This window comes from Delphinapterus leucas, chromosome 13 (genome assembly GCF_059928025.1).
Source record: "Delphinapterus leucas isolate spDelLeu-1000000601 "Yukka" chromosome 13, BTC_Dleu_Yukka2, whole genome shotgun sequence".
Taxonomy (NCBI): Eukaryota; Metazoa; Chordata; class Mammalia; order Artiodactyla; family Monodontidae; genus Delphinapterus; species Delphinapterus leucas.
In genome coordinates this window covers 86,220,356-86,288,516 of record NC_143141.1, presented here as the reverse complement: position 1 = coordinate 86,288,516, position 68,161 = coordinate 86,220,356, and the positions used below count along the sequence as shown (strand labels likewise).

Genomic DNA, 68,161 nt, shown 5'->3' with positions numbered 1-68,161 from the left:
AAGCCAGGATTAGAGGACCAGACAAACCGTCAAGTTGTCAGGGGAGACACAAAATTTAAATCCTTTAAGGCACGGCCACACCTTGGGTGGTGGGAAGACCACCTCTGCGCTCGTTTGTTCAGCTCTGATATGTGCTAGCTCTGTACTTCCAACCAGATTCAAAGGAGCTTCCCAGGATCAATGACGCAAAGTGACACACTTAGGAATAAACTCTATCAGGGAAGCAGGGTGACTGGTCACCTGAGAGGAGCCCAGTGACATCCTGGGGGCCTTGACCTCCCCCAGGTGTGCACGGGACCACGTGCTCTCTAAGGGGTCCCTGGCTCTGACATGAGCAGTCCTAAAATCTGATTACTCTAAAGCGGTTCCAAGTTTGGGTCTAATTTCCTGGAAGCTAAAACGAAGGGAGGAACGTATTGAGTTACCTAGTTTTCTTTTTCTGACCAAAGAATGCGTACGTGTTGATTTGCAAGAGCCCGACATTTTCCCGGAGTGAAGCTCCGGCCAAAACTTTCTCTGAGCGTCCCTGTAAAGGAGAGGCTGGGTTTTGGAAGGGACCGTGGCTCCCCCCACAGCGTGTTGTTCAGACAGATGATGTTTGTGTGGCGTTTCCAACAAGGCAGAGACCGCCGGGAACATCTTAACTCGTGGAAGGCGCTTCTGCCTCTGATGTCCCTGTGCTCTTAGGAGAACTTAACTCGTGGAAGGCGCTTCTGCCTCTGATGTCCCTGTGCTCTTAGGAGAACTTAACTCGTGGAAGGCGCTTCTGCCTCTGATGTCCCTGTGCTCTTAGGAGAAGCACAGGACGAACCCGATGAAAATATTGTCTCACCTACATCTCAGAACCAAAGCAGAGTCCTCAGCATGGCTTTACTGCAAGGACCCATCGAGGTTCTGGCTGTGTTCCATTTCTTGACCTGAGCAATGGATATTGACTGAGCTATACATTTATTTTGTGCCCTTTTCTGTGTGTACATCACAGTAAAAATATAAAAAGAAAATCTGGATGGATTTTTTAAATATACAGTTGAACTCACAGTTCATTTGAGATGGTTAGTTTTTGTTCAGTTCATTTTTTAGCTTAGTGTTTTAAAAATGAAATAATATATTTTTTCTAATAATTGTAACAAACGTGTTTTCGGGAAAGTCTCTTTTGCATCTTAGGAGGCCCCATGCCATACTCAGTAGGATCTGTTACATACAAGACTGATGTTGGGTTTGTCATTCTAGCATTCAAAGTTTAAACTATGTTTGTTTACACAAAATAACCCCTGAAGAAAATTACTGATGTTCCTTCAGAACCAATGGGGACATCAGCTCTTGTCTGAGTGAACAGAAAAGCAGTTGATCACTATTCTTTGAAAAGAGTACTTTGTTGTCTGCATGCCATAGCCCCCTGTTGGCCTATTCATGATTAAAAACCTCTGAAATTTCTGTAGTAAAATAATGTGATTATATCTTTGGTAACCCTTCCTAAAATTATTTGACCAGGTAACCCTTTTGTAATGTAGAATATATATTGAAAATCTCATGGAATTACTGTCCTGTGGAACACACTTTGGAAAACATTGAATTAGTTCATTCTTCTAATTTTAAAGCTAGAGAAACTGAGGCCAGAGAGAAGTGACTCACCCAGGGTCACATGGTGAGTTCTAGTTAGAGCCCCTGTGTGCTAAGATGCTTTGAAATGAGGGAGTACTCAGCCAGCAGTCACACTCACCTATTCTTGTGGGTTTACATTTAAAAATAGAGAGAATAATATAACAGCATTCAGGTACCCACCATGCAGCTTAAAGAATAAAATATTGCAATCACCTCATACCAGTCAGAATGGCCATCAATAAAAAGTCTACAAATAATAAATGCGGGAGAGGGTGTGGAGAAAAAGGAACTCTTCTACACTGTCAGTGGCAATGTAAATTGGTATAGCCACTATGGAGAACAGTATGGAGGTTCCTTAACAAACTAAAAATAGAACCACCACATGGTCCAGCAATCCCACTCCTGGGCATACTCCAGAGAAAACTCTAATTCGAAAAGATGCACGCACCCCAATGTTCATAGCAACACTATTTACGATAGCCAAGATATGGAAGCAACCTAAATGTCCATTGACAGATGAATGGATAAAGAAGGTGTGGTACATATATACAATGGAATATTACTCAGCCATTAAAAAGAATGAAATAATGCCGTTTGCAGCAACATGGATGGACCTAGAGATCACCACATTAAGTGAAGTAAGTCAGACAGAGAAAGACAAACATAATGTGATATCACTTATATGTGGAGTCTTACAAATGATACAGATGAACTTATTTACAAAACAGAAACAGACTCACAGACATAGAAAAAAACTTATGATTACCAAAGGGAATGGTGGGGGGAGATAAATTAGGAGTTTGGGATGAGCAGATACAAATCACTATGTATAAAATAGGTAAACAACAAGGTCCTACTGTAGAGCGCAGGGAACTCTACTCAATATCTTGTAATAACCTATAATGGAAAAGAATCTGAACAAATATATATATTAATAGTATACATATAATATGAATCGCTGAATCACTTTGCTGTAAACCTGAAACTAGCACAATGTTGTAAATTAACTCTACTTCAATTTAAAAAATGGTTTAAAAATACATTGCAAAGATAATCCAAGCCTTCTGAGTATTCCTCCCTCTTAAATTCTGCTTCCTTCCTCATGGAGGTAACCACCGTCTTGAATTCTGTCCTTGTTACTCCTAGTCGTATTGTTATACTTGTGTCACTGTGTTAGTTTGCTGGGGCTTCCATGACAAAGCACTACAGATTGGGTAGCCTACACCACAGACGCTTATCCTCTCACAGTTCTGGAGGCTAGAAGTCCCCAAGATTGAGATGTCGGCGGGGTTGGTTCTTCTGAGGTCTCTCTCCTTGGTTTGTAGTTGGCCGTCTCCCCACTCTGTCCTCTTTTTTCCTGAGTATGCACATCCCTGGTGTCTCTTTGTTCAAATTTTCCCTTCTTATAAGGACATCAGTCAGGTCAACGGTCTTCCTTCCGTGCTTGTCTATGTTCTAACGTCCTCTTCTTATAAGGATACCAGTCATACTGGGCTAGGACTGCTTTCATGACCTCATTTTAACTTAATTACCTCTGTAAGGACTATGTCCTAATACAGTCACATTCTGAGGTGCTGGGGGTTAGGACTTTAACATGTGAACGTTGAGGGGCACAAATCAACCCATTACAACCACCCACACACAAATCTATCTCCTGTGGGTAGATTTTGGGCATTATAAATGCCACTACAATGAATATTCTCATATAAAACTCTGTGTCACATTTACTAACTAGATTTGTGTGCACGCCTAGGAGTGGAATACTGAGTTATTTGGGTTATTTATTGACTAGACCATCCTTTTCTTTTTGATGCACGATGTCATGTATCATGTTGCCAATTATACATGAGTCTATGTCTGAGTTCATCAGCTTGTGGGTCTATTGCTCTCTCTGGACCAATTCATAAAGGAGAGGGCCTCTGCTATGAGTTGAATTATGTGCCCCCCCCCCCAGTTCATATGCTGAAGTCCTAACCCCCTAGTACTTCAGAATGTGAACTAATTTGGACATAGGGCCATTGCAGATATAATTAACAAAGATGAGGTCATACTGGGGTAGGGTGGCCCCTAACCCAATATGCCTGGTGTCCCTATGAAAGGGGGAAATTTGGACATAGACACATGAGGCGGATGGCATATGGAGACGAAGATGGCCATCTATAAGCCAAGGATGCAGGCCTGGAATAGACGCTCCCTTGCAGCTCTAAAAAGGAACTGTGATTTTGGACTTCCAGCCTCCAGAACTGTGAGACAATACATTTCTGTTGTTTAAGCCACACAGTGTGTGGTACTTTGTCATGGCGGCTGTAAGAAACTAAGATAGCCTCCATTTTGCTTTTTATTTTTGACCTTTCATCCCCATCTCTCTTCACTGCTTGAAAAGCTAGAAATAACACAGGATTAGTAAGGACTTGTGGGTATATTCAGGACTGGCGTTGCTGGAAAGAACTGCCAACCTCACCCTGTACCTCCTGCGCCACCATTGTGAGAAAGTACAGAGCAGTGATATGGACCCAGACTCCCGGGAATGGGGTTGCGTCCTCAATCAGCCACAGATGGCCTGTGTTTCGGACAAGTTGCTGACCCTCTCTGGGCTTTGTTCTCCTCACCTGTAAAATAAGGCTATTAAATGGTAGTTGCCAGGGGCTGAGGGGAAGGAGGGAATGGAGAGTTATTGTTTAATGAGTACAGCATTTTATTTATTTAGTTAATAAATTTATTTATTTATTTTTGTCTACGTTGGGTCTTCGTTGCTGTGCACGGGCTTTCTCTAGTTGCGGAGAGCGGGGGCTACTCTTTGTTGCTGTGCGCAGGCTTCTCATGGCGGTGGCTTCTCTTGTTGCGGAGCATGGGCTCCAGGCACACGGGCTTCAGTAGTCGTGGCACACGGGCTTAGTTGCGCTGAGGCATGTGGGATCCTCCCCCACCAGGGCTGGAACCCATGTCCCCTGCATTGGCAGGCAGACTTTTTTTTTTTTTTTTTGCGGTACGCGGGCCCCTCACTGTTGTGGCCTCTCCCGTTGCAGAGCCCAGGCTTCAGACGCGCAGGCTCAGCGGCCATGGCTCACGGGCCCAGCCGCTCCGCGGCATGTGGAATCTTCCCGGACCGGGGCACGAACCCACGTCCCCTGCATCCGCAGGCGGACTCTCAACCACTGCGCCACCAGGGAAGTCCATGAGTATAAGAGTTGTACTGGAGATGGATGGTGGTGATGATTGCACAACATTATAGATGTATGTGATACCACTGAACCGTACACTTAAAAATGGTTAAGATGGTAAATTTTATGTTATATAAATTTTACTGCAAGAAAAAGAAATTGGGGGAAAAATAAGGCTGCTATTCTTGGGATTTTCCAGCTGTTCTGTTTATGGCACAGCGTTTTAGGGCAGCAGGAATAAAAATATTCTGCTGCCTCCCACTCTCTGCGAACTTGGGTGGTAAAGATGATTTCAGTTCTAATCAGCTGGGCTGTGGATGGTTCTGCCTCATCCTCAAGATGAGTTGTTTTTTTTTAATCTGAGCCTCTGCTGGTTTCACAGATGGATATCTGTGAAAATCTGTCTATTGTAAGACTCTGTGTGTGTGTTGGAATTGCTTATAGTAATTGCTTATCCGATTTCATAAGGATGCTGTCTGGCCAGTGTCAGGATGACTAAGTCCCAACAGAGCTCGGCCATATTTGAACCAGAGCTCCACATAACGTATATAAATCTCCCCTGTCCCTGGACCGTGGGTAATGGAAATCATCAGACACCGAGCAACTGGTGCGCTCCAAGGGTTTCGGAACTGAACGTTGGCTCTCTGGTTCTCTGCCTGGCATCTGGCCTTCGTTAGGTTATAAAAAACAGTTTATGGCCCCTCTGGTGAGAACAATAACTTTTACAATATTCGTGGTGGCTGAGTGGTGATCAGAGCAAGCCAGCCAAATAAACATCACTGCGTCCTGGCTCTTTGTCATGGGTGGTGTCAGCCATGTGTGTTAGCCTTTTAATCTTGCGTCAGCCCTGTAAAGCAGGTGTTTTCAGCTTTACCTCAGACAGGATTAGAGACTTTATCAAGTTCACACAGCCAGCAGAGCCTGGGTTCGAATCCAGGTTTTCTGATTCCCAGGCCAGCATTCTGTTCTCTTTTCTCTTTTTCAACGCTGCCTAGCCAATTTGTGACGACAGTTTTACTTGCTAAAATTTTATTTCTTAGTTCAGCTAAACCCTGAGCTCCTGCGCCTCTGCAGGCTAATGTCTCTCACTCAGTAAGATAGCGCTTCTGCACTGGAATTACTAGACCACATTCTGTGAGGACAGGGCCTGCATATGTAGGTGCTTCATAAATGTGGGTTCAGAGGCGGAGCGGGTGGGCCCCCAACACAGTATACTGCGCTAGAATCTGCTTTCCTGTAGCTTCCTCTGATTGGTTCCTAGTGTGCCCTCTGCAGCGAGGGTCCCTTTGGTGGACACCATGATGTGCCACCTAGACCCCCTGCACCAGAGGACTCGCTTCCCCAGCTGCTGCGAGTGCTGTCTTCAAAAAACCTCAGCTGTCAGCCCCTTCAGGGTCTGCTTCAGCGGAGGAGAGCTGGCTAGTTCAAGGTTATCCACTTTCCGTGATGGCTGCATCCAACGGGGACAGTAAAAAGGCCTGGTCAGCTCAGTCCCAAGGGAGACAAATGTGAAAGTCATCCTGGCTCCCGTGTTCCCTGTGGAGGTTACGAGGCGACCGTCAGGCCGCATCATCTCCCCCTGCACAGCCCTGCTTCCTCCCTCTCCCCTCCTCGGGGGATGGTTCCACGACACTCCCCAACAAACATCCTGTGTGCACACTTTTCTGAGTCTGCTTTCCAGGGGGCCGCCCTGTCCCAGCACCCACCTCCCCTTCTTCTACAGGATAGAGCTTCAGCGACTGGAGGAGTGGCCCGGCACCCTGGAGGCTCCTCTTCTCTGAGCTACACAACCGCACAAACCTTGGCGTGGCCCTGGCTTCTGAGTGTGCCCTATCTTGGGCACTCTCTCAGGTTCTTCTGAATTCACTCTCTGGGGCAGGTGGGGAGCCTGGTTTTCTGGGGCAAGCCCACAACACTGGGACTTTCTCATTGACTATGGAGGCTGTCACTGGACTGCTTCCAGCACAGAGGGAAGCATCACTCCCTACCTCCACAGGAGCGCAATTTAGTTAGAAAACCTAACAGGTAGGTTAGGCAAAATCTTGGCAGGTAGTACGGGGTTGCATTTCATCTTTCCAAGTCTCTTCTGCCCCAAGAGGGGAGCGAGCTTATCAGGCATCTGGGAAAGACAGTAACTAAGTGGATGCAATTGCTGAGGCTCCTAAAAGCTGCTGCCTACCTGCCTTTGCAGAATATTGATGTTGAGGGGGATCCGAGATGCAAACAAAATTTATGACCCTTTTGCTCAGCAGGTGGGAGTGACTTTATTATTTTTAAAGCCTGAGGCGTGGACCCTGGGTACCTGGATTCCTTCAGGGTATCTGCATGTGCCCTGCCCTCCATGTGGTGCCTCCCTGCTGAAAGGAAGTACATCATTTAGGATTCGCTGGTTGCAAGGAACAGAAATAATGACCTAGTTTAGCAACAGTAACAACCGAAGCCAGAAGGGGAAATTTATTTTAATGTGTTTCACCAAACCTAAGGTCAGAAATGCTGCCAGGACCCAGAAAGGGATCAGGTGCATGATCTGGGACCTCTGTCCCTGAATTCTGCATCCGTGCATCAGTGTGCACACGTGCATGCGTGTGTACGTGTGTATGATGCATGCATGCTTCTGCACGTGTGTGAATGTGTGCACATTCTGGATTAGGGGCCTCATGAGAGCAAATTGCCGATTGTCCACTCCAGGGTTTACATTTAACCACATCAAGATACTGAGATTCTAACTGAACTCTCTTGGACCCAATCCTAAATTCCAGGGAAATACAATGTTATTGGTAGGTTTTGGTCAGACATTAACTTCTGATGCAATTAGGCAAGGATACTAGGGAGGGACATGTAGTGCAAACCTGCTGCAGGAACCCAACCCTGTGGATGTGATCGACAGACCAAAAAGTGGGCGCTCCTAGCCAGCCTTGGAGATCACGCTGTGGCTGCTTTTAGCTAGGCAGCTCACTTTGCTCTCTGACCTGGGTAATGATGGTTAAGCTTCTGGCTAAAGTCATTAAACCCCACTACTCCCCCTGCATTGCATCCATGGCAACCAAGCAAACCTTTCCTGAGCTCACCTTGGTGCAGAACCCTGGAAGGTACAGTCTTGCCTTCAATGAGCACGCAGCCTAACGGAGGACTAAGGAGAGGTGAAAATACAACCAACTGTGAAAGATGGTGAGAATCTCTGTGTTCAATAAGAAACACTATCAGTTGTTGAATGACTGTTATATACCAGGTGTTTTATATATATTATCTCTAAACTTCACAGCCAGGTTGTCAGGAGATAGTATTATTAACTTCCTGACACTCCAGGAAGTTAATTAACGCATCCAAAATCACATTGGTAGTAAGTAGGAGAATTTAAGATTTTTTGTTTGTCTTTTCAGTTTCTTTTTTTCTTTTTTTTTTTTTTTTTTAGAAATACAATTTAGGATTTGATTCCAAATCTGGTTAGTTCTAAGGCCAGTAGTCTTCCCTTAAAACCTTAATAATTCATACATTGTATGATTCAGGAATGCTATAAGGGGCTGTGTGATGCCAAAACCATTCAAAGAAACACTGGAACATTCTGTCAGTCATCGGCAGCCCAGACTTTAGTCTAGACTGATTCCCTGTAATTTATGGGATGGGAAGACTTCACTAAATTAATTCACTATGCCTGGTTTGTGCTTATTAATTGATTTGACAATCATCCAGACGCTTGTGTTCACTTGGTCCAGGCGTGTGGTGCAAGCCATCAGTGACACAGGGAAGGAGGAGGGCCTGGACGCTTTGCTTCCAGGGTCTCTGATTGAGGCAGGGAAGGGGGGTAGGCCCAGCCAGGGGTCGGTGTGTTGCCTGTACAAGACAGGGTGGGGGAGTGGAAATGGCACTGGATTTCGAGCCCACATAGCTGGCTTTCACTCTAGTACTGACTCCTAACAAGGCAGAGTCACTCCTCATCCCTGAGTTCCAGCTTTCTCATCTTGAAAATGGTCTTATTAAACCCAACTTACCTCCCCCTCTGCATTGCAATAATCATGGTTATTAGTGTGTGGCAATCATAGTTACCCTGCAACGATAACGGTTAAATTTTACTGACACTTCCGTTTATTTCCTCACACCCCTAAGAGGCTGATCCTATTATTAGCCCCGTTTTACAGATGTGGCCATTGAGAGCTCAAAGGATGAAATAATATGCCCCAAACCAAGTCTGCCAGGACCCAGAGCCTGGCCTGGGTAGCCTATCACTTGTCAGATTGTCATGATTGCCCTGCAAGGCCCTAATCCAGGAAGCCCTGGTGTGACCTATGCAGGGTGGGAGCTGGGGAGGGGCAGATACTCTGAGCTTGACTGCCTCACCTTCTTCATCATCACCAAGGAAATGAGCTCTCCCTTGTGGTTGCCATGGAAACCATCTAAGCTCCTTCTTTCTCTCACCTTCACCATGGAGACAGCCAAGTGGAAAGCAGCTCTTGGAGTGGGAGGAAAGCCCCGCAGAGGGAGAGGGGAGAGCATGCCTGCAGACACCTCTGTGTTGTTTGTGAGGCAGCATATCCAGTAGGAACCCAGAGCCGGGAATTCCCGCTCTGTTGAGGAATGTGGAGTCATTCCTGGAGCTGTGTACAAATACAATGTCAAAGCCAGGATGTCCCTGGGGAAACACAGGTGACAAGAATTGTTTTCTGAATTTATTTCTAGAGGCTGCCTTTCCTTTAGTCAACCATTGTCCAGTTTAAAGGAAATTCCCAAATTTTCACGTCTCGCAAGTGCCGAAAACCTGCCCGGCCAGGTCTTCTCTTTGTCTAATTTTACTTCCAGCCTGCTGGGTGACATTGGGTAACTCAACTATTTCTCCCTGGTACCTGTCAAATAAAGCAGATGGGCTAGCTCAGTGGCTGTCAGATATCCAGATTTCCAAGCCAGTACAAGTTCTTTAAAACACATGAGGCTCCAACCTAGGTTGCCAGACTTTTATTTTGTAAGCTAAGGACATAAACATTTAAAAACTGTGTTATCTCCAGAGGAAGGACGGTGTGATGGTGAAGTGCGTGCAATGAAACCAGACCACCAAGCTCAGGTCCTGACTCCATGACGTCCCCCCACAGGACGCATGCCAGCTTGACCTCCACGTCTCCGTTTCTTTGGAAGTAAAATTGGATTAATAATAGCATCTATCTGCTCAACGTTGCTAATTATTAGAGAAATGCAAATCGAAACTACAATGAGGTATCACCTCACACCGGTCAGAATGGCCATCACTAAAAACTCTACAAATAACAAATGCTGGAGAGAATGTGGAGAAAAGGGAGCCCTCCTACACTGTTGGTGGGAATGTAAGTTGGTGCAGCCACTGTGGAAAACAGTAGGAGGTTCCTCAGAAACTAAAAATAGAACTACCATGTGATCCAGCAATCCTACTTCTGGCATATATCCAGACAAAAGTCTAATTCAAAAAGATACACGCACCCCCTATGTTCATAGCAGCACTATTTACAATAGCCAAGACATGGAAACAACCTAAATGTCCATCAACAGAAGAATGGTTAAAGAGGATGTGGTACATATATACAATGGAATATTACTCAGCCATAAAAAAGAACGAAATTATGATATTTGCAGCAACATGGATGGACTTAGAGATTACCATACTAAGTGAAGTCAGAAAGCTAAAGACAAATACCATATGATATCATTATACGTGGAATCTGAAATATGACACAAATGAACTGATTTATGTAACAGAAACAGACTCACAGACATAGGGAACAGACTTGTGGTTGCCAAGGGGGAGGGAGCTGGGATGGAGTGGGAAGTTGAGGTTAGCGGATGTAAGCTACTGCATATAGATGGGTTAAACAACAAGGTCCTGATGTACAGCACAGAGAGCTGTATTCAATACCGCATGATAAACCATACTGGAAAAGAATATTTTTTAAAATGTATACATATGTCTACCTGAATCGCGTTGCTGTACTGCAGAAATTAACACACTGTAAGTCAACTCTACTGCAATTAAAAGAAATTGGTCACAGGAAATCAAGGGCAATGCAGAATAAAGGATGGAAAGATACTTTGAAACGCTTTATTTAACGATATACTTTTTAGTAATGGTAAAAAATGATTTAAAATTCTATAAAAATGTTTATTGAATCAAAAAAGTATATAATAGCATCTGTCTCTTCAGCCCCTGTGGTGACGAAATGAGACAAACTGCGCAGAGCTTTTAGCACAAGGCCCAGCACAATGGCAAAACTCAAGAAATGCTAGCAAATATTATCACAGTCACCATCATTTCATACAGGAAATTTTAACAACAAATAAAGCGGAAAAAAAAAAAAAGACTCAATCTAAGGCAAAAGGACAGTGTTTAAACTGGGTATAATTTAGCTTTGGGGGGACTTCCTCGTTGGTTCAGTGGTTAGGACTGCGCCCTTCCATTGCAGGGGGCATGGGTTCCATCCCTGGTCAGGGAACTGAGATCCCGCAAGCCACGTGGCCAAAAAAAAAATTTAGCTTTTGGAAAAAAGTCACTCTATTGTCCTCACTGGCTCTCCATTCCCTCAGGGTGGAACCCAGAATCACTGGATTCCGTGACATTAGGTTCCTTTTGCTCTAAGAGGCAACACGTTTAATTCTCAAACAGCCTTGATTAGCCAAAGGACAGCCCAGGGGCCCAGAGCCAAAGATGCGTGACAAATCAGGTGCGCTTAGTGGCCATCCTAAACCTGAGGCAGGCCCGGCTCTAAGCAGCAAAGACGTCTCTGTGCCTGACGGTTGCAGGAAATGAGGAAGCACTGACACCCGATCCCATCCTTCACCAGCCTCCTCCCTGACTCTGTGACGTCAGGGTTAGGCCACACCGGCAGTTAACTGAAGGCCTAGGGTCCTGGTCTGGGGTGCAGAGACTCTAACTGCCCCTGTTTTGTCCTCCGCTAAAGCTGTTTGGCCCAGTACCTGAGCTGCCACCCCAGGCGCACCCCGTCTCCCCGCCCTCGGCTGCTGCAGGGACGTGCAGAGCCCTCCAAGCAGAGGCAGATTGCAGAGGCCTCATCTTCCAATTTAGCCTCCCTCCGCCTCTCCCCACTGGGACTTGGGTGGTAGAAGCAGTCGGAGGAAGAACAAACAGACGGAGGCAAGGACCCTGAAGAGCTCAGAATCCAGAGAGAAAAGCCTTCAGAATCAGAATGAGTAAAAGCAGCTTCATCTCTGGGACTTCATTTTCCTTTCCTGTAAAACAGGGGCAATCTTGTCCACCCTACGGACGGGACGGAATAATGCGTGGACTTATAATCATAATATTAATTCAGGCGTGGGTCCAGGTTTTGTGGGGCCTGAAGCTTATTCAGTTTGGAGGGGCCTCTTCAAGAAGAAGAATAAAAATTTACAAATACGAAATTGAACATGAAAGGAAATGTTTACTTAGGAGAAAAAGAAGTCACAACAAATGACAAGTTTTTAGAAAAACCGCAAATACTACAAACATCACAAAATCCAGAAAAATAACCTATTTCATTAATTAACATATGCTTCTATAATACTTTCTCCTACATTTTTTGGGCTGTGTACACTGGTAGCCTCTTTATAGGACCATGATTTTATAACATTTTCTATAGAGAGATTATAGAGTTGATTCAGTCTGTTCTCTCGCACAGTTGATCCAAGTTCGTTTTTTATAATTGATAGTTTCGAGTAGATGTCAAGAAGGAAAAAATTTTCCATTTGCAATCTTACGCATTCATGATGGGAAGACTTTCCCTTGGACTTATTCTGACTTGCTGCTTCTCCACAGCGCCACATTTTTGCAGCCAGCATGTGTTCATTTCACAGTATGGCTTTTAGTCCTGCAACTTTCTGTTACTATGCTTGGTGGGTCCACACAGCAAGTCCTCAGAGGATGCCTAGAGGCCATTCCTCCCCCAGAATGGCTGGCAATAACTTAATGGGAGTGATTTTGAAACATGTTAATAGATCCACTAACCCAAACAAAATGTGTCTCCAGGCCCACTCCTAACATTTATGTAGCCCAGGACAAGCTTACATATAGAGGTCCACATTCTCACGTTGAAAATAAATACTTGAAAGTTATCAACAAAGCCAACAAAGTGTTAAATAACTTATCTTGGTAACCTGGAAGGCCAGGTTCAAACTTAGAATGCTCGGAGCACCATATTAGAATGTGTTGTGTGGGGAAAGCTGCTCCGTGCCCCGGCTCACGGCTTGTCTCCTTCCCCTCCAGGAGAGAGCACTGATTTTGTACCTACACAAGCACTGGACACTGGCTCTCAGCTGTGGCAGGCTGACCTCATGAACTGCATCCTCGGGCATAGTTGCTGTGGCCTCCAGTTGGGTTTGGCCAACGGGAGGCACCTACAGGAAATGGGAGGAGTTGGGAGGACAGGGCCATGGGGTGTTCATTTCTCGGGCTTGGCGATGCTCCTGCCTCGTGGCCTTCTCCTGCGGCACAGCTCTCACTGAATTCCAGTAACGGTTCCCTCTCTTTGCCTCTCCAGGCTCATGGGTGGCAGGGGCTTTCCTGCTCTTGCTGGCCCCGGGATGCTTTACTTTCCCATCCTGGTTTCGCTGACCCTGCTTATACCTTTGTAAATAGTCCCTTTATTACACTCCCATGAATCACCTCTTTGAAGAATGCCATCTGTTTCCTGCTGGAAGCCTGGATGATATAGCGGTTATTACTATCCCTTTTAGTTTAAGAAACATGTCTGATTTCCTGTGTGATCCTACGGAGTCAGCAATCCTTTCCGAGCCTCAGTTTCTCCACCTGTTAAATGAGAATATAATACCCCAGCCTTTCCTACTTCAGAAGGACATTGTAAGAATTAAATGAGTCAATATAGGTGAAAATATTCTGGGGAATAAAAAGTACAATAGTAACTCTATTATTAGAATTATTAAAGGTAATAATAGTAATAAAGTTGTTCCTGCCCAGAGGTCTCCTCTGATCCCTCTCCTCTCCGGCACGGGAGCAGTGACTGAGGCTTCACTCTTTGGCAAAGCTGGTGTCCTTTGTTGCAAAGTCCTGTGCTGCTGAAAGATGAAATTCTGACCAAGATACACAATTCTCAGAGCTGCTGCCACCACGTTTTGACAGATGACCACAGTGGGCCCAAGGCTGGGCTTCAGCCCCTTGGAGCTCCCTCTCCTGGGCAGACCCTGCCCTGCCCTTGCGGCCTCTGGGCTGTGTTTGCAGAGAGCAGAGCCCAGGGCCCTGGCTGAAGCCACATGAGCCCCAGAGGCCCTCCCGTGGGAGCAGAGGGTAGGTGGAGTCTGACTCAGTGAGAGCTGGTATGGACTCAGGCTACTCCAAGCTCCGGACAGAAAGAAAATAGCTAGTGGGGTATGTGTGGCCAGGTGGGCTGGGACTGCCCCCAAGCTGTGAGGACGATGGCCCTACTGGGCGTGGTGTTAGTCTTCTGTGCCCATTCAGAACAGGAGCGTGCCTCTGAGGGCTTCTCCTTGCCGCTCCGGTCCAGCCTCTTAACCCATCAAGTATTTCCACTGTCCCTTTTTTCCAGCACATTCTCTCCACCAGGCTGACAAGTGAGGGACGCTAGGATTAGCAAGGTTCATCAGTGGCCTCCGGGTGCTCCAGATATCTCTGTCCCACGTTGTTTGAAATCAGAAGTCAATACCCCTGGAGCTATAGAAAAAACAACGGTGACTCAGTGGTCTGCTTCCTTTCCAAAGCTGACCCCAAGGTCTCACCCACGATATGACTAGCACAGCCGGGTCACGTGGGTTTCTATGGTCTAGCCTAGGAATCTAAACCCTCATTAATTACATGGCACCCATGGGAAAGTCTGTTCTGATCTCAAACGCTGCGATTCAGTGGACCTCTCGGACATAGACCAGCCTTACGTTGGGAAATGGCTGAATTAACTATAGTCAGACATGTCAAATCCAGCAGTGAGGCTGGCCTTGGAAAGCGGTGTGGGCTTTGGAGAAGGCGAGAGCAAGGGAGAGAAATACAGGTGACACAACAGTGTAACAACGCTGGGAAAAGGCAGGGGGCTGCAGCACGCATGGTGACGTTCTGTGGCAGTCGCCAGACAGCTCAGAAGGGAGGCTCCCCAGAGCTCATCTCTGTCCAGAGACTCCTCATTAGCACCCCTTTTCTGTCTGGCTCTGTTGAACGGAAAACAATGTCTGTGGCCCACTCCCTCTGGGACTTCGCCTCAGGAGAAGCTGTGGGAGCACAAGTGTGAGACGGAGGTCTTCCAGAGGCTTCCAGATTTAAACCAATCCCATGGAGATAAGACAGATCGCCTATAAAGAGCTGTATTATAGCCAAGTGCCAGGGTATATATTCATCTGTGCCTGAGATTCTTACCCCTTTTGAAAGAAAAAGCCACATATCTGGCCAAAAGACAAAGCGGAAAAAATGTACTGTTGAACAAATACTCACGATGGTTGCTCAGAATGTTTGAAATGGTGAACTGTGTGGAAAAAAAAAAAAAGCCTGGGGCAAATTGTCAGCAGACTATATTTGGGGGTCCAAATCCAGGGCCCCTGCCAGCTGATTTCACAGCCCTAGTGTTTTTCCATGCCTATTTATAACTGTCCACACATTCACACACAAAAAACGCAGTGGACATCCCACTTAATAGTTTTTAAATGACTAAAATATTCTAAATGTATCAGGTTACAGCACGTGAGAGCTATTAATGCGGCTGCGATTAGCCTTACTTACTGGGAAAGGATTTATCAATGTGCAGAAAACAACGTAACAGGATCCTTCGGGAATTTGAAAGTATGAAAACAACTTTTTAGAAACGTGTAACTCACTTCAACAAAACTTTATTGGGCAACAATCATCTGAACGGGCTAACTTGAGACCTAAGTATGCGGAACACACAATCTCTGGTCCCAAGGACTTTTCTTGGGGGTACAGATAATGGAATAAAATGCACGAAAAGGACGATCAGTGCCTTAACACAACTGCTGACGAATTTACTAGGCACACAGAAGAGGGAGTGAACCTAATGGGCACTGGATTGTCTCCCAGCACCCATTCTTCCTGCTCCCTTTGGGAAGACACGTGGTTCCCGGGAAGTAGATGCTCCCGCCCAGCCTCAGACGTTGAACACATGACGGCCTTGTCCAATCAGCGCACTCTGTTTTCCTGGGCAGTGATGGGCTCAGGGGTGACCATGTGCTCTAAGCCGGACCAATCAGAGTGAAGATCAAGCTTTCAGCTAGAAATGCTGCAAAGAAGACTTTCTGTTCGTTGTGAAGGAAAAAGCCCCAGGAGCTGCTGAAAGCTATTTAGTACCTATGAGGTGAGTCAGCCTTCAGATGAGGTTGAAGGCAGAGGGTGAACGAAAAGACAGAAATAAACGAGTCCCTGAATCACCATAATATTCCTTGCCTAACACCATTTTTATTTTTGATGTTTCAGTCACATGAGACAATAAATTCCTCTTCTTGCTGACATCAGTTTGAGTTGGGTTTTTTTGAACTTGCAACCAAAATCCATCCTTACCAATACAGGATGAAATAAGGTGTACTTCCTGGAGGAGGTGGCTGATAACCTAAAACTTGAGGATGAGTGGGATTTGGATCAGTGATATGGGAGAGGGCAAGGATGATTCTGGTAGTTGAACAGCTGCATGACGCTGATGTGGGATGAGGCGTGTTCCTACTAAATCGACCCTGGAAAGATTGGGCTGGGTCAGATCATGCAAATAGTGAAGGACACGCTAAGAAATTTGGTCCTAATTTTGTAGGCAGTGTTTGTGTGGGTGTCACAGGAGGTTGTCCCCTGCTTCCTCAAAGCTCTTCCCAGGTACCAGGGGTTCATTTAAGCATTAGCATTTGCTGTTCAAATCGTCATGGGTCAAACTTTACAGCAAATGGAAGACAAAGCCGAAATGTTCCAGTGAAAAAGCAGGGACTAACTGTATTAGTTCCCTAGGGCTGTCATAACAAATTACCACAAACTGGGGTGGCTTAAAACAATAAAAATTTAATTCTCACACAGTCTGGAAGCTGGAAGTCCTAAATCAAGGTGTCAGCAGGGTCACACTCCCTCAGAAGGCTCTACGGGAGGATCCTTCCTTGCCTCTTCCAACTTTGGGGGCCCCAGGCGTCCCTTGGTTGTGGCAGCATCACTAATCTCTGCCTCTGTCTTCATGTGGCTTTCCGCCCTCCATCCCTCTGTGTCCTCTCCTCTCCCTCAAAGGACACCAGTCACTGGATTTAGGGCCCGCTCTAAATCCAGGATAATTTCATCTTGAGATACCTAAATAATTATATATGCAAAGACTCTATTTTCAAATAAGATCACATTCTGAGGGTCCAGATGGCATGAAGTTTGAGGGGAGACACTAGTCAACCCACTACACTGACCAAAACCCAAAGCCAACTTATGCCAGTTGAACCATGAGGCCCCCTCCTGATGGCAGCACTGGGGCCTTTGTGGGCATTGCTGGGCCCTCAGCTCTCCTGTGAGCCCCCTGTGCCCACCTTAAAAATTTCTTGAGAACTTGTAATCTAAGAAGTACTGCACTAGGGAATTGCCTGGTGGTCCAGTGGTTAGGACTCGGTGCTTTCACTGCCAGGGGCCCGGGTTCAATCCCTGGTCAGAGAACCAAGAACCCACAATCCCACAAGCCACGCATCATGGCCAAAAAAGAAACACTGCACTAGAAGTCTCCTCTTCAAGTGTAGGTGCTCCCCTTGGCATCTGACAGGGCAAGGCTTTTCAAGGAAGGAAGATAGCAGGAAAGAAGGAAGGACATGGCAGGGAGACCTTACAATCCCCCTGTACAGATTCAGCTCAAAAAAGCAAAGTGGCTTTGCTCAAGTGGAAGGCACAGTGCCGGGATGTAAGGACACTCCTTCTAATTCCACACTGATGCTGTGAACCACTCTCATACTGCTTTCTTGCCTCAGAAGGACGAAAATAAAAGATAGCGTGTAAGTCTAATGAATTACCTTGACTCTTGTCTCTATGCTGATGACCAAGTCAAGAGAGAAAAAGAGGTCACTGCACAGCATATTTGAAACCCTGAGCTCCACCTCTGAATTTACAATTTATACTTTCAAGTGCCTTTAATGGAATAGTGTTGGAAAGGTGTAAATCAACAGGAGGTTAATCTGATGCTTTCAGGACATTTTGTTGCTGGGCTGAGCAGTGGCCTGACAGTGGAGGGGGCAGGTGAAAAGGGAAGCCTTTCAGGGGACATCACCCAATTTACATATATGAAAAAATTAGTGACTCAATTTTGACAGGGGCCCAGGAGACAGACTTTGGATTGAGTCATCATAGGTTATTTTCTGAATCCAATAGGCCAAAGTGATTTCATGGCTCAGAAGGCTAAAACAATTGGGACAGGATTTCTCAGGGTTTTGGAAACAAACCAGAATATGTTTTCCTTCTCTTGTGCAAAACTACAGTGCATTCATGCCTGGCATTCTGCGTGCATTTCTGGCGGTTTGACCTCAAGAAAACTACTGTAATTCCTCATTTGTTTCACTGATGGGAGATAAGGTCTACATATAAGTGAATCTTTCAGGTAATTGAAGATTAACCAATGGAGAGCTGAAAAACACTGAAATTCTGACCATTTGGGGAGGACCTTTTCCAAGTGGTAGTACACACCTTTGCACCTTCTGAGACTAGAAAATCAAAGGATGAATCAGGGTCAGTAGTAGGAGCATCACCTACCCTCCTGGACTGTCCACAGCAATGCTGCCAGTGGCAGGACAGCTCAGTGGTGAGTCTGGGCCTTGAGTCAAATTGATCCAACTTTGAATTCCCAGTTGTGCGATCTTATAGAAGTGAACTACCCTCTCAGACTCAGTTTCCTCAAACATAAAATGAAAATAGGGAATTCCCTGGCAGTCCAGTGGTTAGGACCCCATGCTTTCACTGCCGAGGGCCTAGGTTCAATCCTTGGTCTGAGAACTAAGAACCTGCAAGGTGCGTAGCACCACCAAAAAAAAAAAAAAAAAGAAAGAAAGAAAAGAATTCTTACCTCCTGGGGTTGTTGTGAGGATTAAAAGAGATCACGTACATACATAATATACACAGCGCTTTTAGTAGCACATGTGACAAACAGAATGTGCATGTATCATTATTATCAACGATGCAGCAAAAAGCCAGCTGTTATTATTGCCCCTGTACTAACCACCCCCAAAGACTGTTATTTTCATTGGAAGAGCACGGAGTTCACTGAGTTTTATGCCTGTTTTGTGTTTTTTATGATCTCTTTTTGAAGCGGGGAGGTGGTCTGGTCGTGTCCTTACTGCCCGTCTCTTCCTGCTGGGGGCACCTGTCACAAGTAGCCTCCCTCATACTTTCTCATTCCATTCACTCACCTAACATCCACTGGTGACAAAGTAAAAAATAAAGGCCAAAAAACAGTTCCAGATACAGTTTTGAAAACTGAGAGGAGAGGGGGATGAATAAATGAATGAATGAATGAGTGAGTGTGTCATGGATGAAGGGATTGACAAGAAGGTCAATAGAGCAAGAGGAGATTCCATCAACCTGATAGGCCTCTCCCAGAGTGCACGCCTGATTTTCCATTGTCATCAGACATCTGCGAACAGCATCGTAGAGTTTGCCTTTAGCGTGAGTGAAAGGTCTGGAAGAATCTCTCAAGTCCTTAAGAGCCCACCCTTCAAGATGCAGTTATTTAAACTTTGGTGCCTCAGACTCAACAGATCCAAAATACTAAGTGTTGGGAATTTCCTGGCAGTCCAGCTATTAGCACTCGGCACTTCCACTGCCGTGGCCCCAGGTTCAATCCCTGGGCAGGGAACTAAGATCCCACGAGCTGCGTGGTGCAGACATAAAACAAACAAAAAAAAAACAACCACCAAAACCCAAAATACTAGGCATATGACATTCACAGCCAAAGCTGTCTCTCCTCCCTACATGCCTGTTCCGTCTGCTGACAATACATCCAGGGATGCTGCTGAACATCTGGGAGATGTTAGGACTCTGCCCCCTTGCTTGCCTCTCACCTCCAGTTACCGCAAAGAGATTCTCCTCTGTGATAACTCCTCTGCCCCTTTCCATTTCCAATGTATTGGTATATGAGAGGCAGTCTTTGGCATATAAATAATTTTTGTCTCAAGCCTGCAGTGCAGTGTAAGATTATGAAGACAAATTTAGATGAGAGTTACTGAGATCCGCATTTAAGATTCAGCAATGCACGATGGCACCAGCGCAAAGAATTCAACGGTGGGGAAGATTGGGTGAGCACACACCTTCCGGGAAGAACGCAACCTGCGCGTGGGCAGGCAATGACCGTCAGACCACTCGTCATGACCTGGACCCAGAGATGCTCCAAGGGTTGTCTTTTAATTTTTGATGTTAGCTGTAGGATGCGTCTTTCAGAACTGTGAATCATGTAAGAAAATATTAGGTAAATATGGAGCTTGAAAAGGGGAGTCCAGGGAAGGAGCTCGGATTTTCTGTAGTTTGGGCAGGTGGGGACACAGAGTCATTACAATTTACATACGTCCTTAGTTTGTAGCCCCAGCTTGCTGGGATCTGAGGCCATATCAGATATAGTGACATATGGATAGGGAAGTGAGGGATAAACAATTTTTAAGAATTCATTTGTTATGGACTGTGTTTTTGGTTTTAAGACCTTGAGTGAGAAGCCCGGGAATTCACAAAATTGCAAAGGAAATGGTGAAGGCAAGACTCAAAGACTTGCCTTTGGAAGATGGCATAATCCATCACTCCAGAGCAAAAATCTCCTCTAGGCCCTGCATGTGGAGGAGAGATAAACCCCCTCCCAGGCCTAACACAGAACTCCAGACCACGATTAACTGCTCCCCCTTTTCTTTCCAACTATAATGGTCCCTGTTGGAGGTGGGGGAAGAGAGAGAATACGACTTGCTTCCATTTTCAAGGTTTGCCCTGACAGATGGTAGTCCGAGAACAAGCAGAGGCTTTATAATCCACAAAAAAGGACTAGCTTGATGAAAGTGAGGTTGCTGTTGTGAAATTAGAAGCAACAGTTGAGACTTAATTCTGACCTAGTGATACCACCATAAATAAACTATTAATAAAATCATTTCAATTCTGTTTAGTAATTTTAGATCGCGGACAGGAAGGTCACACTGTTTTGCTCTCCAGGTGCCTGAAGCAAAGTTCTGGGGTTTTCTCAATATACCCATAACAGTTTCTGTATGAAGAAAGCTGGCAGAATTTCAATAGCGTGTTGGGCATTCTTAACCATCGTTTGGAGGCATCACCTTGGCCATGTTTGTGGACAAGGTGGTAAGGGGCATCCAAATCTATGCATGAAGAGGAAGTGGTCCTAGAGTTAGATGGGCTGTATGAACCCAGTTGGACCACTTGATATCTTGAGACTAAAGAATCTTTCCATTTCTCAGACTCTGGCAGGAGTAAGAGAATGTCCTGAATATTTATAAAATTCAATGACCTCTTTCATCGTTTAATTTCTGGACCTCAGTTTTCCAAGTCTTTCCAGAATGGAGAAGTGCCATTAGCTCCCCCTGCAGGTCTGAGTCTTTCCTGCCAGGGAATTCCTGGAGGTACGCTGTGAAAATGGATTCAGGAGAGAGAATCAATCATGTTTCACAGATGGAACACTTCAACTGGGTGGAATTGACCCGTCTTTCTGCTGGGAGCTGCACATCCTGGGAAAGCACCTGGGTCTGAGCCTATAAGAACATATATATGCCACAGGAGCACACGGACTCAAACAGGAATTCCAGGGCCCAGGTAGTGAGTTCCCTGCACAAAATGCATTTTTAAATATTCTCTTATCTCTTTCCTTTGTAAGCACCATGACCCTTTGGTAGATTCATCACAGCTAAAATTGCCTCTGGGAGAACCTTGGGCTAAGAAGCGACACATGTACCCATGGCGTGTTAAATCCACAAGTTTTTCTCAAGAAGTTTTGGACTGTCCCAAATTTTAAATGCTAGTTTGCTGATCCATTCATTCATTCATAAATACTGTGACAGGCATTCTTACATGTGACCGATATGTGACAGATCTTGTTTTAGGCACCTGGATAAAGTGAGGACCAAGACAGACTAATCCTGGCTTCATGGAGCTTAAGTACCAGTGTAGAAGACACAATAAACAAGGACATGAACAAACGTATAATTTCGTGCGGAGAGAGTGCTATAAAGAAAATAAAACAGGATAAAGGGTTGGAGTGACTGGTGGGCTTTACTCTTTTCTAGAGAGTGGTCAAGCTCGGTTCACTCAGAACCCAGATAAAGTGGGTCAAGATGTGGGTGAAGAGCCTTTCAGGGGCGGAAACAGCAAGTACAAATGCCCAGGGGCAGGAATGAGCTTGGTGTGTGCCAGGAACAGCAGGAAGGCCTAGAATAGAGAGGGTTAAGGGGACAGTAATAGGAGATGGGGTCTAAGAAGTAGGGGAGTGGGCAGGATTCATTATGTAGGATCTTATAGACTATGGTGAGAAGTTGGGATTTATTGAGAGATGAGAAGCCATCGGAGCCCTGGGAGTAGTGGAGCAATGTGATCTGATTTATGGTTTGAAAACTTCACGCTGGCTACTGTGTGGAGGAAAGGCTCAAGGAGAACACGTGTGCAGCCAGAGAATCTAGTCAGGTGGCCCCCCGTAGAAGCTTAATAAGAGGTGTTGGAGGCTCACTGTTAGTCAGCGTAGTGGGAAGAAACGGATACATTCTGGATGTGTTTTGAGGGTAGAGCCTTCGGACTTGCTGGTGAACTGGGTGTGGGAAGCGAGAGAAAGATATTAAGTATACTCCTGGGGTTTTGGTCAGCTGGGCAATTAGCAGCTGGGCAATTAGCTGAGCTTGGTAGACTGGGGGAGGCACCCACTGGAGGCGGTGCGTGGAATCAGGAGTTCTGCTTGGACAAGTTAAGTTCAAGAAACTTCTTAGTCACCCATCTGGAGATGTCGAGGTGGCAGCTGGATACACGAGTCTGGAACACATGCTCAACGCAGGAATAACTGGGAGAAACTATTTCTGGAAAGAGGAGCTCCGTTCTGCAAGATGTCGTGACACTGGGTTGGGAGCCTGCTCCTCTGCTGGGTCTCGGTTTTCTTATTTGTGAAATGGTGGGCTTGGCCGGTCTCTAAGGGTCCTTTCTGATAGGCAAGTATAAAATAGAACATTAGCTTTAAATTCAGGGAGGAGCAGCGTGGGCTAGGCTGCTGCAGTTGGGGCATAAAACCAAAAAGAGGTATAAGACCCACAGAAGACTGGCAGCTTATCTTAGGAATTGGAATTGGAAATGCGTCTTTGCAAAGCAAACATAGCTGCTGCTCGTTGTGAAAGTGGGGGAAGGAAACACTTCAGCAGCAGAGGGTGGACTTGCTCAAAGCAAAGCAGTGAAACATCCGGTATAAACAGGATCTGTGGGGAAGGGCAGTGAAGTGGTGCTGCCATCAGAGTCCTCTCCCCTTATCACCACGACCAATACCAGTGGACACCTGTGTCTGCTAGGAACACTGCTGTTCAAGAAAGAAAATGTCGAGAGGATTTCTGGTTTGGGTTTTTGCTTTATTTTTTCCCCATACTGTCCTAAATTGCCTGGATTCAATTTCAGTTTAATTTTTGTCTCATTTTTCTGAAGGAGTCCTTAGTGTCATACAGCTTTACAAAGTGCTGTCACATCTCTTACCCCCTCACTTGAGCAGCAAAACAGTCCTGTGGGCTAGGAAGGTTATTATCTAATCTTGTTTTAGAGATGAAGAAACTGAAGGTCAGAGAGGTTAAGTAACATGTTCAAGACTGCAAAGACAATAGAGGGATGAACTTATTTTTGAACTCAGGCTTTGCAGATCCCCAATTCTTTCCTCTTATCATTATTCCATTTGACTTTCCAAACTGAGAGGCTTGATAAAGATTACTTGACCAAATTCCTGATACTGCTATGGCACAATTATTTAGTGCTTTCCTTTTTAGATTGGAATGTAATTTTAAATGACCTTGGTTTAGGTTTTCATGTTGCTTTATTAAGTTCTCCTTACATTGCTAATGTATCAAGACCTGTGACACAATTCTGAAATCGTTTTTTCTTAAGTATTTCAAATAGAACCATTAGGCAGTGCAGCAAGTTTAGAATTATTGGGCTTTCTCTTCCATAATGATATTCAGCAGAAGGGAGGGGAGACCACAGCAGTAGTAAGAGGGAAGATTTTTTTTTTTTTTTGAGGTACGCGGGCCTCTCACTGTTGCGGCCTCTCCCGTTGCGGAGCACAGCCTCCGGACGCCCAGGCTCAGCAGCCATGGCTCACGGGCCCAGCCGCTCCGCGGCATGTGGTATTCTCCTGGACCAGGGCACGAACCCGTGTCCCCTGCATCGGCAGGCGGACTCTCAACCACTGCGCCACTAGGGAAGCCCAAGAGGGAAGATTTAAATATAAGTTCATGCATTTCAGTGCGTATGAGTTGTAGAATGAGAGAGTCAGGTGATTCTGATCCAGAAGAACTCTACAATTTGTTGCAGTTACTGTTGCTGCATAACAAATTATCCCCCAAATGAGATTAAAATAACCATTTACTACTCTCACCGATTCTGAGATCAGGCATTTCAACAAGGTAGTGGGATGGCTCTGGAGCCTCATGACGTCTGGAAAGGTGAGTCAGCAGCTACGGGATGGACACTAACATGTCTGGTGGTCGATCTAGCTGTTGGGTGGAACCTCAGATGGGGCTGTTGGTTGGAGAATCCACGTGTGGCCTTTCCATGTGACTTGGGCTTCCTCACGGCGTGGAAACTTCTTACATGGAAACTCTGCTCCAAAAGTGAGTTTCCCAGAGAACAAGGAAGAAGCTGCATTGCCTTTTTAATTTAGCCTCAGAAGCCATGCGTCATCACTTTTTTACATCTTGTTGGTTACAAGCAAGTCACAAGCCTGCCTAGATTCAAGGGCAGCGGACATAGACCCTGTCTCTTGATGGAGGGGTGGCAAGTTCACATTGTAGGAGAACGTATAGGATGGAAGATATTGTTGCAGCCCCCTTTGGAAAAAAATTACCTGCCATTCTAGTGAGGATATGTTGTCTTTGGGTTTCACCAACAATAGTGAAGGGACAGACTTGTCAAGCAAACATCATTAAAGTATGTTTGGGTGTGTGGCTTACGGCCAATCACAGTTGATCAAGTTTGAATCGGTTCCCTCAACCACCCAACCCAGGAATCAACCTGCCTAAAGCAACACCTAATAAGTGGCAGATACTGAGCTAAGAGCCAAGAAGACAACAGTGAATCAAAAATGTGTCCATCCTCAAGGAGCTCCTGCATCTTAAACTTTATGTATGTAAAGCTATAGCTGGGGTAGAATTTTTCAAATACAGATCCCTGTCTCCCTTCCTCCATCCTAATTCAGTGTGTCAGTTCCACTGAGAGCCCAGGAATCTGCACTGTAACAGGCCCCTCGGGTGGTTCTGGGATAACAGAGGAGGGCACTTTGAGACTCATGGGTCCAACAGAGCAAGCAGTTTTGTTCAGAGTGAGCTTCAAAATCATCCTTTTTGCCTGCCCTGTGAAAACTCCTCTGGGCCCTTTAAAAATATTTAAATAGGGCTTCCCTGGTGGCGCAGTGGTTGAGAGTCTGCCTGCCAATGCAGGGGACACGGGTTCGAGCCCTGGTCTGGGAAGATCCCGCATGCCGCGGAGCAACTGGGCCCGTGAGCCACAATTACTGAGCCTGCGCGTCTGGAGCCTGCGCTCCGCAACAAGAGAGGCCACGACGGTGAGAGGCCCGTGCACCACGATGAAGAGTGGGCCCCGCCTGCCACAACTGGAGGGGGCCCTCGCGCAGAAACGAAGACCCAACACAGCCATAAATAAATAAATAAATAAAATATTTAAATATATTTTACCAGCTGGCACAATATTAAGCTTTGTCAGTAGAGGGCGCTAGAGAGAGGTTGCAGGAGGAAACAGGTTTTGCTTTCCGGTTCTGGTGTGCGTGCCGGGCAGGCTCCTGCACTTTGCAGCTTCTCCAGCACAAGGCTCCTGCAGCATGTGCAGCTTCCCCAAAGTGTGGCTCCTACAGCGCACAGTGGCCAGCAGCACCTAGTGGCCAGCAGCTTTCCCGGGCAGCCCCTCTTGGGCAGTTATGTAGCAGAGAGCCTCTAGTGAGACACCTCCTGTGAACAGCTTCCCCCGTAACTAAGAGGGTGATTACTGACCAGTTCCAGAGTGCAGATTTCCAGCGAGTTCCACAGCACCACAGTGACTTCTGTGCTATCCAGTGGGCCAAGGCTGGCCCTACCCCTCCAGTAGGATCTGGATCTCAGCACTGGGGGTGGGGTGGGGTCTGTACCTTGGACTCTTGTCGCAGTCCTAGGTGGAATGACTGCTCCTTGTATCTGCTATTCCTGTATTCTTTAGCATTTTCTTTACTTCTTTTTAGTCAATCCTCTGTTACTCCAACCTCCTGCTATTGTTAATAATTCTTTATATTAAACTCTGCTTTTTCAAATTACTATGTGGTTCTTCATACAGTTGTCCAACAAATAGTCACTCCCTTTCCATCAGTCTCTATGGGGGAAATGTATTTTCCTGCCCCATTGACGTTGGACTTGGTTGGCCATATGAGCTGCTTTGGCCGATAGATATGGGCAGAAACCTTGGGTTTAAGAGGCATCGCACGTTTCTACCTGTACCAGGTGGCCAGGACCATCCCTCCAGCCTGGGTTCCTAAACGACACTGTCCAATCCACAGACCTGTGAGCTTGAGGCTCAATTATTAACATTTTAAGCCACCGAGATTGGGGGTGGGTGGGTAGGGAAGTTGTTACATAGCACTATTGTGGCAATAATAAACTATTTCAGGGGTAGCTGCTGCAAATACGAGGTAGGACATGTGGGAGAATTCATTCATTTGTGCCCTCAAAATTCTGCCTTGTGTATTTGATGATTTCTTTTCATATTTATAATGGCACAAAGTGAAAATAATGCACACTTCACATTTTATCTAAAATGTTTTGCAGTTCTGTATAGAGGTGTTTACATTTCACTTTATCATTTTCAACTCATCTACTTAAAATGTTGAGTAAAGAATGCTATCAATGCTTTCACTTTGCGAGTCATGGTCTTACGTAGTGTATACCCCATAATCTGCACAGGAAAGGGAGAGTCGGAAAAATTGAATCCTCTCTTTCAGATCTTTCCACTGTGTGTACTGGTCATAGCGATTTCTAGAAGAAAGGTCTTGATACTACTGCCAAATTGCAGCTTCATAAGCATATGCTGAGTGAGCTGTTTTCCACGGGGACGACTCATCCAGTTGGCGTCATCCTACACAGTGAGCTGCTAAAGATACCACGGTCTCAGGGCCGATGCCAAGCGGCTATGAGAATTCTACACAGCTGATAGCTTGCTCTGAGTCCCAAATTGGAAACATGAGCTTTGCCCACATAAGAGGTTCCAACTAACTTGACAAATGAATCCTCAAATGCTCCTCATGACCACTTGTTTAAAAAAGCTCAAGTGATTTTTTCATTGGCTCAACTGCTGTGGAAGGTTGCCTTTTACCAAAAGAAAAAAAAGACAAAAATCAAGTGGAATATTTCCTAAGGCAGGGTAGAAAGAACAACATATCAAAAAGGACAGGAAGTTCCACTGCTGAAAAAAAAAAAAAAAAAAGATGGAGATTCCTGATCAAGGAGCCACATTTTTTGGAAAGTGAGCTGTACTGTTTTATTTTTAAAATGAGATGCCCTAAATGACACACACTTTACAGCAGGCATTCTGTGTACTAACCTCTCCCCTGGTTTCATTTATTTTTTCTACCCTTATTTGCCCTTTGCCCCAATTTCCTTAACTCTTTTTTTTTTAAATCCTGTATTGCATGTTTTTATAAGATGTTGGAACATTAATACAATGTAAGGTGCTAATAAGTAAAAATGTCATATTTCAAAGTATTAATAACTTTATAAATTTCTTGTGACAGATTATTTTAGGTGAGTCTGCTTAAAATAGCTCAAATCAAATTCCCTAATTGAATATAAAATAAATATTCCAGATTTCTGAAATCAAGAGCTAAGCAGTTACCTCAGAATACATATGCATTTATATGTATTCAGATATATATTGATTTCAGATCTCATATATATATATATATATAGGTATATACATATATATATATAGATAGATAGATAGATAGATAGATAGAATGAGACTTTAACACAAACTTTCAGCTACAGTTTCAGGGGTTCACTGCCCAGCTAAAATAGCCTTATTAGTGAATTATGACACCAAACTCAAAAACCAGCCCTACTGCTTTAGTCAGATTGCCTCTTTTCACCTGGTATCATTATGCTGTATGTATTCATACCCATATGTACTGGTCAAGGGAAAAAAGAATTAATCAGTAGTCAAAGAAATGGAACCAGGTAGGAGTATGGTTGTCACAAAATGATAGTGAACACTTGCCCCAACTTCTAAAGAGCTGTCCGAAAATTAAGACATTTTCTCACGGCTACAGCATGAACGAAAAGAATGTTAGAGCCTCAAAACGCATAGCCTAGCAAGGGGGTCACCTCTGTCTCTAGAGGGAGTCTGGGACTGTGAATCCTGCTGTCTCGGGTCCAACTCCTGGTTCTCATGTTAACCAGCAGTGTAGCCCTAGGCAGGGAGGAGCCCTGCCCAGTGTAGCCCTGGGCACCTTAGCCTCTCAAGCCCCAGCTCCCTCATTTCTAAAATGAGGGTCATGATCCCTATCTGACAAGATAATGTGAAGATTCAACTATTTATATCTCTTACGCCAGTGACCGGCACGTGACAAGGGCTCAATAAAAGTAGTCATTATTATGCCTAGATCATAATTAGAACAGTCATGAAATGTAAAATGATTCATAAAAGCACAGCAGATCTAGATGTAGCTGAAATTGCTACAATTCACTGCTCAAACAAGATTCAACTTTTACCAGCAACCCAATTTTCCTTCTGCACCAAATTAAACACTGCAGTGCGACAGAGAAGAATGATTCTTTGCAAGGATTGTAAATATATTCTCAAAGTGAAAAATGAAATGAGAGCCTGTCTATAGACAACTGAGTAGGCTTGTGACGACGTTTCTACTGAAGCTGTCTTTAGAGGATCTGAAAGAATTTTGCAGAGTACTGGACGTGATGTTCAGCTACTTCGAAAGCTGACAAGTCCTAAGCAATATATTGCCTTGTTATAAATAACAAGTCTATATTGCCTTGTTATAAATAACAAGTCAGTGTTACAATCTTGTCTCTTGTTCACCAGATTACATGATTGACTAAGTTGCCATATGTTAAGTGGAAACAAATTTTTAAAGGCTTTTAACTATGCAACATTTCCATCTTTCTTCTAAGTCTGATTTTTTCCACCCCGAATACGTTTTTAAATTAATTTTTATTGGAGTATAGCTGATTTACAATGTTGTGTTAGTTTCTGCTGTACAGCAAAGTGAATCAGTTATACATATACATACGTCCATGGTGTCCATGATATCCATATATCAATTTACATTCCCACCAGCAGTGCAGGAGGGTTCCCTTTTCTCCACACCCTCTCCAGCATTTGTTGTTTGTAGATTTTTTTGATGATGGCCATTCTGACCAGTACAAATACATTTTTAACTCTCTTAACATTACCTCCTAAGTCAACCAGAGGTTGTTTAAGAAATAGACAAATGTAAAACTACCTTACAAAATGGGAAAGCAGTTCAACGCATGGGTTCCAAGCTCCGTGAATGTCAGCGTGAGCCTGTCTCCCAGGACTGGTTTCTCTCCTCGCACGTGGTCTGTGGCCGACTCATCTGCCTTTATCCCCTGCTTGGGCTTGGGTAGGATCCAGGTGCAAATACTGCCATATAGGAAGAGTATTCGAAGCTTTATTTAGGTCTTCTTTGATTTTTTTCATCAGCATTTTGTAATTTTCTGCATACAGATCCTGTACATATTTTAAGTGTATAACCCAAGTATCTCATTTTCTTTGGAGTAAATCATAAATTGTAGAAAGGCTAAGAATTTTTAAAAATCAAGTTATTAATAACAACAAAGTGCACAGATCTTAAATGTGCAGTTCAATGAGTTTTAGCAGTTGTATACAGTTGCTACATTTAGCAATTGTATACACCGTCACCACGAATACAACATAGAGGACATTTCTGTCACCACAAAAAATTTCCAACATTCCTTGCACCTCTTTCCCATCAGTTACTGATCCCATATTCTCATACTTACCCCACAATGGCTTCTCATTTTTTCCCTAGGGCTAAAGTTTAATACATGGAATTTTATATCATCTTAGGTTATAGACTGTCCCACATAATGGTGACTGTCTGATATCTGCAACCACTTATATTGGAAGAATGAGATATTGATGCCAATTAAGATATTTATGGCCTTGTTCAGAAAATATTTCTTAACGAAGTTTTAAAAACATTTTCTTATAAGATTATAATTAAAGTGATAAAAAATTTTTCCATTTCAAACCTTGAGTTTGAAAGTTCACTATTCTGATAGAAAATTTTATTTTGGCTGTTTCAACTATATGTGTAAAGATAGATGGATAGAAATAAAACTAGTAAGAAATGTGGATGATTCTTGCGTGTCTCTGCATTTTCCAAATTTTTTTGCTGCAAGCATACACTGCTCTTAGAATAATGCAATAACATCCATGTAAAATGTATTTTTTTAATAATCATGTTGAACCCCTTTATATTTACTTTGGTTAAAGTGTCAGAGAAATGTTTTTATTTCAGAGGCCCCAAGGTCTTCAATTGTGGCACTTGTCCTGTTTCTTCTCACACAAATGTTAATTGGCTCCTTGGTGCTTTTATATTGACTGTGACACATTCTGGGAAAAGATAAAAGATACCATTATAGATAAGAGAAAGTATTAACCAGGTTTGTTTTACTTACAGGAATAGGCAAAGTTCTGTTTCTCAAAGTTTTAATCTACATTCTTTCCAGCTCATAATACATAGGGATGCTATAATTTCTTTTTCCCTCTTTTTTGAAGAAAAATGAGTAGATATTTAAAAAACAATGTGAGTTTAGTGAAATGGTCATGACACACGTGCTGGGCTGGATTTACCTGGCTGTGAATACTCAAAACCCTGAGGCCTCACAGCTGCTAATCAATCGCGCTTCATGCAAGGTAGGTGTTGAGTTTATATTTCATTTATATGCATTCCATATTTGTTGATACTATAAAATTCATGCTAAAACGCTTTATTGATAACTATACCACGAGATAAATCAGCTTAACTGCTTTAATAACTTTATTCTTATTATTACGACTATAATTAATCTTTGACAATAAAACATTTCTTGATTAAACAATTTAAATAAACATAATTGGTTAAGCTTAGTTACAGTCTATTAACCTTTTTTGGGGGGGTGCTATAATAAAAGCTTATAGCAGCGTTGTTCACTAGAACTTTCTGTGTGACAGAAATGATCTCTGTGCTGCCTAATGTGCAAGATACCAGCCACATGTGACCACTGAGCCCTTGAGATGTGGCTGGTGTGACTCAAGAATTGATTCCATTTTATTTGATTTTAAACTAATTACAATTTAGATTTACATAGCCCCATGTGGCCAGTGGCTACTGTTTGGGTGGTGAAGGTTTTATTTTTTTATTGGCTGCGTTGGGTCTTCGCTGCTGTGTGCGGGCTTTCTCTAGTTGCGGCGAGCGGGGGCTACTCTTTGTCGTGGTGCGTGGGCTTCTCATTGTGGTGGCTTCTCTTGTTGCGGAGCACGGGCTCTAGGCACGCGGGCCTCAGTAGTTGTGGCGCACGGGCTTAGTTGCTCCGCGGTATGTGGGATCTTTCCAGCCCAGGGCTGGAACCCCTGTCCCCTGCACTGGCAGGAGGATTCTTAACCACTGCACCACCAGGGAAGGCCCTGGATGGTGAAGTTTTAAAGAGTAAGGTTCAAACCAAGATAAAAGTCAGCCCCTACTGCATACAGCTGTTTGTCCTGTATGAACTGGGAAATTCTCTCTATCACTGAAATTCACACCTTTGTGAGAAACAAGAGCTCTGCTGAGACCAAAGAACCAAAATGACGACTGTTTTCATCTTAATGTGATTTATGGACACATCAGACCAACCAAGAACAGATTCCTTTCCTGATATAAAAGGAAGAGATCAGGGTTTCCCTTGTGGTGCAGTGGTTGAGAGTCTGCCTGCCGATGCAGGGGACACGGGCTCGTGCCCCGGTCCGGGAAGATCCCACATGCCGCGGAGCAGCTGGGCCCATGAGCCATGGCCGCTGAGCCTGCGAGTCCCGAGCCTGTGCTCCGCAACGGGAGGGACCACAACAGTGAGAGGCCCGCGTACCGCAAAAAAAAAAAAAAAAAAAAAAAAGGAAGAGATCAAGTCAGTATAATTCATACTGCTTTAACTCCCATGTATTTGTAAGTTATTATTAGCTTAACATGGCCTGAACATGATCACTAGGATGAGTGTTCATGCATTCCGGTGTCAGGTGTTCATTTCCTTGTAAATAATTATTTTAAAAACATGATGTCTTCTCCTTACATTACTGAGAAAGGGATGTTTTCCTCTTGAGAATTACCCAGAGCCCAAAGTTGCACCATCTCTTCTTCTTCTTTTTTTAATAGATTTATTTATTTATTTATGGTTGCATTGGGTCTTCGTTGCTGTGCGGGGCTTTCTCTAGCTGTGGCAAGTTGGGGCTACTCTTCCTTGCGGTGCGCAGGCTTCTCACTGCGGTGGCTTCTCTTGCTGCGGAGCACAGGCTCCAGGCACGTGGGCTCAGTAGTTGTGGCACGTGGGCTCTAGAGCACAGGCTCAGTAGTTGTGGTGCACGGGCTCAGTTGCTCCGCAGCCTGTGAGATATTCCCGGACCAGGGCTTGAACCTGTGTCCCCTGCACTGGCAGGTGGATTCTTACCTACTGCGCTACCAGGGAAGTCCTGCACCATCTCTTCTTAATGGGACGTTTCCTTTCATCATTTTCTTCATGAAATTTGACCACTCCATCCCACGTTTTCAGTCTTATTCTCCATTCTATGCATGGAAACAGCTTTGTGGAAAGGCTGGCTTTGCATCGTTATCAAGAGGACAGTGTTATAAGCCCCAAGCAGCCTTGTGGCCCTTGGATATGAAACCCTACCCCACCATGCCCTCCGGCCCTGTTGCTTTACGTCCGGGCTGGCAGACCCGGCTTCACCCAGGACCCCACGATCCTGCCAGCTCCGTAACTCCACCATCTCTCATGAGTCACTGGCAGTGAGATGAAGAATGACATTCTCAGGTCCTTACTCGTCCTTCCACTCATGGGCTCCCCATTCAGACCTAAGGACATCGGCGATCAGCTCACCTTCTTGACAACAGGTCTAGGTCTACTCTGAATAGTTCTCCTTCCCCAAAGGAGCACGTTTTTCGGTGGAGATTTCTGAAGACAGTCCACTGATTACTTTGCATCCAGCCAGGTCCTCCCAGACCTTGTGGACCAAGACATCTGAAACAGTGCCACTGCCTCCATGGCTTTCCCTGCTCCGGAGAATGGCTGGCCAGGAGGGCTGCGTGCACACACTTCAAACGGGACTGAGAAAGCCCTGGGCATGGTCAGAAGCCTCCACACTGTGGAGCTGCTGCCTCTCCATGGCAGGACTGCAAGGACAGCCACGGGAGGCTCAGCGCACAAACACGTGCCCTCAGGGACAGAACAGTCACAGCCGACTGTATTAATTAACCACAACTGGCTCCAAGCTCTCCACCTCTTGGGCTTCCCAGAGCTGATACACAGGTAAGGACAGCTAGGACCTTTGGACACTTAGTCCTGAAGACAACAGCACTGTGGCAACCTTAGGAAATTAACAGCACAAGTGTTATAATTTCTCACTTTCTTAATGGAAGATAAAATCTGTGACTCCCCATCTATTTCTCTGGGAGTCGGAACTCATTTGGCTGCAGCTGGACCTTTCGTTGCAACAACGATCTGATCATGGAAGGCTGGAATGTTCTGGATTCCCTGATCCATCACTCTGCTAGCACACGGGTCAGAAAAGCGTCCGTTAGAAGCAGCACTGTGCCCGCTACCGTGTCAGAAGCCCCTCTGATGGATGGAAGAAAATTTGAAGTATAAATATGTTTAGTTACAGCCTCAAAGCAGAATTCGGATCAGCCTCATTTCTGTTAGATTTTTTAAATTTATCAAATACTTACATAGTATTTACTGTGTGCCAGCCCTGTACATTAGAAATACTTCAAAAGTAAGTACTTAGAAACATGAACTCATTTAATCCTCATATAACAACCCTAAGCATTTGATTGCTTTTTTGGATACGTAGTAGATATATCTCCTTTTCATCTCCCCAGTCCGGTTCCCATCGGATACTAGGACCAAACCAGGAACCCAAACTAAACAGACATCTGTGTTCCAATGCAATTCCAAGCCACTTTTGGAAATTTAATCAAAGTTATTAAAAGCAAAACACCCTAGTCTATAACTTCAATATAACCTACACATTTTCTAAAATGGCTGAAGCAGAAAATAAAAATAATCTTGTTTCAATCTAAACGTCCATCAACAGATGAATGGATAAAGATGTGGTACGTGTATACAATGTAATACTACTCCGTCATAAAAAAGAATGAAATAATACCATTTGCAGCCACATGGATGGACCTAGAGATTATCATACTAAGACAGACAGACAGAGAAAGACAAATACCACATGATATCACATATATGGAATCTAAACTATGACACAGATGAACTTATCTATGAAACAGAAACAGACTCACAAGACACAGAGAACAGACTTGTGGTTGCCAGGGGTAGGGAGGGATTAGGAGTTTGGAATAAGTAGTTGCAAATCATTATGTAGAGAACGGAACTATATCCTACTATACAGCCCAGGGGACTGTATTCAGTGTCCTGTGATAAGCCTCACGGAAAAGAATATGGAAAAGAGTGTACATACATGTATAACCGAATCGCTTTGCTGTACAGCAGAAATTAACACAATGTTGTAAATCAACTGTACTTCAATAAAATAACTTTAAAAAAATATCTTTTCCTTGCCAGTAGTCACTTCTCTCCTCAAGCCCCCTCCACCACAAGAGGGAGAAACCTGATATTTACTGAACACTTATTTTAAGCTGGATACCATGTTTCCCTCTCTCAGACTGACCGCTTAATGGGTAATCACCCTGAGCTCAGAGAGGTTAAGTACAGGACTTACAGGCTTATGCTACTACGTGGAAGATCCAGGATTCAAGCCCCCTTCGTCCCCCTCTTTGAAGGTGGGGACCCTGCCTGTTTGTCTTTGCATATCCAGCGCTGACACAATGTACAATGTACATTTGTGGAATGAATGAAGGAACACATTCCAATCTTCCTGACTCTAGGTGGTTTTCCCTAGGATTACTGTGCAGTCGTCTTTCTAAAATACAAATCCGACCTTACCACTGACTGGTAAAGAGTGGCAACCCTTTATCCTACAGGAACTGGAGAGCCCTGAAAGCTCTATCACAATGTTTTTCAAACTGTGGCTTGTGACTGATGAAGTCTTTAAAAAGTGAAATGGAATCCATGGAAGAGTGTATTGCAAGGGAGTGAGGAAAGTATTGTTTGGGAAACATCTGTGTGTGTGCTGGACATTTAAAACGTCATCCTCGCTGCCCTTTGACCTCTCTCTGCCTTTGCACATATTGTTTCTTCATCTGGAATGTTCTTCCCTTGCTCTGCCTGGGGACCCCTAACTATCCTTCAAGTCCCAGTTTAAATGCATCAGCCACTCGATTCTCAGCCATTTAATTCTCATCCCTTCCTCTGTTTCCTGGGTGGTAGTTACTTGTTTGCTGGTCTCTCCTATTGCTGGGGGGAAAGGCAAGGACCATGTCATGTTTTGAGTTTCTTTTTTATTTTTTTTTAATTAAAAAAAATTTTTTGGCTGCACTGTGCAGCATGCGGGTTCTTAATTCCCCGACCAGAGATCGAACCCACACACCGTGCAGTGGAAGCTCAGAGTCTTAACCACTGGACTGCCAGGAAAGTCCCCTTTGTTTTTATCTTTCGAACGCCTATAACAGAGCTTGTCTCAGAAAGGACTCTGCTATGTTCACTCTTTTATAGACCTTTGCTTGCAGTTAATCCTTATTGAACATCAATTTCTTAATATGCCTTATAATTTCCCATTACTGTCATATTCGGCTTTTTACAAAAATTTATTATTTATTTGTTTCGGCTGTGCTAGGTCTTCGTCGTGGCATGTGGGCTCTTTGTTGCAGTGCACGGGCTTCTCTAGTTTCGGCGTACGGGCTCTCTGGTTGTGGTGCGAGGGATCTAGAGCATGCGGGCTCAGTAGTTGTGGCGTGTGGGCTTAGTTGTGGTATGTGTGATCTTAGTTTCCTGACTAGGGATCAAACCCAGGTCCCCTGCATTGGCAGTGCAGAATCTTAACCGCTGGACCACCAGGGAAATCCCATATTCAGCTTTTAACAGCAATATAATTCCTCTATAACTAAAGCTTAAAAATAATGAAAAGTTTGAAAACAACTCACATCCGTTGTGATTCTTAGATTTGTCTTGAATGAGGTACCACGTAACACGTTGGTGATGTTATCTGCTCTTTTTTTCCCCTACTCCCAACATTGATGCGACCCCATTTAAATTAAGAATGCCATCGGGGCAGATTTCAGAAGATCCATACATTTCTTAGCGTAAAGAAACCGTGATCAAAAAGAGGCTGATTGACTCTGGAGGAATAAAGCAGAACACAAAGATTAGTAAAACTTACACTTCGGAATTCAAATAGAATCTCTCTTTATAAATAAGTTGATTATGGGAAACGAAAGACACTTAAAGGAAACAAGCCTCATAGAACTCTGGTTAAACCTGAAAATAATTTTCCCCCATCAATTTCACATATGTTCTTTATTTTTCCATTACAACAGCTGCCTTTGGGGCAGCTAGAATAAATTCTAGAAGAAATGTGCGAAGGAGCTCGGTTACCAATCTGATGTAGGGTGGGTGATTTACTTTTCTTTCTGCCTACACAGCAACCTATGCTTCAGGACTGAAATGCTGCAAAAATGCTGGGCAGCGCTTTCCAGCCCAACCGCATAACCACTCCATTCGTGAGTGGAGAGATTCTGTGTTGGAACATGCTCAGCTTACAGACCTGTGGGCTGCGTTCCTGGGCCCACATTTCAGAGCAGTGTAAACAGTTGAAGTGGCCACCTTTGTAGATACCACTCCCAGGTTTTAAAAAGACTAAGGTTTTACCTCCTCTCACCAGAGTTTCAGGCTATACATAGAGAACCAGGTACCTGCTTTTCCCACAGCTCGTGCACTGGCAAAAGGCCAGAGAGGATGTAAGGTAACCTTGAGAATAAGAGCCTTGAATTACTGCAGCAAATCCTCGTCTCCACTACAGTAAAGAAGAGTGGAGGTGAAGGAGGAAGGGAGATGACAGCTCCCAATGAGGTTGGTTTGCATTTATGCAGTTCAAACTGTATTACAACACGTACCATCAGAAGGCAAATCTCCAAGAAACAACCCGCATCACAGCCATCCACTTGGACTGAGGGTCATCTTGGACCCAGGAATCAATTTAGAATCACAGACGATAGAACTACAGTTACCCCTTGAACAATGCGGGACTTAGGGGCGCCCACCTGGCACAGCTGAAAATCCACATTTAATTTTACAGTCCGTCCTCCTATTCGCAGTTCCTCTGTACCCGCGGGTTCCGCATCTGTGGGTTCCACCAACCTGGGATCGTGTGATCCTAAAGTAGTTTTTGAAAAAAAAAGTCCACATATAACTGGACTTGTGCAGGTCGAACCCGTGTTATTCGTGTCAACTGTATAATGGAATTTTACAATTAGCCTACAGGTGGGAAAACAGGGTGATTTCTCTAAAGTCATACTTAGCGAAGGGCAGAGTTGGGCTGCCTACACCATGCGGCCGTTATGGGTAGGAAGGACGTGCTGGGTGTTTCCTTTCTCTCAGATCCATCCCACCCTTCTATGCTCTGTTCTGTCACGCTGGGACTGGGCCCTGCAAACCCCGTGGCCTATCCTCCCCTGCTGGCCAGTTGGGTGCTGATAAGCAGGCAGTGGTGGGAGAATGGAATGCAGGAAGAGGACAGAAGTGACTTTCTTCCTTTTTCTAGCTCCTGTCAGTGTCCCAGCAGCAACAGAGGACCGCGCGGCTCCACTTTCCAGATCCCTTTGGTAGCCCTAGCACCGGCCATGGTGTCCCCTCAGGAGTGCCAGCACTAGTGGCTGTAACCCCCTTAGTGGTGTGCATGCCTGTGTCCCACCCCGATCAGAGGTTTGAGTACTTACTAACCATTAGGTGGGTGTCTCCTTCCCCACCACAGCACTGGTGTGGCATCTCCTCCAGAGATGTGAGGACCTCTCCTCTGGGCTCCCGGGTTACGGGAATGCTACTTTATCCTAGGGGTGGTAGCTGCTTCCTGAATTATTAATATCTGTTACCTCAAGGCCCTTTTTTGCTACTTCAGCCTTCTTGTATTAACTCACCTCTGATGTGATACCCACCATGGTTTTCTTACTGGACCCTGCCTGATACTGTACTTGGTATTAAGAGTGTTTGTCACACCGTCTTTGGAACACGTACGTCTTACTGAAACATCTAAGGCATTTACTACTTCCTGCTCAACAGATCCAAAGTCATGGGCCAATGCGATGTTCTGAGGGGAGTGAAGACACTCAAGATCTCTGCAGACTAGATCATGGCAAGAACATGATCTAGACATGGCCACAGCTAGAATATAATGCTGATATCTTAACAGTTGTGACCTCTATGTGAGAACTAGTGTGAATTCACTTTATCAACAAGAACGGGATCTGTAAATTTAAAGTCAATGCTATTCTCTAGCAGCATCTGCCTAATTGGAAATAAGCGAAGAAATCTGGAAACTCTGAACTCTCCACTAGATGGCAATCATTACACAAATTTGTGTTAGCCTCCCAGGACGCTAGCGGCCAACAAATGCGTTAATACTCCCATTTTATTGATCATAAGCAACTGACAAGTTGGGAGTGTGCTGAAGGTATGACACTGGTTTGGTGTGAGGCTGTTTTTGAGTCTTTCATTCACTGACTTGTGGCAGAGATTGCTAGTCGTCCCCAAACATACTAGTCAGCACAGGCTGGGTTATGTTGCAGCAACAAATTAGCTCCAAGTAAATCCCGATGATTTGGCACATTCCACATTGCATGCAGATGGGCAGGGCAATTCCACACAGTCTCTTGGGGAACCAGGCTGATGGAGACTCCAGGATCTTATAGCCGCATCACCTAGAACCTGTGGCTTTCTTGGTTACTGGGGCGGGAAGAGCTGCTGCACAATTGCATGTAGTCTTTTCACATGTCACTTCCTTTCATAGCCAGCTGGCTAGAACTAGTCGTGCGGTCTCACTAGAGGTCATCTCCCTGCCCAGAGGGGAGGAGAATAGGATCTAATAATGTCTAACCACACCCTGGGTCTACTCTTCTTCAACAGCAATAGAGCTCCAGGTGTTAGCTGGGCACGTGGCTGTCCCCGTACCCAAGATTACATTTCTAAAGCTAAGTGGCTACATTGTGGCCAGTGGATGTAACGTGAAGTGAACTGCAGGAAGTGTCCTCAAGGAGAAGTGTGCCTTTCTTCTCTTTCTTCATCCTGCCTGCTGGCTAGTATGTAGACACAACGGCTGGGGCTCCAGCAGCTCTCCTGGACTTTGCAGTGAACTCGGAAATGGAAGCCAAGCCTGAAGGGAGAACCACCTGGAAGGAAACTTGGTCCCTGACCCCTTGGAGGCCACACCAACTCTGGGCTATCTGCAGACTTCCTGTATGTGACAGATGAACTTGTATCTTTCTTAAGCTGCTGTTATTTTGGGGTTTTTCTGCTACTTGCAGCTGAATTTAATCCTTGCTAATATGGGTGCCCCAGTGCAAAGTCTGTTATGGTTTCTTTTCCCGGTAAGTAACATCCCTCTTCCCCTTCCACGTTCAGAATTAACTGGTAGACACAGAGGTCTGAGAGACGGACATCAGATATTAATAAAGTATCTCTACCATTATTAATAAAGCTGACTGGAGACACGGCTTTAGATTAGTAGACGAAGGCTGTGGCAATTTCCTGAAGTCAGACAACAATGAAGTAGACTCCTCCTTTCAGGGATGATTTCTCTGTAGGCTGCAACGCTGTTTGCTAGCATTTTACCCACAGCAGAACGTCTTTCAAAATTGGCATCAAGCCTCTCAAACCCTGATGCTGCTTTCTCAACTACATCTGTCATATTCTCAATCCTTTGTTGTCATTTCAACAATCTTCACAGCATCTTCACTGGGATTAGATTCCAACTCAAGAAACCACTTTCTTGGTTCATCAATAAGAAGCAGCTCCTCATCTGTTCAAGTTTTATATTTATAACAAACATCATAATAACGAAAACATTTGAAATATTACAAGAATTACCAAAAGGTGACACAGAGACATGAAATGAGCAAACGCTACTGGGAAAATAGCGCCTACAGACTTGCTGGACACAGGGTGGCCACAAACCTTCAATTTTTCAAAATCACAGCATCTGTGAAGCACAATAAAATGAGGTGCGCCTGTGCGCACAGAAATGGGTAGTGATGTTCGGGGCAGAGTGGGGGAGGAAGAACCCTGGACGCTAGTTCTGGGGATGCGTACCTTAGCAGCTGTAAAAAGAAGAAACCAACACCAGAAGTTGGAGTGACAGGAGAGAGATTCATTTATGTAACACGTCTACAGTTCACAAAGGACTTTCGTTTACATGATCTCATTTTACTCTCAGAGCAGTTTGCAAAGTAGAACATTTGTCACATTTCACAAGTAAGGAACTGCTGCTTAGAAACGATGCTATCACCTGTGGCCCTGCTTTCTTTGTTGGTTTTGGGGGCACCGCCTCCTTCAGTTGTTTATGTTCCCTTCCTCTCATTATTCCTTCTCAGGAAAAGCCTTTTCTTCTGTATTTCCCCTTAAAATAAATGTTAACGGGCCTCTCCCTCTTCTGCTGTACCCTCTCATTAGGTGACCTCATGCACTCTCATGTTTAGCCATCACATATGACCGACAGCTGCCAAATCTACAAGGCAGAGCCTGGACCTCTGCACGGAGCACGTGATCTCTACACACCCCTTCTGCTGAACTCTCAGGTTCACCACACGCGCCCAGGAGGAGCAGCACGGCAAGCAGTCCCGGGCCGACAAAGGCAGCCGCCACGGTCTGTGAGGAGGGGAGAGGCTGGAGCTCAGCAGAGGGACAGGACCGCAAAAGCCGCTGGAGCTCAGAGGTGTGCCAGTCCTCAATGCTCAGCATTATTTTTCAGTATTTTGATTTTTGATTCCTGCGCCAACTCTTTACACATGGTCTTAATTTCACGTTGCTTCAATTCTTTCTTTGAAAGTAAGAGAAGTTTAAAATATGAATCCGAACGACACAAAACCCTTGTACGTTACATAAGTCAAGGATCATTAGTCTAATCTGACCATTCATGCACTCACTCACTCACTCACTGATTTGTTCAAACATTTACTGAGCACTTTTTATGTGCTAGGCGTGGTGCCAGTCGCTGGGTTTAACAATGATTAAGACAAAGTCCCTCAAGGAGCTCACAGTCTAATGGTAAACTACTGAGTAAACTGAGGCACAGAGTGGTAAATGACTTACCCAATGAGGTAGAAAGAGCTAGGTACTTGGAAACGGGGGACTGGAGCTGAAGAGAGGGCAGGTACCACTAACTCATCGTAAGTAAAAGATCCCCTTTGATTGAAGAGCAAGGCTGCATACAGAAACATATATAAACCCTGCTTGCAAGAAAGGTTAAAATACTTTCCAATTCTCATCATGATTGAATTCATGTCTTGCAAGGAATTAAGCCATGACCTGATGGCATTTGTACACTCGCCCCTAAAGCTTGGGGCATGCCACCAGTCTGTTCAGACACAATGACTCTGTAGGGAGCTTAAAGTCCAATTTTAGCGCTGGGAACCATACTGAAATACCTTCATTAAATCCATGAACTTTAAATGTATAGCATATTTATGATACTTCTACATGTAGAAGTTTGGGAAAAACTCTCCTCTAACCCTCATCCAGAGGATTCTAATAAGTTATAGATACCACAGAAATTAGAGAATATGTCTGTTACTTTCCATATATACATTATTTTGGCTGTACAAAGGTGAAAAGTTTCACTTCGACGTACTTCATAAGTGATCTAAACATTATACAAATATATACAAAGACATCATGTCCAGATGCGTGCGTACACCCATCCATTGCAGACATGAACCCGTGTAAGGCAATTTCTTTTGTGATAATGACACATGATCCACGCAGCAAAGGGCAAGGTCCACTGAGAACTGTCCATCCAGCCTGCCTGTCTGTTTCAGTGATACTCTGGGTGATTTAGTAATTTCAGTAGGCAAGATGTCTATTTCACTGACAAAAAGCAGTGAATAATTATAAAAAGAGTTGTTTTCAAATGAAGAAACCATAATTATCCAGTAATCTAAGTAGTGAACTACTTGAAGGTACTCCTGGCCTTACTGCTGCTACTGAGAAAATGTCTGGGATGATTTATTGCTCTGAGAATCACATCTAATGCATAATTCATCCACACAGGATGTCCCCAAAAGACTCAATGCACGAATCCTCAAATGCCATCAATTGCTCACTTCAAGCAGTTCTTCACTTTGCTGTGGAGGGTTTTCTTCTGAAAAATAACAAGCACAAGAGAAACCCTCCTAAGTGAAGATATGAAAGGCAGACACGTAATAGAACATACAATTCAAGTGCTTAAAAAAAAATAGGAGGACCTCGGTCAAGAAGCATATTCTTACGTTAACGGCATAAGGCTAATGTTTTGAGTCTCACAAGAATAAACGAGAACTCAAGCATGTGCCTTAGAGGCCGGGTCAGAGGATGCAAACAGCCTTCTCTACAGAGACCACACTCTGGGACCAACTACAATTCTAAGTTTTCACGGCTATCAAAACTACACAGAAACAGTCTAAGCTACAGTTAAGAATTACCTTGTAATTTTTTAACTCATGCTTTTGTAGCTAGGAAGAGTAAAAATACCTATAAGGCCATAATATTCATTTATAAAACTCTATCTATTTTAAAAATCATTAAAACCTTACATTTTCCTAATGACAAGATTGGTGCACTTACCTTTCTCAGGGGCGGGCTGCTCTGGATGTCTGCTTTCAGATGAAGAGGCGCCGACACCGTCCGACACGTTACTGCTTGGGTGGCTCTGCTCCACTTCACATAGATAAACATCGATAGGCCCCTGAGTGCTCCTGATATGGACCGTGATAGAGTCCTAGCAAAGACACAGGAAACATCTAGATGAATGAGAGAATTCATTAATTATATTTTTTCACTTACTAGAAGTGTAAAAGTTTCAAGGGACACTTTTGAAAATTCTCATTCAGGTAGTTTCCTTTCTATCACATATTTGGGAAAATCACGTATTTATTAGTTAGCTTGAGTCACAGGAAACCACTGGCCAGTTCACACAGTTAACACAGTTACTTGACTGTGCAGCAATGGTTTCAGAGCCAGGAGGGGCCACCTCAGCACTCAGGAGCCCGCCTTTCTCTACTCAAGACTTGACCCCTTTAAGGAGTCTGTACTTGAGACTCAAAGATCAGTATTTTGACGACAAAGAAATCTAAAACACCCTGCAGACTCAAATGATAAGGCTGTGTTAAGATTTCAGACCCCTGAAGAGGTACTGAGCTAAATGAAAGGACCATTCTTCCATCCACTTGCAAAAGAGGATGAGATCGAGACAAAATATACCTCTTGTAATTTAAAACATTAAAACCCAAAAGATATCAGGAAATTGGGTACTTCTACTGAGAATTATGCTAAACTCGTAAGGAACAGTCCCGGTTACAGATGATTCTTTGTTGTTTTGATGCGAGTGGGTTCAATAGTCAAGGCTATTTTCTCCCCTCTCCTGTGCTTAGGCCTGGGCTTGGTCCCAGGTGCCCCTGCTCTACACCACCCTGTGATCTCACAGCAGAGGGGCTCCCAACCTCAAGTGCCACCTTCCACAGCTTCCCGGCAGCAGGCAGGTACGCTGAAGAACATCTGCTCAGCTCCTAGATGGGCAGGCCAGGTCTTGTTTGAACGGTACACGTTGTGCAATTCGATAGATACTTCTGAGCAATAGGGAAACCACTAAGCTGCCCAGAAGCGGCAGCTGAGGACCTCGCAGTCCACTCAGCCAGGGGCTGCCCACGTCTCTGTGCAGCGCGAGGTAATACTGTTGACTTTGTGGGGGCCATGCCATCCTTCTCACAACCACACAAGTGCCATTCTAGAGTGAAAGCAGTCAGAGACACAATCTAAACGAATGGGCACGTGGCTGTGTCCCAAAACAATTATTTACAAAAAGCCAGCAGGCTGGATTTGACCCACAGGCCAGTCCATCTCCACCGGGACTAGATCCCCAGATCTCCCTGGAGTCAGACTCTGTGTCTTATCGGTCCCACTGTCTCTCCTTACTGCTGAGAATGGCTGCCAAGAGGGCCCACGTTCCTCAGCTTTTGAACGGGATCTAAGAGACATCTTGGGCATGATCGAAGGCTCAGCAAGATTTGACAATTAGAGCCTGAAGCAGTTCACAGCACAGGGAAAAAACCAAAAACCCATCAGCCACTGCAGAATGGACTATCATGCCCCCAAGGAAGGATGTATTGAAAGATTAGTGATGATGTGTGAATGTGAATATGTGAAATGATTCATATTAAAGATAAATGTTACTTAGGAGACTCGGAATGTATCTAAATCTAAATAAAACAACTAGGAAGCGTCACCAAGAAGTCACAACTTGAGTGTGACTGGAATCAACGAAAGCTGTTCCTTAATCCGTCTGTAACACACTGTCAAGTAGCAACTGGGGTCTCACATGGACAGTGGTCTTCTGGGGATAAAAGGAAAGGTGGGTGGTGAGAATTTCTTCCCGATGAGGGAGTTAAGTCCCTATCACAGTGCAGTGACAGTTCTATCAGGCTGTCGGCACTTGATCTGTCCTAAGAATGGTCACGCTCCTTCGTTCTGATTCCACCCTTACCACGCAACCTTCTGATGACAAGTATCTTTCAGTACAAACTTTCCTACAAGCAGCGGACAGTCTTTTCATTTACAAAGCAATTTTACTTTTCATTTTAAATGTGTAATTTAGTGTTCTCTTTTATTCACAGTCTTTTATGAATTTGGTTAGTGAGTTAATTCCCTAGAGCCCCCGCTGACACTGAACCGTAACACCGAGGCAGTCCTCGGGGAGTCCTCTAAGAGGCAGGAGAGCACAACGGTTAAGAACAGACTGCGAACCCAAACTACCTGGGTTTGAACTGTGGTTCTGTCACTTACTGTGGATGGTGAGGAAGTAACTCATCTTTCTGTGCTTCAGATTCCTCATCTTTAAAAGGATAATAATCATGGCTACCGCGTTTGTCGTGTTACGCGAAACAGCTCAGAATGTGTAAAGTGCCTCAAGCTATATCAGGTATGCAGCTACCACGCACACACTGGTGATAAGGCGCTGGGACTGCAATAAAGCACAGCCTAAGCAACTGGCCTGCCTCCCTTTAAGACCTTAAAAATGCAAGGTTACCTACTTCTCTGGGCGCTGGAACATCCAACCTGGTTTCTGCCGGAGCCTTAACTGCAATTACAATCTGTTCATGGAAGGCTTGAATGCTATGAATATCTTGATACGTCACATATGCTAGTGTGAAAATCAGTCAAGGGTCTCTAAGCACAGTGGGGAGATCATTTATCTCTTATAATACATGAATCCAAGTGTAATCTTAGAATATCATTAGTTTTTATGGGATACAAACTCACAATTAAGGAAAGCAGTCAGGAAAAAATTATTTCATATATAGTTCTTATTATTTCATAAACAATTCTTAAGATTTTATTAAGTGTTTTACAATATTTATAACTTGAAGAATCCCTGTAAACTATACTATTGTGATGACGACACTTTCTGGAGAAAAATGTTAATGAAGTCTGGACCTCTCACACAAATACAACCCACGAAGGCATCAAACCTCCCCCCGCCCTTCCCTATGCACTGCGAGATCTTACTGTGAGAACCTTTGGGAAAAAATATTCAGAGTTTTGATGAGAATCTCCTAAAATGTAAGGTGGAAAGAATCGGTAAGTAGGAGACACAACTTAGAGAACCAGTTTTTCAGGACTATGATGTACTCACGGGATTTCCCTCATCCAAAATTATTTTCCATCTCGCTACCTGAATTTTTCTCATCTTCTTTTATTGTGTTGCCTGAAATTTTTACCAGTTACATGATTTACTGGGTTTCCCCAGCATTCTTTTTTTTTTTTTTCTTATTCCACACATCTTTTGATTGAGTGTAGTAATAGCATTTACCTTCCTTCTAATAACTGTATTGTGGAAATGGGAGTTTTGACTGGGGTAGAGTCTAAGTAAACTTGAAGCACGGAACAGCTCAGAATCAGCGACACCTCAAAAGGTGTTCACCTGTTCCGTGTGGGGAACAGGGCAGCCAAACAGTCTAGGAGATCCGGGAGGAGATCAGTACCAAAGACAAATCTCCCCCTCTGGTCCCAGAGACACTGAACTTAGGAGCAGTACGACATTCAGCTGCGTGTTATGCTTTGTGGACTAGAATGGCAGTTTAAGTACCATTTCTATGGCAATTCACTCACTTCTAAAGGTCTTATTTTGTATCTTAAATATATTAATTAATCCCCAAGCTGACCCTGCCATATAAAGTAATCTGCTTTGGAAGGAGAATTTTTTTAAAGGCACAGAGTTAAAGGATATCTTTCATTTTCTTTGTCGTCTGTTAACTTGAACAACTGCTGAGCACAATCCTTAATTAACTCATCCAGAGCGTCCTCCATCGCCGATAAATCAGAAAGTTCCTCCTGCAGCTTCTTCTGTTGGGGCACTGCTCCAAAATTGCTCAGATCAGACCCTCTTTAAAAGAAAAAGATCACCATCAATAGCATCTAGGAGATTACAAAAACATACAAGTTACGTTACTGGAACTTCTCCAAACGTTTACACCAGGTGTTTCCCACAATGACAGAAACCAGGTACTGAACTCCAGTCCTTCCCTCCCATTATTCTAGACAACCATTATTTCTCCCGGTTTTTGTCCCCATTTCTATTCCCTTACACAGAGACTTTAAAAACAAAACCAACATCATAACCCTGTGGAAATTAGTAATAGTAGGGAAAGCTTAATGAAGTTTAATGAGCACTGAACTGAGTCAGTAACACCCAGTTTCAGCCCAGCTCTACTTTTCACGTGACTTTTGACAAGTTATGACCTTTTAATCCTTTAGTTCTTACATATGAAAAATAAGATGTATTGGCCAAATGACAGTTCCCCTGCTAAAATTCTGTAAGTCTTTATTTTTTCCCCACTGTGCATATTCTACCCAGTTCTATCTGAATATAATGATCATTTTTTAAAGATATATTTTCTTTATTACTGTTTACCCCAATATGACATGACCTGAGCAACAACCAATATTCATTCTTTTCTTCAATTTTTATAGAAAATAAAAAGTGAAAAGGCTGTTACCACTTCACCTTTCTTTCACTTGCTAGTTCTCCAATCTGATTCTAATTAGTGATTCAGAACACAATCTGATATGAACCCCTAAAATGTTAATGTCATTTAGCAAACATGTTCAAATTAGAATCCAATTTGCATTTCCATAATATTGAAAAAATAACGTCCTTTATGAATCCCTTTCCTCTAATAGCTAAGTTAATTACGTAGAATCATTTAATGGTCTTTGTTGGTAGATTTGTCACTTGCCTGAAAGGTCTTTATGTGCTTACACGCTGGAACTGTTTCTTACTGATCCAAAATACTTGCCTATTGTGAGTATAATAGCCTTCTTCCTGTGCGCGTTCCCTGCACGTGTGCACGTGGGGACACACACACACACACCCCCCTACATTTATACCATAAAGTCTTCTTTCCATGAGATCCCTCCTAATCATATGTTAAGCCTTAGCTATACTGACTTTTAGATATTAAGTCTCCTGATTTTTTTTTTTACATTCAGGGCATTGTGTTTCGAAGTATGATATGCACCATAATCACTTGGGGGTAGCTGTTAAGAAGGTAGGTATCTGTCTTCTCCCAGAACTGAATTACAGCCCCTGGGGAGGGAGGCATCTAAGTGTTTATGACACGACAGTGGAAGAACCACCGTTTTACAGCCTTAACTGCCTTCCCCCTGATGTCAATAATCAATTAGAACTGAAGAAATATTTTTTTTTAAATTCCTATACAAATCAGACGTCCCCTTATCTTGAAAAGTGAAATTCTTAAAACTAATCATGACTCCATTTAACTTTTCCATAATATTGGAATGATAGTCTATGTCTATGGCTTTTAATTGGTACCAAGTAGGAAAAAGACATTGCTAGTAACTATTTTGTACAGCACAGTGTTGTCACTTAATAAGAAGGGGAAAAAAAAAAAGAAGAAGAAAAGTTTGAAGACAACTCACATCCATCGAATATGGTTCTTAGACTTCTTTTCAACCAGATCAATTCCATCCAGAACATTGGTGATGTCATACACTCTTCGTTTTCGTACGCCTAGTTTTGTTGCAACCTTGTTTAAGTCAAGAATACCCCCAGGAGCAGATCTGACAAGATCCATAAATTTTCGAGTTAAATAAACCAGTGATACATCAAAACGAGGTCTCTTCACTTTTAGAGCTTCTGGGAAACAAAACAAACACAATTCATAAAATTTAAAAGAGCATTTCTTTCTCAACTCATTAAAAAAACCATTTATTTATTCTTGGTCAGTAAGCACAGACACCTACAGATATTCTACACACTGACCAAATCAGAGCTAATTTTTACGAAATCCATTTCTCAAACTGGATAAAAATGTATTAGCCTATTGCAGGTAAACAAAGGCTTTAGACTTAAAGGAGTATTTGAAATACGCAACCAGTTTCCACTGAATACGTGAATTGAAAAGGCATCACGGCACCATATCAGACACGAAGTGCTGAGTCTGCACTTGCGTCCACACCACTATCTGGAATAGGATTAGAAATGATTTTTAAAACTCAATTTCTCATTTGGTCTTCAAGTTAGGAAATTCTTTATAAAGCAAAGTTAGAGACTTGGCTTTAGAATAAAAAATGTTTAAAATGTTCCTATACACGTCATAGTGTTGCCCTGTCTGATGAAGGTCAGAAGAGCTCAAGTTAGTCTTCCAATTAGGATAACTGTGACATTACACCTTGAGGAATTCACTACCCTGTATTAACTTCACTAAATGAAGGGGTAAACTGAATATTATCATTCTTTTCATCTTTCCCAATTTGATACTAGGAAAAAAGTTCTTATGGTTTAGTGTGCAGAGGAAATACTTCCATGAATAATTTAGCTGTCCTTCTGGTGTGGAGTATACGATTACTCTTTTTTTCTACTTCATGGCACACCACAGTATGCTTCAAAAGAAACAGTCATCCTATCTTCAATCAAAAATGCCCTTATCCAGAACCTCTACAATGTCATATTCAGTTTAAAGACCACTGGTGGTTACTGCAAGAAACAAAAGTACGTATTTTATGATGTAAATGTCTTCCATGTGGAGGCTACTCCTATACTTAAGATTAAACAGGATTAAAGAGGAATTAAACTTTTTAACAAAATGGAAGCAGAAGACAGTCACAATTCTACAACATATCTTGGAAGTTTACAAATGAGAAACTCTGACTTTAAAAACATTTACATTTGACCCTTGAACAACGCAGGAGTTAACCTGCGTATAATTTATCGTGGCCCTCCGTATCTGCGGATTCAATCAACCAGACCATTTAGTACTGCAGTCTTTACTACTGAAAAATATTCTCATCTAAGTCAACCTGCAGAGTTCAAACCCTGTCATTCAAGGGTCAACTGTAATGATACTAAATTACTAACAAGACATGGTCTTATAAGTTCAGGATAAGTATATTCCTATCATGCCAGTCATTTTATAAAGAACAGATATTAACTGAACACCTATAACGTGACAGCTGCTGAAGGGATATAAACATGATTAAAATGGTCTCCAAAACAAAGGTGTTCCATGTTCCACAGTCTAGCAGGAACTCTGCCCCAAACCCTGAGATGAGTGTGCCAGAGGGATTCAAAGTTACATAAGATGAAATAAAACCTTAACTGGAGTGGGAAACAGGGGAGGCCTCCTAATGGGCGTGTGCTGGGAACAGAGCATAGAAAGATGGACAGGAAGGTGGAGGGCGACGGGGGTGAGTGAGGCGCAGGAAACAGCAGAGCCCCGTGTGAGAACACGGTGTTTGTAGGGAATCCACAGCTGTACAGCGTTTGCGATGGGGGGAGGGTGTAGAGTACTGGGAGATGAGGCTGCAAAGTGGAGCGGGAAATGGCCATCAAGGGCCTTGTGCATCTGTCTGTCCGTTCTCTGCCTTGTTTCTTAATAGAATTTAATAGAAATAAATGAGGAGTCAGGGTTTTCTCCATATGTAACAGAGCATCACTGCAGAAGTTTAGGTTGAGTGATACCATCATCTAATTGCTGTATTAAAAGATCACACGGGCAGTAGAACGGAAGAGGTGAGGGGGTGGAAGAGCCTGGAGCAAGTGACTGACTTAGATGGCTAGGCCACTGCTTCCTGCCCGAGAAGCAGCAGCCTGACCTGTGGGTAAGACTGTGGGATCAAGTCTGAGCATGGGGTTGAATCCTGACTGAGCAAGTTACTTAATCTCTGGGCATCAGTTTACTCATCTATCAAACGGGAATAATCATCCAAACCTGAATTTTGAAAGGTTGTTGTGATAATCCGTGCAAAGAGCTTAATACAGGCCAGGCACTGTACAAGCTCCATAAATGTGAGACATGAGTATAAGTTGGTGGTATGCGGCAGACGAAGGAAACGCTTCCAGAGTAAAACTGGCCAAACCTGGGGGCCAGATACGGGTGGGACTGTGGCAGGGCCGGGGAGAAATAAAGGTTGAGGTTATGGTTCCTCGTGGGCACCTATGCACCACCTACCCACCGAGATTAGCACCAAATTAAGAAGAAACGGGGGTGGGGCCATTTGTCATAACAATTTTCAGAAAGACAGGGAACTACCTGACTGACTCTGAACACTGATCCACGGCAGAAGTAGATGGGAAGGGCACAGGGAATCAAAGGAAACCAGGAAGGCCAAAGACTGTCCACACGCTTGCTGCCAAACTGCCTTCAGTTCTGCTTGCGGTGACAACTGCTCTCACAGAACTCTGGGAAAATACCCCGACAGAGACCATTCTGTTTTAAAAATGACATTTCCAAAGCAATGGAGAATAAACTGGCATTTGTGCACATTAACAGCCCACAACCTCAGGAATTTTTGCTGAAATTCCAAGCTTTTACATTTCAGTGTACAAACAATGCATTTTAAGTTACTCATCAACTCGTGTACATTTAAAATAAATCACTTAAATCATATGAAGTTCAAACTACAAAACCTAAAACTGATTCAGGAATCGAATCAACTTACTTCTCATGGACACATATTGTACATTATCTTCTAAATTAATCCTTATTTTTGATGGCTGGAAAAAAGAAGATACAGAAATTTAAACTTAGCAATTTAAATACAAGCAAATGAATAGCAAAAAATAAAAGCAGAATTGTTAATAATTATTGCCCATCTCTTATTAATAGTGGCACAGTGGTCAATCTTCTTTATATGAACTAACATGCGTGCATAAGGGGCCTTGTTTACAGATTAAAGGGGCCAAAAAGGGTAAAAAAAAAAAAAAAAAAAAAGCAGAAACAATGCAAATGAACAACATTTTTCTGGATAATATAAAAGTTTGTCTTTTTTTTCACCCTGGGGTAATAATTTTGGTGTGAGAAAACCAGTCTTCCTTCTAAACTATATCTACTCTAACTGTAATCACATCTGGCAATGTTCATCGACTTGAATTTCTGAAGCTGCATAGGCCTCCGTAAGTATGGAAGTAGTAGTTAAAGAGACGGCGGTGGGGGAGGAATGGCGCAGGGGGGAGGGGGAGTATGAGACTTTATTACTAAACAGACATTCACCTATCAACTGTATCAGGTAGTGAGGATACAAAGCAATAGAGAGGATCAGGACACTGTCCCTGACTCTGGAAAGCGCAGTAGAGATCTAAGAGACGTCCAAACTGACAAATGCTCACTCCTCGCTAATTAAGTGAGAGTAGCTCCAAGAAAAGTGCTCACAAACTTTCACAGGCAGCCATGCATTCCCATGATAATTAATATAAAAACAGCATTTCTAATCATGGAAAATAATGCATGCTACACAACTAGAGACTTTGGTATTAAGATTCATAAAAAAATTCTTTTACATTCCTGAGATGACCAGGAAATTAGTAGTAGTTCCACCATCAATGCTCACCATTTTACCAGCTATTTGGAGGCTATGAAAGTTTATATAAACTTGTAGTAATGTTTGCAATATATTTAAAAATTGTTTTTGCAAAAAAATAAATAAAACCTAAGCTAAGGTTAATAAACAGAAATCCATATTGGCCTCTTGCTTACAACAAAGTATGTATGATGCCATGTGTCTCCAGACAAGCTGTGAGCAGGTTTAGCTCCTGTGTAAGTGAAAAAAACTGGCCCCCAAATGGGCCGTAGAAAAACTGGGATAAGTGAATTTCATAAGGTGCCGTAAGAAGGGAAACAACAGCGCTCTGGATGCACCCAGCAAGGGGATCACAAGGATTCACAGGCAAGGGGACCCCTAGCTGAGCCTTGGAAGACAAGCCAGAATTTGTCGGAACCTATGGGAGGCTGAGGGAGGAAAAAGACAGAATTCCTGGGGCAGGAAGTGAAATGAACAAAGGTATGGAAATATAAATCACCTGGCACCTTTTGAGAAGCCACCTGGGCGGCCAGTGCAAAACCAACTTGATACTAAGGCTCGACGGGAATGCTAGCACCACGCTCGACACAGAAGACCATGAAAGTCATGCTACAGAGTTTGCTACACACACATGCTACACACCACAGAAATCTAAGTGTGGTGGCAACGCGGCAAAAAGACTGAAGGTGCGGAAGCCTGAAGGTGAGGTGAGCAGCTAAGAAGCTCTTTGCTGGTAGTGTTACGATCCGCAGCACAATGATTCCCTTACCATCTATGACAGGGTGACAGCACCTGTCAGCAAGCTAACTCGATATGGAATAATTCCCCCGAAGCAGAATTCCACTGCAACATTAACTTAGCTGTTACACGCAAACCTGCTGGGTGCAAAACCAGTCGGGGGAGCCCGTCTTGGGGCAGGGACTCTGCCCCGCTAGCTCTCAGCACAGTGCTAACAGTGACTTGTGGAGACAGTATCCAACAGCGCCACACTGAAGGGCAGTCCTATTGAAGGCAAACATCAGACCAACAGGACCAACTGTCACTGCTATTTTTACTTTCAACCCTTCTGCTAAAACAGTATGAGATGGAGTTGAACTACTGATGCAAGATTCTTAAGTGAAAATAATCCATCCTCATCACACTAATTAGAAACACACAGCACCAAATACCCTAAGTTGTTGTAAATATTATGGTCTGTCTATGAGTTTTCTATTCAGTCCACGATCTGTTACTTACGTATCTGCAGCATACTACTTCAATCACTATAATGTCTGAATAAATCCTGAGAATGCACACAGACAGGGCTAACAGAGCAGGTGCCTTGCTGCGCACAGGCTTCTGTTCGTAGCTTAGAGCAGCAGGGCGAGTCCTGCACACAGTACGTAACGGTTTCCAAACAGGCTGGCTCCCTATCTGCTCTCTACACATTCTGCAAGGGCACCTTTCCTGCTCTATACCCCCTCCCTCTGGTCTCCTTATCTAGACTGCCGCTATTCACAGCTTGGCACAGGGATAATACCTCAGTCAGTAACATGAGAAAGTATGACTTGCTTTCCCCTACATTCTTTGCTCTAAACCACATACTGGCTCTGTTGAGATCTGTGGGAAAACTGACACTAACAGCACCCATTCGTTTTTTTCCCTTTGAATACAAAAGCGCTCTCTCTTTATTTGGGAGGAATCACAATAGCATCATGGCCCCTCAGGGGCAGACATCCCAAATAAAGATCGTATAAATCCTACAGACCCACAATTCTGGAGACTTCCAAAGTGCCCATAGTGATGACACATTCATCTCATTTATACTCAAAATAGTTCTTGGCTTAAGATCGGGTTCAGGACTACCAGAACTTCTTAGATGCTGGGAGATCCCACCCTTACCTGTAACACAGTGTAGGGATATAACCCACTTTCCAAGCTACTGTGAAGATTAAATGACAAATTTTGTAAACCGTAAAAATCCTATGAAAGCAGAAGAGACTATGGTTATTGTTTTCCTTTTTGAACCAGAACAGTGCCTGGCACATTCAGGCACTTGGTAAATATTTGTTAAACTAATGAACGGAAGCGTGAAATAGGACCTTGTCTGGATGACTTCAACTGACAAACAACAATGAGTATTTACAGACACAGGGACACAGGGTGAAGACTCCCTCTTTGGTACACCATCAATAAGGACCACTGCGAGACTATGAAGCCTCAGTTTCTGTTTTCTAACACACATTTATCATCTGGAGAGACTCAATCTGACAATCCTGGCAAGCCTTCCCAATTACTCTAACTTTGGTGAACCATACCCAACAGGTAAGCTAGGAGCTTTTCTGGGAGGAAATGGGACTAGATAGGAGTTCTTCTTTTTAAATGGCTTTAAAATCAGAATACAGGTTTTCTCACACAAAAGTTAGTGAGCTATTAAAAAAAAATGTAAATGAAATGCCACCCCTGCACTTGGTCCCTCAGAACAGAGCAGGGCACCCTGCCCTGGAGGAGAATGACGAGGCTCGACACCCCTGCAGGGACAAGGACACCCCTGCAGGGACGAGGAAACTGGAGAGAAGGTGAGCAGAGGGCTCCCATTCAAGGTGAGGCACGACCGAGCCCTTCCCAACAAGAGACTGATCCTGTGATACCCATTTTCCTTTCAGGGAAAGGAAATACCCATTTTCCTTTTATTTTGAAACAATCTCAGCCTTCAGAAAAGGTACAGAAATAGTACCAAGAATTGCCATATAACCTTCACCCAAATCCTTCAAATGCTAACGTTTTACTACATTCGCTTTATCTTTTTTTTCTATACACACATAATTTATTTTCTCTAAATCATCTGAGGGTAAACTGCAGACCCCTAAATAATTCAGTGTGTATCTCAAGGACATTCTCTTAGACAACCAGAGTATAACTACCAAGAAATCTGTTCGAGACTAAGCAGTCTTGAAAAAGTTTGTCAGTAGAAATCTGGACTTTGCCAGTAAGGGTTCAAAAGGAAGGGGAACTTGTTAGAAACTTCAAGAAGGGGGATCCCCGTTATGCTAAGACAGAGCACTTAGCAACACTGTCAACTGCAGATCCATGGAAAGCAGATGGTAATGAACCGGGTAACCTAACCGAGGAGATTTCCACACAGTGTTAACGGGGACTGGGTAGGCGGGGAGGGAGAGAGGGAGGGAGAGAGAGACAGACAGAGACAGACAGAGACAGAGAGAGGAAAGGACTGTTAAAAGAAAAAGAAGCTATGACTTGGTAGCTTTAAAAAATTCTCAGCCTCTCAAGAAGCTAAAAATTAAGAAAAGACTTCTGAGAAATACCAAATCAAAGGCACCACCAGAAAAACCGAATGTAAAGGGGAAGGTGAGACTGAACAATTTTTTTTTTTTTTTTTTTGCGGTACGCGGGCCTCTCACTGTTGTGGCCTCTCCCGCTGCAGAGCACAGGCTCCGGACGCGCAGGCTCAGCGGCCGTGGCTCATGGGCCCAGCCGCTCCGCAGCATGTGGGATCTTCCCGGGCCGGGGCACGGACCCATGTGCCCTGCATCGGCAGGCGGACTCTCAACCACTGCGCCACCAGGGAAGCCCGAGACTGAACAATTCTTGGTGAAGTCCTCAGAGATCAAAGATGGTATTTCAGAGTGCCATTCAGTCACACAAAAGGCCCCTGAAGGAGACTAAGGATGAACCTCACAGATCCTCTCAACCTAAGGACAGGGCCTCTAGGAAGCTGCAGGGCACTGTCCCTCGGCCACCCCAGCAGGAGCCCAAGGTACAGAAGAGTTTATTTCGAAGAAATCTGTGGGTGGGACGCTTGTCTACTGAGTGAACCACAAGATTCACAGGACATCTGCATAGTTTTTGAGAGAATTACATTGGCAAAATCACTGCCAGCTTGGTCTAAAAGGGATAAAGACAGTTCAAAGTGAAAAGAGGCCACTGGACACCCCCAAATTATGCTGACAGGAAGCAGGCTGAAAAAAGTACTCAGCTACAAATACTGAAGAGATATGACCTTCCATGAAAAAGAAAGACAGGCTCAGATGGTGGAACCAAGAGCCCAGAGGGAGAGGTGGGAACATGGAGAATTGTTCCCAGACCTTGAGACCTAATCAAAAAACGTCCCACATTTACCAGGTGGCATTTCAGAACTGCTCCAGACCAGATGCTCCTCCGTGACCCCTCTTTTTCTCCTTTATGGACAGGACTGTCTACAGCAGTTATCCCATGTCTGTCCCACCAGTGTACGATGTATGCTGGGGGTGTGTTGCGGGGGCAGGGGTCAGATAACTTGTCTTTTTAGTTTTACAGGCCTAAAGATCTGGAGGAACTGTACCTGAGGAGCTGTACTTAAAGAACTACATCCAAGGAGCCTGAATTCTTACCTTATTCTGTGAGTACAAAATCTGTTATTTTGAGGCTCACACTGTCCCAGATTAGGCCAACGGGAGCCTTTCAAAGTGGTTCCTGCACAGGACACTTATGTTTGACCTTCTCAGCATCTTTAGGATGGCAGTCCTCAGAGGAATGCTCCCTCAAACTTCTACGGCACTAACCTGCCCAGGTGCCAGCAGAGATGCTGCTGCCTTTAGTTCTGACAACCCACCACTGCGGAGGCATGCCAACACTTCTGTTCCTTTAAGGAAGTCACACCGAGGGGCTACGCTCAGGTATTTCCCCAAGACATGCCAAGGGACAGCCCAGTAACAGCCAAACCTCAAGACTGGACGTCCTAGGAAATTTTCCCGTTCAATCCTCAAACTGCTTCTCTCTCTCTCTCACTTGTTCAAGCCTCTTAGCCTGTCTGTATCTTAGCCGGGAAGAGGCAGAGCCCGCAAACTGAAACCACTGAGGCTGCTTCCAGCGCACACAGCTCTCTAGGCACCAGCAGCTCCTGATGGGCAAGGCAGCACGTTCCAAGTTATTTCACTAGCGCTCCAAGTCCCACAACTAAAAACCTACACTTTTCAACTTGTGACCTCAAAGGAGAATAGAACAGAATAAAAGGTGAGTTTTAGGGACTAAAATCTTAAACACTGCCTCTAAATTGGTTAAAAATTTCTCTACACAGATGCTTCTTTGTACCAATTGCCTGTTTGGGGGAGTAATATCCCTTTAAGAGCTCTCTGGACATATACCTTTTCCCACGGTGACTGCATTCTTGTCACACACTCAAATTTTCCTTGTTTTTCAATGTGCAGACTAAGTTCCATCTTTAATCGGTACCATGTTCTGCCTTCACAGAATTCCAGTTTTCAAGCCATTTGCCCAGGGAACATCAAACACTCAGCCGTACACATAACTAATTTTTGCACAGTGTTTAATAACACACAGTTTACTAAATACTGCCAGTCATTAGCCAATTAAAAAATGCTGAGATAGGTGTTTAAATCAGCATTTTACAGCCAGGAAATTAAACACTCATACATTCAAACATTTACGGAGTACCTATTTCATTCATCCAAAAGCTATTCACCAAATATTTTTGCAAGAAGCACCAAATGTGCTGGGGATGTAACAATGAAATGAACAGAGTCGCTGCGCTCAGGGACCGAAGAGCCACAGAGTGCAGAGAGGAGGAGGCACAGGGCGCTCTGGGAACACAAAAGGAGCGCTTAACCAAGTCTTGGGAAGTCAGGAAGGCTTCCGACAAGTGACCTATGAATCTAGACCTGAAGAACCATGGGAGGTGACAAGGAAAAGTGTGCTTTAAAGGTTTTTTTAAAAGGGGGAGTGCAGATACACAGGGGTCCAAGAGAATATGGAGATATGGAAAATTTAGCAACTATAAGCAGCTCAGGAAAGATAAATCTAGGGATCTGATTACATAAAGCAGTTTCTCCTCTATCCTGAGAGCACTAGGGAACCATGACAGATTCTTTAAGTCAAATGACGTGATCGCAAATACGTTTTAAAAAGACCATCATGGTTAGTTACTATGTGGAGAATATATAGAAAAATCAAGGGCAAGACGAGAGGCAGGAAAACTGGTTAAGAAGGTTACAATCCAAAAGATAGATGATGGCTAGAAGTGGCAAGTACTGGTGATTAATTTTAATTAGATAGAATGGAGGGGGTCCGTTTGGAAAAGGCAAGGATGATGCCTAGGATACTAGCTTGGGCAATATGGTGGGTGTGGTACCATTTACTGCGATAGGAGACAGCGAGTTGCTGCTTGCTTAGGCAAGAAGATAATGAATTCCACTTTAGATACGTGAGTTTGAAACATAAGTAGAAATGTATATTAGACAATTGCAAAGCTCTGAGCCAGATTTATAGATTTGGAAGTCACGACATGGTAACTGAAACTACCAGAGTGAAGAAGACTATGTACAACTTCAAGGGATGTATGTGTATCTTCTGACGTTAAATGCAGAATAAAGTGGTTTTTCCATAGTAAGAGTTTGCAGCTTTTATCAAATTCTCAAAGATTAAGACCACCAATACCAATAGTAACAGAAGTCACGAGAGTGGTGAACGACAGCCCGCAGGAAGAAACCGTGGAGAAGACAGAAGATCTGAATAAGACTGACACGGAAGGAATGGGAAAAGGAAGAGGAGTTTACAAAAGAGGACAGGAGAGGCCAGAGAAGCAGATGGAGCGAGCGCTGAGAGTACGTGTCCGGCGGGCCGTTCAAAGGCGAGTGTCCAACATGAGTGAGCGGTCGATCGTGTGCAAACTACAGAAGGTACGGAGTGAGACATCTGCTGGACGTGACTGTCCACCTTGGTTAGAACGTCTCAGAGCTGTGCTTAGGGCAGAGGTCCCCCAGCAGGTGGTAATGACAGGTGAGCAAGCAGACCCTGGAGTGCTGACAACTTTTTCAGAAAGCATGGCTGTGAAGGGGAAGAGATACAGTACGTGGAAGGGCATACGGAATTTAAGGGAGGGATCTTTCACAATGGAAACGGATTTAGGATGCATTTTAAGTAGTCGAGAATTCACCACCTGGAGTCAGACACTGCGAGGTTAAACCCAGGCCCGTCTTCTCACTAACGACAGGCAAACCCCTTAACAGCTCCAACGACAGGCAAACCCCTTAACAGCTCCAACGACAGGCAAACCCCTTAACAGCTCCAACGACAGGCAAACCCCTTAACAGCTCCAACGACAGGCAAACCCCTTAACTCACTAACGACAGGCAAACCCCTTAACAGCTCCGCGTGTATTTTGGCAACTGCAAAACAAGAAAAATAAACCCTGAGAACTGCTGTGCGGAATTAAAAGAGATGATACTCATCAACTATTTTTGAGCACTGAGTCCTCCTGGCATCTGGGCAAACGGACCTCAGGAAATGTTTATTGACTAAGAATGGGAAAAAAACAGCAGAGAAGTCGAAAATACAGGGAGAATGGAAAACGATGGGTTCATCGAGGGTCCTGAGACTCCAGGAGAATATATCGCATCTAGTCCAGAGGAAACTGACCTCCGGCAGGGAAGCCAATCTCCCACTTTCTCTGTCAAAGAGGACCAAAGATAACTTGCTGAATGGGAAGCCGTGCAACGGGAAGTGTGAGGTGTGGACGCGCTTTTAAGTGGCTGCCCTGAAGGAGGAGAATGGCAGAAGAGGCTGCCGAGAACACGCGAGAGAGAGCCTGCAGAGACCCACGGAGTCCGGTGGAGACGCAAAAGCATAACTGTCTCGGGCAAAGCTGGGCAATTTTCTCCAACACTACTCTGGAGCCGACGTAAAAGCCCAGGAGGCTGACAACACATTTGTGAGCAGACGCAAACAAGAAGGCGAGAGCTTAAGCGAAAGACCTGTCTGCTTCACTGGACGCGAAGGGCAGTGCGAGAGCTGGGGGAACCGAGGAGCAGTCCCGGGCCACCTCGAGGAGCGCACGACCGAGACGACGGCCAGTCCGGCCTCCCCGCGGGCCTGGGACACCCCCCACCCCGCGCCCCGGCCCCGTCGCTGGGACACACTTACCAGCAGGCCCTCCACGTTGATGGGGTCTCGGCAGCGGCGCCGCACCGTCTCCTCCGCCGGGTCTACGAGCAGGCTGGGCAGCTTCCGCGCCGGCCGCTGCTGACTCATGCTGCCCAGCCGGCCGCCTCTCGCCTCGCACCCCGCGAGCTCTCCCGCCTTCTCCCGCTCGGGTCGGGCGCCGCCCCCGACCCGCCGGGTCCCGGGGGCCAAGCACGAACTGGACTCCTGGCCTGCCCGGAGGCGCCGCCTGGCTAGGCCGGCCCTCGGACGGGCGCGCAGTTGCCCCACGACCCCGGGAGCTGGAACGCGGGCGGGAGGAGAGCAGGGTGACCCACGGCTCTCAGGACGCCAGGCCCGCCATCTTCCCGCATGCGCAGTGCGCCGCCCCCAGTGCGCATGCCCGGCGCGGCCGGAGCGCTCCCAAACACAGACCCGCTCCCGAAGGCCGGAGCCCGAGAAGTCCCGGAGAGCGGAGTCCGCGGAAAGGATGGCGAAGGAAAAGGAAGACATGGAGCAGGAATTCCAGACGAAGGGAACGGGGCGAGAGGAAAGAGGCAGCCGGGACAACGCAGTGGTCGCCTCGGAATTCTCGACACTAAAGGTACTAATAACTGAAAGTTCTGAGCTCGCAGGGGTGTTAATTTACTCTTGAGCCCTCCGCACAGATGCTTAGTAAATGTTGGTAACCAAACCGTCGTGGAATTGTTTACTTACATGCATCTTTCCTCCTTTCCCTTTTCTTCCTTCTTGTCATTTGAGGAATAAACTATTGACTCCCTAGGTGTCAGAAATCGTGGTGCGCACAGGAGATATTCGTTTGAATTTGGCACAATCTCAGATTCCGGTGGAGGGGACAGATAAGTAAAGGAACATTTAAAGCTGGAGCCACTTTGCTGTAGCTGGAGCCACTTTGCTGTACAGCAGTAATTAACACAGCATCGTAAATCAACTAAACTTAAGTTAAAGAAAAGAAAGGAGAGTGTTTCAATAACAAAGGTTACATGTGCCAAAAATCCACTAAGCAGGTAATAAAAGGGGGAGTTTAAATGCCAAATAAATAAAATAAAATAAAATAAAGCTGAAGCCAGATGGTGTGTTTTCAGATCCTGGCTCCCCCTACTTAGAAGTTTACAAGACCTGAAGCAAGCTGCTTAATCGCTCCGTACCTCAGTTTCCTCATCTGTTAAATGGGACTAATGGCTACTTACCTCATAAGATTGTTGTGAGGATTAAATGAATTAATGAATGCAGCCTACTTAGAACTGGGAGTAGTGTGTGTTTGATATAAAAAGGTAATACCATGTGATAAGTGCAGGGTGGAGGGCAGCTACTGAGCTGTAGACCAAGAGCTTCTACCCAGCATAAGGTGGAAGGTGGGTTCCCACTAGACTAGAAATTTCTTGAGGTCAGAGGCATTCTTTAATCTGTGATCTCCAGCATCTAGCACAGTTCCTGACAAATAGTTAAGTGCCCCATAAGTGTTTGCTAAACGAATGACTTGAAATAAAGGATAATCTAGGAGAAGTCTCTAAAAGATTGGATTATGTTGCAGAATGGAGAATTTCCCAGAGTGGTTAAGTGACACCTTTACCAACCACAGTCCCCTGAGAAGGCAAGCTCTGGAGACCAGAAATGGCTGGTTTGTTTTTTTTTAAAAAAGACATAACCCAGCATTTGAGGTCTGTTTAACATTCTGCTAAATGTTCTGTACACATTTTCTTATGTAAATCTTATATCAAAACTGAAAGATAGGTATTTTTCTGCCCAATCTACAGATCAGGAAAATAAATATTAGCAAGATTTACAAAAATTACCCGAGGTCCTGGCTAGGCAGTGGCAGAGGCAGGATTTGACCTCATAGCTCATTGATTTAGTATGTGGATCGTTGGGAAGATTCTTGAAGGGTGACTAGATTTTCTAGAGCCAGAGGTGGGGTTGGGGGAGTGAAGGTGGGTGAGTCTGGGGGCAGGGGTGGTGTTGGCGGGCGCTGCAGGCTGAAGACCGAGCATGAACACAGCTATAGAGAGTCAGGCCCGTGACCCTGCCCTCCAGACACTTAACAGTACCTGTGACTTGGCTTTTTACCCTGAGACTTAATCATTCACGCATTTTTTGAGCCTGTGCCTGGCAGGAGTACGTGCTGAGGAGAGAACTAAGTCTGAGGGGTCCTTACCTTGTGCTCCAGTGGCCCCCACGTAACCAGAATGCGTAAGTACTAACTTAGAATGTGTATAACATGCTATGGAAGCGCAGAGAAGGAAGAAAAGAAAATAACTGGACTTGGTGTAAATCACAGGTGCTTTTTCACACATCTTCCTGTGAGGTAGACATTTCTAGAATACTTTACAGACGAGGATACAGAGGCTCAGAGAAGTTAAGTGACTTGCTCAAGGCCACCTCCTCAGGTGGCTCAGATGCAGGACTTCAGCCACTAAATCCTTAGCTTTGTCCATCAAGTCCTACTGTGGTGCACAGACACAGTTCCCAGCACAGAAATTCTAGTATTTCCACTTCCAGTCCTGTTTTTGTGTGTTTTTCTTGGGGCAAAATGGTGCTAGGGCAAAATAGGGTGTGGGCTTTGAGACTTTAAAATTAGGGCTGAGATATAGGCTGAAGGCCCAGGTGCGCTGGAGGAATGCTGAGAGGCCTTATTTGTCAAGGGACATTTTACCTTCCTTCTATTGTAAAATTTCTTCCCCAGAAATCTGTGAGGAAATGGCCACGTCCAATAGGGAATAATGGAAATGTTCTACACGGTCCAATATGGTAGCCACGAGCCACGTGTAGCTGTTGAGCACTTGAAGTGTGGCTAGCAAGGAACTGAATTTTCATTTATTTTAATTTAACTTGAATTTTAAGAGCCAGGGAACTAGTGGCTACCATATTGGATAGCACGGGTGAAGATACAAAAATATGGTATCACCTAGTCTGGTGAGATTCTACGTGTGGTCTGTGGACCTCAGCATTGCCATCACCAGCGAGCTTGTTAGGAATGCAAACTTTCTGGGTCTACCCCAAGCCCTACAGAATCAGAAACTCCGAGGACTTGGGTGTACTCTGTCAGGCACTGGTCTAGCCCAACCCGTTCTTTTCCAGGTGAGGAGACCAATCCTCAACCCCTCTCCAAGGGATGATAAACCAGCTATATTGAAGCCAAGTTAACTTTTCTAATGCAGTGTTTTGGGATTCAGGGCTTGGAGCAAATCCAATGGTCGCCACTCTAACCTACGATTTGCTAGGCGTTACAGCTTTCTGCATCTACCTCTCACGCCGGCACAGGTGTTCTCAGATCTTCAACGACAGGAGAGGCCAAATGGGAGGCAAGGAGCATGGTTAGGAGGCTGTCGGTCACCGAAAGGACAGCTGCTGATGGCAGAACTGGGCAGTGCCAGTGAAAGTGGAGAGCAAAGGACAGATTCAAGAGCTAGAAGATAGATGTAGAAGGAACAGAGCTTGGGGGTTGATGAAATTTAAGGGAAGACTTGGACCCGAGGTGGCGCTTTGGGTACTTGAAGTCCAGGCACAGGTGAGATTTGACAAGGGCAGGAGTGAGGGCAGGATGGGGCAGGGCCAGAGGGCAGCCAGTGTGAAAGGGCTGGCAGATACTGTCACATTGTTTACAATGAGCAGTTTTGCTTTTGTTTTTAAACTAAGCAACAGCAAAGGTAATTAAGAGGGAGCAGCTAGGGAAATAGAAAGTGAATCTAGGCTATGGGTGCCTTAGAGGTTAAAAGAAGGGATGTTTTCTGTCTTTCTTCCCTCCCTCCCTCCCTCCCTTCCTTCCTTCCTTCCTTCCTTCCTTCCCCTCCTTCCTTCCTTCCTTCCTTCTTCCTCCCTCCCTCCTTTCCTCCCTTCTTTCCTCCTTCCCTTCCTTCCTTCCTCCCTTCCTTCCTTCCTTCTTCCTTCCTCCTTCTTTCCTTCCTTCCTTCCTTCCTTCCTTCCTTCCTCTCTTCCTTCCTCCCTTCCTTTCCTTCTTCCTCCCTCCCTCCTTTCCTCCCTCCCTTCCTTCCTTCCTTCCTTCCTTCTTCCTCCCTCCTCCCTCCCTTCATTTCTTCTCTTTTCTCTTTTATTCTTTCTTTCCTACTTTGTTTCCTTCCTCTCCACCACCCCCCCCCTTTTACTTTTTTAAGATAGCGGAGACCTAAGGTTTTCATGTTGATGAGAAGGAGCTAGTAGAAAGGGAAAGCTTGAAGATGCAACAGAGAAAGGGGATAACCCTGAGAATGCAGTCAGGGATTCCATACAGAGCTCCAGGAAATTGGAAACAAGGGGAGGGCTCCACCTCCACGGTGACAGGAGCAAAGTGTAAGGACAGAGGCAGACAACCTTATAAGGTATTTGTAGCAGGAAGTTGAAGGAGTTCATGCTCTACTGAAGCCAAGGTCATCTGCTGAGAGTCAGGGGAGATGGTAGAAGTGGAGATTTGTAGACATACCAGGCACTCAGTAAATATGACCCAGCGATTCCACTCCTGGGTGTATATCTGAAAAAAATGACAACACTAATTCAAAAAGGTACAAGCACCCCAATGTTCAGAGCAGTTTTATTTACAGTTGCTAAGGTATGGAAGCAACCTAAGTGTCCATCAACAGATGAATAGATAAAGAAGGTGCTGTGGATATATATATGTATATATATACACACACACACATGCACAATGGAATACTACTCAGCCATAAAAATAATGAAATATTGCCATTTGCAGCAACATAGATGGACCTCGAGATTATCGTACTAAGTGAAGTAAGTCAGAAAGAGAAAGACAAATACTGTATGATATCAGTTATATGTGGAATCTAAAAAATACAGCAAACTAGTGAATATAACAAACAAGAAGCAGACTCAGATACGGAGAACAAACTAGTGGCCACCAGTGGGGAGAGGGGAGGGGCAGTATAGGGGTAGAGGGTTAAAAAAAGGGTTATTATGGGACTATAGGAAATCATGTGTGTGAAACTTTTGAAAATTGTAAAGCACTATAGAATTTAAACAGTTTTCATTAATAATAATAATAAAAAGATGGTTTCTAGCAGAGCTGCAATCCAAATTCTGGTCTTTTACTTTCTAGGTCAGTACCCTTTTTAGGAAGGTGATGAGGCACAAGGACAAACACTTGGCGGGAAAGGAGTGTCGTAGAGATGGAAGGATGCAGAAAGAGGAGAGGTGGCATGGAGGAAGGAACAGACAAACCTGGACTGGAGCGAGTCCTGCATCCACCCTTATTAGCCTCACTGGCAAGCATCTTAACCCTTAGGATCCTCAGTTTCTCTGTTTGTAAACTGAGGGTAAACATACCTCCAATTCTGCTGTGTTAGAGACAATGGACGTCAAGTCCCTGGTGCATTGAATCCATCTTCAGTGGTAACACAAACTTCCTAGCTTCACAGGGGCTGTTTCTAACCAAGTCTCAAAGCTCCCTACCCCAGTGACTAAAAATGGTTCTAAAATGACATCAAGTAGAACAAAGCCGGGCGGCTGACTCTTTGTTCTGAGGTTTTTGTTCAGAGTTTGACAAGCTTTCCAGAGAGCTCCCAAGAAGATGCTAGCCCACGAAAGTTGTCACTGGTCCAGATGCACGGATTCAGTCTCTCCACTTAGCAACAGTATTTGCCTCCTGCTTCAGAAAAGGAAACAAAAAAGTAAGCCTGCAGTTAAATACACCCACAAGGGCAAATCCCCATGAAAGCCTGTCAAAAAAGAGCTGTGGGAAAGATGAGCTATTGCTGTACGCCTGGGTGAACTCCAATGAGGAAGCCACAAAGGGGAGGGAGGATGGGCACAGGGGCTTGTCAGTTGCAGCCCCCCAAAGGGTTTCAGCCTTTCCCTCCTCCTGATTCCCACTGCCCCACAACTGCCCTCATAGTCATTGTTCCTGGACTATTTTAACTGCTTCCTAATTCATTCGCCTGTCCTGCCATTTCCAAGGGACTCTATACTATCACTGTCAAATTAAACAACTGCCTTTTGGGGGGTGGCTGTTGACCTTTCATTGCAGGAGAAATCTTTCTAAAGCGTGGGTCTGATCTCATCACTCCTCTGCTTAAAAGCTGTCAGTGTACTTTGTCTGTATTATGCTTGAGGTTAGTGGTTTCCCCTGGGCACTGGTCACTTGCCTGCCTAGCTGTCTCCCGCATCACACTTTTGGAGGGAGGGCAGGGGCTGGGTCCTGGGCACTCAGGGGCCCCCACCACCTTATCAGAGCCATTGGATGCATCACTTTCTCTCAGTCACATTAATCTTCATTCAATTCCTCAAAAGCTTTCCCTCACTGCTGAGTCTTCTCACATCTTGTTTTCTTTGCTAGAACGTTAACCCTTTGACGCCTCCCCTAGCAAATGCCTCATCCTTATTTTTCACATTCTCCCCACCCCTCAGAAAGGCTTCTCTGAACCCCCAGATGAGGCTAGCGCCCCAGCCTCCTTCCCATGTGTTGTCTGATGAGCCCCACAACCTGGACTGATGCCCCCAGTAACCTTTCACCATCCATAGACACATTACATTATAAATAAATAGCATTTGAAAAAAACCTAAACTCTTTACTATGTTGACTTCAAAATGTAAATTCTAAAGCAAAACATGGCAACCCAAATTATAGAGGTAATAGTTTGTCTTAAATCTTTGAAGCACACCTTAACGCTGGATTTTGTTTTAATTCAGCATTATCAGATTATTGATAAGTTTAGCAACTTTTATTTTTCCTCCGACTGAATTTTATGATGAATGATACTAATGTTCTTAGTATTTCTTAAATATTGTAGGTTTACGTTAGTTTCATTTTGGGAAAAGAAAATCCATTTTATTAATTGTGTTATTGTGTTATTAATTGTGCTATTATAAAATCCATTTGTATTAATTGTGTGGAAAGAAGACTTACAATCAGCAAACTTGAAACCTTTTGTTTTCTTTGTTAGGTAGTTACACATCATTTTTATAATGAAAAAGATAAATGATAATACCTTCCCCTAAAAGAAAAGAAAGTTGCCAAATATTGGAGGATAACCACGTTGGTTTCAGACTTCTGATACCAACAGTACAAAATTATCATTAGACCTCTGAGAAATTTTGGACGATGAAAATTAAACAAGAAAGCTGTTAATTTTTTGAAGAGGCTCATTTATATGGCTCAAAATTCAAAAGGTACCAGAGTAAACAGTGAAAAATGTCCCTCCCACGCCTGTCTCTCAGCGGTGAAGTCTAAAGTCCTCTCTGAAGCTCACATTGCACGGGTTTTATATGGATTGTTGCAGAGATATTTTATGCACAAATAGTGCTCTATGTTATTTCCCCAAGCCTTGTTTGCACACTAATAATCATACTATTTCTCGATTTTTTTAACCTAGCAAAATATCTTGCAGATTGTTCCCTAACAGCGCAATAAAAGTTTTTCTCACTCTTTTTTATGTCTCCGCAGTATTATGTACCATAAATCACCCATGCCCTCTCCAACTCTGGACACTTGGGTTATTTCCAATATTTTGCAACCATAAACAACACCAAACATAGAACAATCTCATTCAGCCTACCTTTCACCCAGGTATGTGTATATCTAAAAAATAAGTGGCTAGCAGTGAATTACGAGGCCAGAGGTGACTTTAATAGATATTGTCAAATTATCCTTTAAAGAAGTTGAATCAATTTACCTCCCCTTTAGCAAGGTGGGAAATATAAGTTAAATCAATTTTCACTTGGCCTTTAAATTTGAACTGCTACATTTTATTCCACTTGAATTCTATACAAGCACAATTTAGTTTGTTTGCTAATGTGTTACTGATTGTTACATGTGTCCTACTTAAATGTTCACCTCCCACGCACTACCCCCAGGAAATACATCAGTTGCACCAAATTTGTTTTGCCCCTCTCACTCTTTCCTTTGTTTATCTAATATTTGATACCAGACAATGCGATGCTGGCAGCCGGGTTATAAGCCGACTAACCGTTTGCTGAAGTGTAGCATCTTGACTCTCCACCAGGTGGAGCAGTCTCACCTTAGGGAGCGCATTGAGTAGGGCTGCTGAATTTGGGGTGGTCAATATTCCTGGTGATATGCAGGTGGAGTGAAGTAGAGTGGAATGCAATTGGAGTTGAATTTAAGGTTTCAAAAGAGG

The 68,161-nt window shown here is 44.3% G+C and overlaps 1 protein-coding gene, 1 long non-coding RNA gene and 1 other non-coding gene across 11 annotated transcripts; 1 reads left to right on the top strand and 2 right to left on the bottom strand.

The window, feature by feature from the left end:
- Window positions 1-36,070: 36,070 nt before the first annotated feature.
- TRNAG-GCC (transfer RNA glycine (anticodon GCC)) lies at window positions 36,071-36,143 on the bottom strand. Its single transcript has one exon. It is a non-coding gene; the product is annotated as a tRNA-Gly (tRNA).
- Window positions 36,144-40,419: 4,276 nt separating this feature from the next.
- On the bottom strand, window positions 40,420-60,301 carry E2F6 (E2F transcription factor 6). Of its 9 annotated transcripts, none has more exons than XM_022554124.3 (7): window positions 60,057-60,296; window positions 51,282-51,336; window positions 48,261-48,477; window positions 46,549-46,704; window positions 45,353-45,467; window positions 42,891-43,044; window positions 40,420-42,429 (listed from the first exon to the last, which is right to left on the bottom strand). In XM_022554124.3, the coding sequence occupies exons 1-7, from the start codon at window positions 60,162-60,164 to the stop codon at window positions 42,380-42,382; spliced, it is 855 nt and encodes a 284-aa protein (XP_022409832.2). In that variant the 5' UTR covers window positions 60,165-60,296; the 3' UTR covers window positions 40,420-42,379. The 9 variants fall into 9 exon arrangements, 5 of the variants coding, with proteins under 5 accessions (XP_022409832.2, XP_022409834.2, XP_022409833.2 ...); XR_016395530.1 differs by lacking the exon at window positions 40,420-42,429 and adding an exon at window positions 43,766-44,049 and having other exon boundaries at window positions 42,891-43,066; window positions 45,349-45,467; window positions 60,057-60,238; XR_016395529.1 differs by lacking the exon at window positions 40,420-42,429 and adding an exon at window positions 43,766-44,049 and having other exon boundaries at window positions 45,349-45,467; window positions 60,057-60,238.
- LOC111164446 (uncharacterized) lies at window positions 60,301-67,451 on the top strand. Its single transcript, XR_002642065.3, has 2 exons — window positions 60,301-60,657; window positions 65,125-67,451. It is a non-coding gene; the product is annotated as an uncharacterized LOC111164446 (long non-coding RNA).
- The last annotated feature ends 710 nt before the right edge of the window (window positions 67,452-68,161 follow it).

Bases quoted from the DNA above. Each gene is read 5' to 3' on its own strand.
- E2F6 (XM_022554124.3), bottom strand. From the start codon at position 60,164: ATGAGTCAGCAGCGGCCGGCGCGGAAGCTGCCCAGCCTGCTCGTAGAC. The intron at 51,337-60,056 runs GTAAGTGTGTCC...TCTTTTTTCCAG, and splicing joins TCAACGTGGAGGGCCTGCTG to CCATCAAAAATAAGGATTAA. The intron at 43,045-45,352 runs GTAGGTAACCTT...TGTCTTTGCTAG, and splicing joins ATGTTCCAGCGCCCAGAGAA to GACTCTATCACGGTCCATAT.